Raw genomic sequence first — 72089 nt, 5'->3', positions numbered from 1 at the left:
AATCTGCTAGCCCGTAGTAACACGAGAATGACATTATACAACGGAGAGCTTGCTATTTTTAATGCTAATGCTGTTTTACCTAGTCACTAAACGTGATGGTGAATTTTGCAATACAAATAGGAAGATACGTATAAAGTAATAACCCATCTCCTGTTAATAACAATGTGTAATTATAAAACATCACCGGATTGTAATACATACGGTTGACAGTAGCAGAGTCGTAATTGTATAGTTGAAAATCGTGAAAAACAATAAATTAATTATAACCGGATAAGTTTAAAAAAGACTGATTATGACGATGCCATTATGCTTTGTGTGTACTGTCTGATGCGTTACGGCGACTGTAGGATCATTTCACGAGTTTTTTAGGAGATTTCGGACACATTTTAATAAACTCAAACCTATATATGATGTTTACATTGTTGGAGATTTGGTGCTACTTCTCCTCATAAGCTCACTTTTCACCTTGTCCTTGCCGCTAGGACTGGCGTGACACCTGTCGTGTTTGTCTATCCTGCTCCCAAGGTATCACAATGTACACCTATGAGACTTTCTTCTTATTTATGTGCATATCTTAAACTGCGCCGCATCCGTCTTCATAAGGTCGGCTCTTCTGCTATTTATAATCCACTTCTTGCTCCTGGGGAGAGGAAACTGTTACTTAATGAAAAAACGACAACGCAAGCATATTGGACCACAAAACATTTTACACAACTAAAATATTACGTTATCTCAGTGTTTCTACTCACATAATGTAGGCTAATGAAATCCAGAACGTTTTCTTGCCTTCATGGACTTCTTATGACATGCTAATTCTAGTGAAATGAAATGATCGTATGGCATTTATTGGCCAGGATATCGCCTTGGGGGTTCGGCCGCCGCAAGTCTTTTTAGTTGACGCCACTTCTGCGACTTGCGTGTCAGTGATGATGAAAATGGTGATGAAGGACACACAACACCCAGTCCCCTGCCGGGAATCGATCCCGGGCCCGGTTGCGTGGTAGGCGGTAACGCTGCCGCTGGGCTACGTAGGCGGACAACTTCTTGGTTCTTTATACACGACCGTAGTAATTACTTGCAGCTTCGCGTTACCTTACTCAGTCAAGTACATGACCGCAAAAATATATTAGTATGTATATTTTTGTGAAATTGAAGTAGGAAACTAAGTAGGTCCTATTGAAAAAGCTGTCGATTGCTTAACTTTAAACGGGAACATTCAAACGTTTTTATGTTATAACAACATCTCTAAATGGTGGTTAAGATTTTGCGATTCTCATTATGAGGAGAAAGTTCTAGAGGCACTACGAATGATTAGAAATGTTAAACATTTTCTTGAAATTCCCAGAAGTATACCTGGCCATCTCTAAAACTCTCAGCATCCTTTGGAAATTGGACAGGAGATATTTGCGGACTGTATTTTTGATTGGTGCTACAATGTATAGCTCCACAATAGGCATCGAAATACGACAGCATTTTAATGTGCTTCTCCCTTCCATATACACACACACAATCGTTTCGTAGTATGTTAATGTTCATACAGGACAGCCGCTTGGCAGCGCTGCAGTAGCGAAGCTGCAGAATATATCTGCTATTTTCATGACTGTTACGTTAGGCTGTGACATGACCGCCTTCCTCCAATCCACCAACAATACATGCTATGACCAAAGCAAATAAGAACTTAAGATTAAAAATAAACAATACAAGGAAAAAAATAGCTGAAAAAGGGCTCTGCCCCACCGTAGGACGCAATATTCTTAAACAACTATCAAACACAGCGTGGTATAGTCGCAGGAATCAAAGCTTTCCGATCATGCGGCTGAACAATCTCTTGAGGTGTCCCAGCCAAGAGTACCATAGGACTTTGCTTCACAGGCCTTTTAGTAGAGACAAAACATGCTAGCAGCACCCGGTTTGTGTTTGTCACACGAGCACATTTCACGCCTTTTTTTCATCTGGATTGAAACAAGCACGCAGCCCTAACCCGACCTACATTTGTGCATTCCACACAAAGCGGAATAAACATTTATTTTTAGTAAAGTTTGGACACAGGCTCTTTATTCACCTTGATTCCAGTTAAAGAAGTTACATTTACACAGCATATATATTGCCAAAAGATTTGTCTGCTCTTTTTAGACAATGCCAATCATTCCAAAGACAGTGTTAATTTTAGGAGCAATATGATGTCGCAATAGGACAGTTGGATACTGTGATTGGTAATTCTTACGTGGAAAAATTCCCAGAATCAGGTCTATAAAAAGCTAATAAGAAACCATCTAAACGGTATCTGTTTGTTGGCGTCACATATGTGGTCTCGTCTCATGGCTAAAAAGGAAAAAAAATAGCATAAGAAGTCAACCGTCATCCACAACAAAATAGGGATGCCATTTAAAGTGTCTAGGCGCTCAGTCCGGAACCGCGCGACTGCTACGGTCGCAGGTTCGAATCCTGCCTCGGGCATGGATGTGTGTGATGTCCTTAGGTTAGTTAGGTTTAATTAGTTCTAAGTTCTAGGGGACTGATGACCACAGTGCTGACCCATAGTGCTCAGAGCCATTTGAACCATTTTTCATTTAAAGTGTTGTCGACACAACCAAAAGAATTAGCACGCCGAACAAGTGGATGTCAAATGAAATATCTGAAGTAGGCTTTTGAGAAGAAAAGCTTTTCAGCAAAAGAAATAGACTTCAACGACCAAATATTAGTAGGTCTAACGACAAGAATAAGACACACTGATAGAAAAATATAGTTTCTCTCTTTCTTTATTTTATGAAGAAAGTACTGATAACATCGGGCAGATTTTGTAGGAACATAAAATGAAACCGGTTTTTACATGTCCAAGAAAATAAGTCAGGCCCTCAGATATGCAAAGAATAAACGCCCTCCTTTATCGACATGCGGTGTATATAATACTCTGGTTGATGTTGAAACGTTTACATTGGAGTTACCAAGAGAAGCGTGAATACACGGTCTTTGCCTGTTAGAGAAAGTAGAAAAATCGGGAGTAACACAGCACGCTCTTCAGTTAAGGACTCATGGCACATGGATGGAGGGGGGGAGGGGGGGAATCGGTGATTGGGGGAGAGGGTTGGGAGAGTGGGAATTCTCCAAAACGAAAATTTTATTTTCTTCACTGTCGAACTGTTATCCACAGCTATATAGGAAAAGCTAGAAAGAAAAGGACGGAAATAGGTAGATGTCGCGTACATGCACAGAGAAACAAATGACTAAAATATTGGAAAAATTGGATGACTGAATGAGGAAAAAGAACTTCACAAATTAGCGAGTCAATAACGTGTTGGATCACCTCTGGCCTTTATGCAAGCAGTTATTCGATTTGGTTATTCATTGACAGAGTTGCTCGGTGTACTCCTGATGGGTATCGTGCTAAATTCTGTCGAACTGACGAGTCAGATCTTAAAAATTCCAAGTTGTTTCTAGGGCCATGGCCATATTGCTCATACGTGAAAACGAACACACCGTATGCGGGCGGACATTATCTTGCTGAAATGTAAGACCAAGACGGCTTGTCATGAAGGACAACAAAACAGAGCGTAGAATATTGTCGACACATTGACGTCAGATTTATCAATTTCCGTTCCATCCAGGTAATTGAATGGTTTATTTCAGAAACCAGTGAAGCGCCAAAGACGGAAAAAAGTGAGTTAATAGTGCCATATTTGTCTTTGAGGGCAAACGCACATTTCAGTGAAGAAAGCAGTCAAATATCTCCAACTGTTGTAGTCTAGCATGACGTTTGATTTCGCGTTTACATCAGAAACCACTCAAATGATTCCGTTTGTCTGGTTCCTGGAGTAAACTACGGGGACACTTAATGTTTCTTTCTTGTCAGTCGGTACTCGCGTTCTGAATCAACAACAGTCAAATATTGAAACGTTTTCATTGTCGTCACTGATCAGTTAGCTTGAGCCTTACGAATAAGTTTAGTCTGTTTTCCAGTGTTCATAGATTTGTGGTAACAATAAGCCTATATCAAAGTGAGACGTCTGCTAGTTCAGGAGACGAACCTCAACACAAAAGAAAAATAGGAGTAGTAAACGATGACTATTACAAACGTAATCGTATTCGGAATGCAAGAGTGAAAGGAGAAGGTTAGGTTTCTTCCTCTGGCAAGGAAGTCCCTAAGAAAAAGAAGCCCACGGTACCATTTGTAAGTGAAATGCAAATTTTTATTTAAACATGAACCAGGACGTCATTAATTAATGTGTAGACATTTACAATCTCTTGAAAATAAAAACTGTCAAGATATCTATATTCAGACTTCGATTGAGGTTAATGAAGTTAAGCATAGTCGGGGAAAACAAGGTCCAGTCAAAAGGTCAGGCAAAGAAAGTAGTAGGCATACTGAAGGCAGTTTTGGAAGAAATCATTCTTACAGATACATTGTAACGATTGGTGGTGTACTAAAACCTGTTTGCAAGACTGTGTTTACGGAAATCCAAGGTATATCACGTAACTGTTTAGGGCGAATTTACCAATTATTGCTTCAAAATACTAAAGACATGAGGGCCCAGAGCAGGAATGGCAATGCTCTTCGTAGCAACATCTGTTTACGCAAACACGATCATAATGAAAAATGTGAAGACTCATTTGGCGAGAAACACAAGAGGTATTTGAATGCTCTTTTAAATGTCACAAAATTTCATGAGATGTTCATTAATGACAACCCTAACTTAAAAGATACTGTCAAGTACCACTTTTACTGTTCTTACTTTCATGAAAACTATGGGTACTCGTTCGATTGACCACAGGTTGATGTATGCAGTCAATGTGAAAGCCTAAACGCAAAACTGAACGATGAATCCTTGAATGATAATGCTAAACGTGCGGCAACTGCAGAGATCATTGTACACAAGAGTAGGGCCAAAAAGTTTGGTATTATTATGAAAGAAGCGTCTCGAAAAGAAGAAGAAGTAACTGCCGCTTTGTGTTTCGGTTATATGCAAAACTTGTCACTCCCGAATAATCCTGTTCAGGAAATTTTTTACATGAGGCTGTTATGAGTTAACGTTTTTAGTATCAATGACTTGAATAGCAACAAGTTCAAAATCTACCGTTATTATGAGGGTGAAGGTGACAAGTCTCCAGATGAGGTATGCAGTTTTTATTGAATTACATAGAGACTGAAAAATCCAGTAGAGCACAGAGACTGACCCGTTTTAGTGATGTCCCATCAGGACAGAACAAAAGCCACACAGTTTTAGGATTTTGATGAACCTCTGTGACAAACGGCGATTTGACAGTATCACCCACAACTTCCCCGTTCATGGTCACTCGCATTCACCATGTGACAGACACTTTGCGGCTATAAAGCAAATCGTGAAAAAAAGCGGCTCGAATTTATACACCAGAGCAATATATTGAGCTTATAGTGAAAGCCAGTAAAACAAATCGTTTTACTGTACAGAAAGCGTCCTTGACAAATATCAGAAATTTCAAACCATGGTGGCCTCATGCATGCAAAAAGCTTGCAAATTCAGACGAAACTTCTGGTAGAGGTGTTCCTAAAGATCGAAAGGAGAATTTAAAGATACCCACACAAAAAGAAATTTGCTACAACAGTAACACACCTGGATAAGTGACCATATATTGATGCAATCATTCAGTCAACTTTCACACTGCTGAAAACAGAGCCTGCACCTGAATTACTCATTAATTTGACCTACCCTTCAGGAAAAGAAAGTTTATAAATAATATAATATATTAGGCAACTTACACAAAAATTACTGTTATGTGTAACTATTTTCGATCATTCAAACTTTTACCTAAAATACTGTAGTTCACTCCGAAATAACATGTTTTTGACCATTCTCCATTCGTGGTTAGGTCTGAGCCCTAATTACTTCGTTATTCTTTTACATTCCTATCAATATCCAGAAGTTGCGAGACCTAAATGCGCCAAGACCTTACCTGGTTGGGTATGAATCATTTTATGACAAAAGTTTACAATGACCTACTACAGAGGCAGAGTGTGCTGTGGAATTTGTTTATGAGGATTGAAGTAGTTGACTGTTTCATCTGTGTAGTAGTGATGTAGTCTCAATATCATTGAAAATTCTGTTCTTAGGAAATTTATTTGTAAATCCAAAAAATATGGGGAATTATACTCATTTACTACAGAAATCAGTTAAGTAAATTTTCTTACGTTCCATTGACATCAACGTTAAATAATCCAAAATATTTTTTCTTTGATACAGTGATTTGCAGTATATACTACTTTCAGAAAAAAAATACCAAAGGCACTACCAAAACATTTAATATGTCGGTAGACAGTTTTTTTTCCCAAAATGGACAAACATCGTGCCTGACTGGTTTCTGAAATAAACGATTCAATTCCTTGACGGTGCGTCATATCTTTTGCCGTAGAATGTATATAGACATCACCATAAACGAATAATTCCAGTGACCACGATCATGCCGACCGGTGTTGCCGTGCGGTTCTGGGCGCTTCAGTTTGGAACCGCGTGACCGCTACGGTCGCAGGTTCGAATCCTGCCTAGGGTATGGATGTGTGTGATGTCCTTAGGTTAGTTAGGTTTAAGTAGTTCCAAGCTCTAGGGAACTGATGACCTCAGATGTTGAGTCCCATAGTGCTCAGAGCCATTTGAACCACGAGCATATAACTCGGAAGATTCACCAGCAGCTAAGACATCTTGTCGTGAAATTCTTCACTGTATGCATAAAAAAAATTAATTTCCCGATCAGTCCTTGAAGACCACTGGAACCAGATCGGCCACAGTGTCATTCTCTGACATAAGGCTTCAGTAGGTTGCCGTAGGTGAAAGCATGAGGCAGGCAGTCCGCTTTTTAGTCATTGTCAGGTTCCAGACCTGGGACCAGATGCTCCTAACTCAAGTATCTTTTCAAATGCCTCACGTGGCTGAGAGCACCCCGTTTAAGTAATCCCACCAATGAAATACCCGTGCTAGTACCTTGAAATGAACCCACGTCCTCCACATGGAGGTCAGACTCGCTGAGTACACAGCTACGAAGGCGGGCTGTTTCATTACAGGAAGAAGAGAAATTAGGAGGAAAGTATGACTGGGACTTTTAGTGTCATCGCCAAGGAGCAGAAACTACAGTGGGAGGCGGACGAAGAAAGAAGTCAAACATGTTCTGTTCGAACAACCTGCGTGCTGGATTTCATTGAATTAGGGAAACCGCGTGTAACCTACATCAGGACGGCCATTAAGCGATCTGATCTCAATTTCACCCAAGTGAAAGTTTAATGTCTTAAACATTGTGCCAAACCGGAAATCGAAAGTGGAATACTAAAATGAGATGATTGTACAGTAGTCATCATGCATGGGACAATGGAGTAATAAGCTCGAGCTTTTTGTGGATAGCAGCTCATACAGGATTAATCTTTAATGTACAGCTGGATATTTCGCAAAAGACATTTCAATTATAGGAGTTTTCTGAAATACATCGTTTCCACATTTTGATATTGTACTATGCGTGTAAAGCAAAGCTCAAGAACGCTGGAAATAAAATTGGAAGTACTGCATTACTTTCAAAGGCAAGTGGTGTGACAGCCTACTCAGGAATTCCTCTAGAACCTTGGTTCACCGAGCATATCACGAGTTAGACTCAGTCGAGGCATTTTCCCACTACGTTCGTTCGAAATCTTTGTAGTGACCATCCCTCAACGAGGTGTCGGTGAATCAATCAGAGCCATAAACCACATGTTCCTGGCGTCTTTAATATGTGAAAATCATGGAAAAGAACGACCTCGTCAACAGAACAACTCAAGAGTCAAATTTCCTTATGGTAATGCTCAGTTTATTTTTGCAAGACATTATACAAAACTATGATAGAATGGGAGTTTTCTTGTGGCAGTTTGATTTCCCAAGATGCTGCACAATTTACTACCAATGTAATTAGAAACTGCAAATGTTTGAACTTACAAAATGTTCCGTAGATGTGATTTTGTGGCAACTACATGTGTATTGTGTATAATCTGTGTACGGTTTCCTATATGATATAGATTTTGTTTAGTGTTGTGTTACATAATAAATATGACTATACAGAATAGGGGAGAGTGCTGTACTAAAAGTACAACTTAAATCTAGGGCTTCATTTCAGATTCAAATAAAGGAACGCACCGTAGAGGCCATCATAAGAAGTTTCCTTCATTTTCTACAGTTTATGTTGTTCTGAGATATGAGCTTGTATTGTGTGGAAAATGTGAAAATATTTCGCGTTCTGCGCTTTCAAGTTCTGCACAACAGTGAGGGTGATCAAGCTGCTCCTACCTATGGTATTTATGCAATGTGCAATGCCTTCAAAAACCAAGTGCAAGATTTTCGTATTCTCTTGCTCGCTGTATGCTAACTATTAGTTTTACAGACAAAATGAACGGGAGATTTTTGTAGGAAATTTAATGCAGTTAAATTTTGTACTGGGATACATTTTCGCCGGAGGCCAAGGTTTTCGAGTTATTAAAGTAAACTGCGTTTGAAGGGCACTTTTGTGCGTCTTTCTTCAATGACTCGAATACTACGGTCTCAAATGAAAACTTATTCCAAGTACAAAATCCAATTACATTAACTTTTCTACATAGAGGTCCTATCTATTTTGTCTGTGAGACTAGTAGTTTGCACGTAGTGAGCGAGAGAATACATACATCTCAAGCATGGCATTTTAAGACATTACAGGTCTACCTACAGGTAGGGGCAGCTGGATCACCTTGTGTTAAAGCTACGATAATGTGTAGGGTGTTCAGAAACAGTCTGAAAAGCTTATACGGTCGTTGCTGATTTAGGTTATGCTGAGAAATAATTGTTGAGAAAAAAATTTTGGTACGTTTCCTGTTTCCGAGTTAATTACCGTTGAAGTTTTCCAAATAGGTTGTGCAAGCAACTTCAAATGTCCCTCCAGATACAATTAGTGTCAGTTGATGTCATAGCGTAGATGATAGCGAGTGGGCCTGCTCAGCCTTTGGCTCGGGTTCTATCCTAAGTACCGTCCCATGTACAATTTTTGTTTCAGTCTCTTGTTCGGTTTTAGGAAAGCAAGTGAAGGACACGTCCAGCGACGCCGTCTCTGGCAGTCATCCTGAAACTGCAATCTCAGAGGCCCGACTGGCTAACTTGAATCTCAGTTAACTTGGAAGTGGCACAAAGTATCGAATTTTTTCTTAACAAATATTTCTGAGCAAACTTACCCTGCAACTCTCTTACTAGTTTTCACGTTGTTTCTGACCATCATGCATTGTTAATGTTTCAGGTCCAGAAATTTATGATCAGTCAAACGCTATATATTTTTAGAACTAATTATATAACACGTGGACAGTGAAACTGTACTTTGTCTGTGATTAACCATCTTGTACCTGGATACAGAAGGAGGTCATTTACTGTGGAACATGTGATATTTGGAAACGAACTGTGTTTATTTAATGCCTTAACAATTTTACCTCCTTTGAAAATGGAAATTTGTTTTGGGTGTCAACAGCTTCCGTTACGTTCAATTAGTAATTGGTTTAAAATACTTTTGGGCAGTTTGATTTTACTTAAAGATTATTTGTGTGTAGTAGAGTAACAATGTAGCAGATAGACTGGTAAATAGAGTATTGACAAGACTTTATCGATTACAGTGCTTTTAAATTTAAATGGAATATTTGTTCCTAGGTACATGTCCATATTGAACCCTGGAGTATGTTCTCACATTTGTGAAAACTCTAATTTTGTGGAGTAATTACTATAACTTCAGGAAAAGATTGCAGCAAATAAAAAGTGGATGTCACTATTTAAAAATGGAATAACAAAATATTTTAAAGTTTTGCTGCAGGGGTGGTTAGAGCTGTAAGTATGTAAAGAGTACGAAGGTCCAACACGATCTCTACTAAATAGAAAAGGTCAAATATAAAATAATTAAAAATAATGCACCACTCCTCCAGGTATTTTGTGAATTATATGTTTCGAAATTTTGTTTACAAAAAATGCTATTAACAATGTTTTTAACTTGAGATTGACTGACAGGGGATGTGTATGTGCGAATGTGTCTGGGATTTGGAGCATTTTAACGAACATTTTATAAAGAAATAGCTACATTGACCGATCAATACAAATTTTCATCCTCAATATTCGAAATGGAACGTTACCTTGCATAAACCAGTCAAGTTACAACACATTCGCAGTTCTAAAGCTCTATCAGGTGTTGGACAATCTGCGATTAAAGCCGACAATAAAACGAAAACACTTAAAATATCAGTCATCACCTAATTTAATTTAGATTCATAAAGCAACTAGCCACAGACTCTTGACCTTACGTCTTGACATATGTTTAACACATCTTTTTAATAAATTCTGCGGCTGTTATTTTCATAAAAATGTAATAATTTCTCTAAAATTATATATTGTAAATTTCGTTGTTATAATTCTGTGTATGAATAATGTTCTATCCAGAAAAACACGTACTTTGGGTTTCACGAAAGAAAATCGGACTAGTCCAGACATCTTATGATGTGAATATAGGAAAAGGATGTTTAGAACGTTATTTACGGTATTAAAATTGTGTATTGTTGAAGGAAAGACAGCTTTGTTAGAAAACTGGTTCTTACAAAATTATATAAATTACGAATGTTGGGAAGAAGTATTTTTAGTTATGATGTTTCTGTATCTATCGGATATACTTTCCAATGTGAAATTATTAATTATGGTATTCTGATCTATATAAGTAACATTTTAACTTATCCGAAAATGTACATCGATGATGAGAGAGCTAAATAAATGACAGCAATTGTTAATTAAATGTCACTATTTTACATGCACAGAAGCTGATTTGCTATTATTTGAAAGTGCATGTTATATTTTAAAAAATTATTTTCTAACTAGCTGAACTGGAGGAATCAGTAACAAAAAATATTGTGCAGACCAACATTACCCAAGGTGTGAGCTAGCGTGTGTGTGTCACTAAGAGGCAGTAAGTAGTCTAATATGTATGTAGTCGCACTAATTTTATTCATGAAAATTAGTAATAAATATTGCAAAATATATCCAGCTAATTTTATTTACCTGTGGCAAAATAGAATCTTGAAAAGAAGATACTGCAGTATGAACTGTAACAGTAAAAATGTTCCTCCGCAGTTCAAACGTACTTGGGCTTCGAATGCTCACTCTCACTCTCAAAATCATGAGTTGTGCATACAAAATACGTTTCTATTTGAATCAAGGCACTGAGTAAATTTATAATTTTCAGCCCAAACTAGCCAGTAGCAATACATACGCTACGTGTTCTACATGAAGACGGCTTAGGTAATAACTCACAGCTGGTGCTCATATATCTTCACTTTGACGTTAAAGGGAGACATTCAGGAAGATGGACTTATTCTATTTATACTCCGTTTTGTTTTCCGTGCCTGTGAGCAATTTATTCGCGAGCTGAAAGAACAAACAGTGGCAGAGCGCCGCATGTAAGGGGGCTCCCCCGTATTTCTATTGACATGTGAATAATTTATGCGCTATTTCTGTCGCCCATCCCTCTTCATCGTGCCACCTGCATCGGACAGCCAGGGGTCTTATAAAAGCATCACAGCGAGGTATCTTCACTAGGACCAACACTCCAGAGGCTCTAGAAGCACTGCAATTGTTTGGGGACGCAGCAAGAGAGCTATTAACAAGGAAAACGCTTACAGAAATGGTTTCTTCGCATTTACATCTTCATTGTCATCGGTACTGTGGAGGGCATAGACTATTTTGTAGCGGAAATTAGTTGATACAGCTGATATTACATCGTATTCCTCCTCTCTTCACGAACGGAATGAGAGAAATAGGCTTTGTTATCCTAACAACTTGTCATGTTGTTTCTCGTGCGTATGACCGTTAACAGAAGTCATGGTGGAAACATTACAATTGTTAGGTCTGTCTTCTAAATTCTCTCTCAAAGAAGAAAGAGGAAATGACTTGCACTAACGCGTAAGCAGCCTTAATGTAGCACATAAAACAGTGAGGTTTTCAGCAAAACAAGAAAAAGAAAAACCAAAATAAAAAAATGATGTAAATCATTACGTAGACATTAAAATTAATTACAAACACAAACTGAAATCATACCCATTTGGCAGCTCCTATACAATAGAATAAAATACGAGCGCACGAGTCGTTTGTGTGTGTCAGAGAGAGAGAGAGAGAGAGAGAGAGAGAGAGAGAGAGAGAGAGAGAGGGAGGGAGGGAGGGAGAGGGAGGGAGAGAGAGAGAGAGAGAGAGAGAGAGAGAGAGAGAGAGAGAGAGTGACAGACAGAGATGTAAATGGTCAGCATGTTGCCATATTTTTCACTATGACCTAAAAAAGGCAAATTATCGTGGACGCACAGTCGTTATGAGACTGATCTCGTATTTGAAGGATGCCCTGTTCAAAGTCCCGTCTGTTCATTTTAATTCAAACCTTCCTCAGCTGTCCTTAATCTCTTGAAATGAATGTTAGGATGAATCCTTCAATAACACCATATAGCCGATTTTCTCCTCTGTTCTTACCCAGCTGAGCCATTGATCCGTCCCCAACAAACCCGTTGTCAACTGTTCATTTAAGCCGAATAACCTCCTTTAAGAAACAGTTACTACACTTTTTATAGAGACAATTCCGAATCGCTTGAGACAGGTGGGCTCTTACGTGATGCTTTCAAAGTTGATGAAGGAATCGCTTCCAGGTCTTCCAGTCTTTGTTTTCCTTTTCTTCCCTGGACGAAAGTAAATGAGGCACTGGACTGCTAAAGAGGGAAACGTGATTCATATTATAACCCGACTGTTCTGATTTAGATTTTACCTTCCAAAACTATTACTTCAGTAAAACTACGTCCGGTTTATTCACAACTTTCCATCTGAGTTGTTTCTCACCTTGAGGAGGACTAAGTGTCCTTTGAGGTACATTTACAGATTTATGAAGTAGGTGACTTGTAAGGAAGAGTTAGGTAACTGTGTGCAGCGAATACTAGTAAGCATTTAGTATTTGAAGGCCGCAGGTTCACGCCTTCCCCTTACTACTGCCCACTTCTGACGCCCTTAAGCAACATAAGAAAAACAAGAAAACAGGTGTCGTTTCAGCTGCGGAGTGCGTGAGTTTGAGGCACATAAAACGAGTCGTTTTTTTAATTATTTTCACTAAACAGAAAGTTAGAAGGCAGGCTTTGCACTAATTAATTTTATCTGAATATGATATTAAACGTGGTAATTCATTAAAACATTGCATCATTTTGCTTTCTAAACACTTAACTTTAATATGCAGAATCTGATATGTTACTCGTTCACGGCTAGTGACACGCTGAAAGAGAACAGGTGCACACACACATGAAAAACAAGTCGGAAGAACTTAAAATGAAGAGGAAGATAAGGAATGAAAAGAAACAACAGTGTGAGCTGAAGAACAATAATGGGAAAGTTTTACTTAAGTACTTCACTCCAAAGGCAACAAAAAAAGAAAAAGACATCAGAGTCATAGGAGGTATCGGATATTTCCATTATGTTAGGTATTTGTGACAATATTTACCATAGCCAGTAGGCTTAAATCAGTATCTATACGTAGTGACGTAGTGAAGAACCTAATGAGCTGATGTTGCATCTGCGGAGAAATAGATCAAGTCAAGAAATTGCAATACGAGTATGCAGAGTGCTCTGCTTCGAATTATGCTGCAGGTACTGGAGAGTAAACTACAAGCTCATGTTTACGGTGGCTGTTTATCCAGAAAATGGACGTTCTACAAACTGCTGGAATGTGAAAATAAAAGTGATTACACATTCCATTCGAAAGTTTAAATACTGTTGAATATTCTAAAATCCTAACAGGAACTGACAGATAATTTAATTGGCGATTATTTTGACTCACGTATATTTAAAATAAGCTTTCCTTCTCGAGCGCACAGTTACCCTACCACTGCGGATAGTACCCTATAAGTTAGAGGACCATGCGAAATCGTATGTTTGTAATATTTGCAGTTAAACTTCATTTAATGTTCTTTACATTTAAATGTATTTAGTGTATTATATTTTAGAATACCACTCTTTCCCTAACTCAAAAACTTGCTAGGATGGAAGTTTGTAAATAATACATAAATAGACGCAATATGGGAGTAAAATTGACGTAATAGTTGATTATCCGTCGTTGGCTTGTTATCTGTTCTTCCCAGTACTACATAATAGAGGAAAAAGAATGAGGTGCCTTTTTTATTAACACGTTTTAAAAGTATTTTTTTTTGTAGACAGTAAGCTTCTGCTTGGGTACTAATTCTCCAGACGTTCAACAACCGTCTCTAGGAACATGAGACCAAAGTTGCACAGCTGTTGCAAGATTGATTTCGCATCCGATGTAAGACATCCCCTATACACATCCCCATTCCAAAGATTTCGAGGCTGTCCTTGTCTTACAGTATTCTTCTTTCAGCCTCTAAAACATAAAATTACAAGAGCAAACAGTTTTCAGAGCATGTTTGTTCAACTTTGATTATGCGACTCAAACTAAAAAACAAAGACTTCAAAATCATGTAATACTCGTATACCCATTAATATGGTCAGATGCGATTTAAAAGCAAACGAAGTATTAGAATGACTGCGACAGAGGTACTTTTAATTTTTGCTTTTGGGGTGATGGGAGGGGGTAAGGCGAATTTCTCACGCAAAACAAGTTTAAAGGCATACCACTACCGCACTGCCGCGAGACTTGGTGTCAAACTACTATGTAACACGAGAAAGACGATTCAAAATTTGTCATCTGAGAAAATGTTTTTCATGGTAGTCGTATTGACAGCATGATGTCTCAAATTCCACACAAAGATGTAAAATACAAATGACTGGCTGCAAACTCTTTGCTTGTACATTAAATGTGACGGCAGAAGTTTGTAATGACGATTATTAGATCATGCCAAGACGGTGTATTATCTCGCTGATTGTTTGTCATTGTGGATGCACGTCCCTAACGGGACAGTTTTGTGGTGGAGACGGTAGCTACAATGTAGTTATCCCACTTTTCAGTCGACGGCAGGAAAGATGTGCCTATGATGTCTGATACAGTGAGCTGGTTTTGTGGTTTTGGGTAAGCATACTGTTGATGTTACATAAATTGTGCAAATAATTGCTCTCTGTAGCTTTCTTATCGGAATTATGTAGTCATTATTGCGAAAACCGAAGTTGAGTGGCACGAAATAAGCTTGTTGCGGTCATACTGTTTCACAAGAGACACTATTCTGGGAAATACAAAGCTGTTGACTTTTGTGATCTATTATACAGTAGGTCTTGTCGTCGGTTATGTTCAAATGTTATGGTAAGTGAAATATGCAAAGAATATGTTAGTGCATTACCCTGTAAAATCTCGTCTGCGAGTTTATGACCAAACAAAGTACACTTCCTCTGACACAGTCGGATACAGTTTTTCAGTTGCTTCTGCTTGATGCCGTGCTTCGAATTGTTTAATCGTACATCTTATGCTTGTTTAAGTGATTTACTTACCTTGTAATAAGAGAGAGTACATTCTGTTTCATTTATTTTTTTCGAAAATGAATTATATTATCCCCATTTATTTTTCAGCGAAATACCTACACGGGTAGTTCCAGAAAGATCCCGTTCACATTATGATTCTCATAGATCTCTGGGGGTGATACAAATGCGAAATATTCACGAATTCTTCCAGGACCTGTGAAACACCAGTGCGTCTCCGATTTAGTTTATAGAGAGCAGGGTGGTGGCTTAACACAGGCATTTCATTCACATGTCATTAATAGTGACAAATGTGAACATTTTGCCGTTGACCATGAACTTTTGAATAGTTCGGGTACTCGCTGAGACAGTCGCTCTGGGTCTGACAGTTTAGCTGCTGTAGAGGGACGATGTTATTTCACAAATTTATCGGAGAACTGAGACAGTTCGGTATTTGTGTTTAAAGTAAATCACTTGCTGCTTCCCAAAACTTGTGAAGACGGATACTTCTTTTATTTACTAAGATACAAATTAATTATTCGTCATTAATTTTTCAAACGTTTTAAATTATAACATAAAAGAGATGCTGTCACATGTCACAATGGGAGCGACAACCATATTTAAGTACAACAGTCAAATTTACAAAGAAAAACACTAACTACAAACTAGAAATACAACTAGGCATGTATTACAAGTTCTTTCCAGTGCGTAAGCTTAACTAAATTCATGTTGTCTCACTCACATATAAGTTTATGCTGCCACCGGGTAGTCATCAAAGGTGCTTGCTTCGATTGACGTTGGAGTCGAACATCGCTGCGGGATGGAACTCTGCCCTGCTCGTCGATTGATGGACTCACTTTTGGGCTTGTTTGCTTACAGACAGTACGAGCCTGAGGCCCCTTTTCGTAACAGCGAAGGTGACATCAGTGGTTTTCCAAAACGTATGACCGCATACACAACAGGCAAAAGAAACTGGCGCTGTATTTCCCCATCTAACTAACGAGCGTTGTTGCTAATTTCGGACGTAAATGATTTTTTTTTTCTGGCATCCTTCAATGAACCGGTCCATGAAGAAGATTTGTCCTCAAAACTTGGAATTCTTTAACATATCAGTTACAACTGACGTAGATGTGTACATATACATACCCTGATCAATAACTAGCTGAAAAATTGATCCCATATGTCTTTGGTAAAATATTCCTTAAACTGAATGTGACCAGTGAAACAATTATTGGTTTGCTTTCTGTAACTTTCAAGAGAAAAAAATTATATCTCATTAAAGGTTAATATGAATAGTTAATTGTCAGCGATTAATTACAAGTCTAAATGGCTATTGCTTTTATATATCGTCAACAAAAACCATGATGGTGCAAGATTAAAAAAGAGATTCATTATGTGAATTTTATCCATAGTGGATGTTATTGAACTCCGTTACTGTTCCTTTATAGGGTGTAGAAAAATTTCCACTACCAGTTACAATAAAAACTTATTTATTTGTCATACGACCGGTTTCAGGCTTGTGCCCATCCTCAGGTGTTTGTATTCATTTACAAGTTTATATTGCTGGAGATCACCGTATAAATACAAAGAAATATATTACAACAAATAAACCCGCGGTCACAAATATTAAGTCAAAAATTTGACTTAATATTTATGACCGAGGGCTTATTTGTTCTAATATAATTCTGACATGGTCACTGAACCTTAGCAGCTATGTTAAAAGTTTTACAAAAAAAAAAAAAAAAGTTATTTGCTGGTGACTAAACAGATACAAGTGGAACAATTGTAAGTGGCAAGGGAGTATCTGTCGAAAATAGATCTGTATTTACATAAAGATGAAGCATCATTATTATCATTACGCAGTGGTGACAGTTTTTCCACTTAGTTGCACGCTAGTTATCATTTTCATGTCCATATTTCAGTTTTATAAACTTTAGCTGAATATTTCACTATTACGACGTGCATTCGTGAAATACACTGTGTTTACATACAAACATGTAGGCTATGGTCAAAGAACTTAGACTTAGGAGGCGTAAAGATGTGCACATACAGAAACACTAGGTTATGGTCAAAGAACTTATCCATAGGAAGTGCAAGGATGTTGTACATATAGAAACTTAAAAGGCTATTATTCATTATGTATCCACAAGCTCACAAACGAAATGGTTCTGGAAAGAGTAGGTGAGAAGAGAAGCTTCTGGAGTTTCATTGTTAAAAGAAGAATGCAATTTACAGGCTATCTCTTAGGACATAAAGGACTCCTGAACAAAAGCATAGAGGGATATGTCGAGGGAAAAAGACCTAGAGGAAGACCACGGCTTAGGTAGATGGATCAAATCGTGAAAGATATGGGATAAAGAAATGAAGAGAAAAGTTGAAAGACGCACAGAATGGAGACAAGCTGTCATGGTCGCTGTTGCAAATCAATCCTTGGATTGACCACTACAGAAGAAGAAGAAGAAGAAGATTATACCATTACTGAAGTACCCCCATCAAAGTTTAAGTTGCTCAGAAGACTAAGTGGAATACTACGTAGCACAAAGAGATGCAATGCGGATCTAGAGGTATTCGAAGGCGCGTACAGTTTTGATCTAATTTCTTTTCTTCTTTGGAGATACCTTGCGTGTTGCTTCGAGTGTCAGTGTAAAACACAAGCATTATTACCTTAAAAGATGCTCAGTGGTATGTGTTAGCCTCCATGTTGTGGTGACTAGTGTTTTTGAACTTCTTCATATCTAAAACCGCAGTCCTGTCCCACCGTTGTTTCGATATGGCTTATGTGTGATGAGATGGAAGAGAATATCGCGATTTTGTTTGTCTTCTAAGGTCTGTATGATACTAGCACTTAGCGGACCACTGCTCCTTGCTGACACAGACTTTGCATAAGTTGCCATTTCCTTCCCGTTGTCTAGAAACGTATTGGATTTACCTAGCGCGTAGTCACCAGTTCAATCTGTACACTAAACATCACGCACCGTAAATCCACAGCTTTACATAGTAAACCTCAGACAGACCAACAGCAATTTTCTCATTAGGAGCTAGGTTGCTAGCTAAACGAGAAGAAATATTTCTTTCTCATAGAGACATGAGCGGGGAGGGGGCCTCTGATGGAATAGATGCAAACAGAAGATTGGTCATTTATTGAAAGCCAGTAAACCCCTTCCGCGGTTCCTTAAAGACTCTATCTGTCATGTGCAAAATAGAATCTACCGGTTGATCACTTTACAAATGAGTTATAACATTAAGAATCTAAGAGAAGTTTAGAAAATGTTTGAAGTTGGTTGGAAGATGCTAAAACCTCTCATTATCAAATACTAGGTGAGTTAAGTCCCGGTAATTTTTGTTCCTTTTTAAGCAAAAGTGGTTTTTCACGCATCTCATTGTTCATGATGTCATATCTCCTGAACTGTGCCGTACCATGACATACTTTTGCAGGTACATTCAGGGGTATATGTGAATACTGTTTTAAAAATATATTGGAAACAGAATTAGTAGTAAAGGCGTAATAAATTAAAACGTAATGTCTGATGCTGAGGTATGAATTTAGTATGCGTTAAAATTTTTCCTTTCATCATTTTGTGGATGGTGTCAGTGAGAAATCTTTCGTCATAGTTTGAAACTGTGAGTAAGCTTTGTTGGATGTCGCTAAGTGCTCACATTCTCAAATACTGGACGGATAAAGTCTGGGTATTTGCTCGCTGTCAGTTACGCTGCCTCAAGACAAACACACAAATTCTAATTATAATACATTCCATATTGTACTAAACATTTAACATATGATTGTACCTCTTAATGAGTAGATTATGAGAGCAATTTAAATTTTCGAATTTGTTCAATAATCATGTCAAATACTTGTTCCCCCTAGAAGACATCCTGAAACTGTGCCGGTTTCCCCTGTTAGTCGCATAGTTATATACAAGTAGATTATAGTGCATGATACTTATTCGATTGAATATTTTGCGACGTTTCAGTGACCATAGCTGCCTCTCAACTGACATCTCCATTTTCTTCGATTCTTGTGATGGATCGTTATTCTCCTAGTTACTAACATTACTTCGTTTACTCCTCCCCACACCAAAAACGTCTTTTCATGCGTAATTGCTCCGAATTTTGATTGTAGAGTAAATTTTCCTTAAGGATAGAGCAGTTGGCATTACCAGATTATACGTTCAGGTAAGGAACTGAAATCAGAACCTTTTGGTACTATATTATGGAGGTAATTATTAACACGGCAGGAATAACACAGCCTGAGACAGCGCTGAAAGAAAAACTGAACTGTCATAAAAAGAGCAGATAGTTCAGCGATCAGTATTTACACTCTCAGATACATCCGTATGGCGTGTAAGTGTACTTTTGAAACGTGAGGGGAATTTACAGCAAGCTCTAGTTCCAAGCGAAGAGTCGGTATAATAACTAGTTCGGGGTGCTTCACAGAAAATCTGCTATAGTCCCACAGATCAGTGTAATGTGACTCTACCAGACATGCTACACCTGTATATTCATTATGCGGAGCAACTTACTCCGCACCCAGTAGCACATTATCGTACGTCGATGGAAAAACCAAGCGTTCCAAGAGATTGGGGTTCATGGTTCAGGTCATTCACGTTGTGAAGAAGGTTGGCCGGTCATGTGCATATTCTGCGTCTGGCAGCAAACTCTTATAGAATTACGTAACACGTTCAGTGCCCGCGTATCATGATCGTTTTGGAGAACAGAAATCACCTGTGCAGAAATTTACAAGGATCCCTCAAGGAGCGACCTTGTGAAATTCAGCTGTCTCTGGCACCACATCTACACGGCTGTTCTGCAGGTCACACTTCAGTGACTGGCAGACCGTTCATCGAACCACTTCCAAAATGTTTCTCTGCCGTTCCTCTCTCTAAGAGCGTAGAGGCAAAAAAGAACACTTAAATCGTACCATGCGAGCCTTGATTTCTCTTATTTTATTACCATGACCACTTCTCCCTATGTGGATTGGTGTCAACGAAATATTTTCGTACTTGGAGGACAACGTTGGAGATCGAAATTTAGTGAAAAGATCTCGCCTGTGCTTCAACTATTGCCACCCCAACTCGCATAGCATATCCGTAGCACTCTCTCGCCTATTATGCGATAATACCAAACAAGTTGCCGTTCTTTGAACTTTTTCGATATCCTTCGTCAGTCATACCTGATAAGGACTCATACAACGCAGCAGTACTCCATCAGAGGGCAGACAAGCGTAGTGTAGGCAGTTTTGTTAGTAGATCTTTTGCATCTTCTAAGCATTTGGTCAATAAAACGCAGGCTTGGTTTGTCTTTCCCACAACGGTATCGATGTGATCGTTTGTATTTAGATTGTTTGTAATTATAATTCCTCCGGACAGGAAAGGTGTTAACTACCGGGACAGCGGCGTGTTGACCATTCCTCATCCATATCCGCATACAGTGACGCCTTCGGCTGAGGATGAAACGGCTATCGGTCGGTACCATGGGGCCTTTCGCGGCCTGCTCGGAAGTGGTAATTATCATTCCTAGGTATTTAGTTAAGCTGAGAGCCTTTACATTTATCTGATTTATCTTGTGAACGGAATTTAACGGGATAGTCATGTGGATGAGTTCACTCTTTTAATTATCCAGTCCGTTGCCATTTTCCGTACAACACAGATATTATATCTAAATCATTTTGCAGCCGTTTCTGATTTTTTTGATGATATTAGTAGACGGTACTGTCGTCAACGGGATTCAGAGGGCAGTCTACAATGGTACCCGGCTTCATGCTGTATTCCATGACATTCAGAAGTCTCTCGTGAGAGTTCAACACTGTGGTCTGCGGAATAAAATACGAGGTAACACAATAATCTTGCCAGGTTAAATAAACAGATAAGTACAAAATAAATAGATACATAAGTACCGTCGGAAGTACCCCATGTGAGTATTTTAGGACCGTTAGAGTTGATGATTTAAGCAAATGTTTTACAGAAGAATGGAAAAACCCATACAAGCTGACTTCGCGGAAGATTAATTTCGGTTTTGGAGGAATGTAGGAACACGCGAGGCAATACTCACGCTACGGCGTGCCTTAGGAGACAGGTTAAAGAAATTCAAGCCTACGTTAATAGCATTTGCTGATTTAGAGAAATCTTTTGGCAGTGCTACTGGAATACACTTTCTGAAATTCCTAAGGTGGCAGGGATTATATGCAGAAACCAGACTGCAGTCACGAGAGTCGAACGGCATGATAGGAAAACAGTGCTTGAGATGGGATTTATAAAGGGTTTGCAACTTGTTCCCCGTCTTGTTCAGTCTACATTGGGAGAAAATTGTAAAGGAAACAAAAGAAAATTTGCAGTAGGAATTAAAGTTCAGGGAGAAGAAATAAGAGCTCTGGCGTTACCCGATGAGCAGCGACAAAAGATTTGGGAGAGAATATAAAAGAAATGGATAGTTTTTTGAAAACTGGTTATAAGATGAACATCAACAAAAGTAAAACGAAGGTAAAGGAATTTACTCGGATTAAATCACCGATTGAGAGGAATTACATTCGGAAATGACACAATAGTGGAAGTAGATGACGTTTGCTTTATAGGCAACAAAGTAACTGATGATGCTGGAAGTAGAGAGGATATAAAATGCAAACTGCCTGTAGCAGGAAAATCATTTCGCTAAAAGAGGATTTTCTTAATATATAATATACAGGGTGACAACACAGCGTACACACACTTTATTCAACATAAAAACGTAACTCCACATATTTTGATTATTCGGATTTAGGTTATGAAATTTTCGATATGCCTACCGTCATTGGCGATGATGTGGCGGAGATGAATAGCGAAATTCTGCATGACCCCCTGAAGTGTTGGAACATCGATGCTCTCGATGACCTGAATGGCTGTTTTCAGCTCAGCAATGGTTGTGGCGTTATTGCTGTGCAACTTGTCTTTAACATAGCTCCACAAAAAGGAGTCGCATTTGTTCAGATCCGGAGAATGTAACGGCCAATCGAGGCCGATGCCAGTGGCCTCTGGGTACTTCACATCCAGAATGCGGACGCCAAAGTGCTGCTCCAGGACATCCAACACGCTCCTGCTTCGATGGGACCGAGCTACGTCTTGCATGAATCACATAGTGTTGAAATTTGGGTCACTTCGGATAATGAGGATGAAATCATTTTTCAAATCCTTCAAGTCACGGTTCCATCAATGCATATCGCACCGATTATTCCGTGACTGGTCGTTGCACATCACATAGTCACCTCTTGAGGGTGAAGAGACTTTTCGATAGCGAAATGCGGGCCCTCAATCCTCCATATGCGCCAGTTGTGTTTATTGACGAACTCATCCAAATGAAAGTGGACTTCGTCGCTAAACCATACAGCGCATACTAATTCCCATCATGCCCCACGGCCAACCGTGCAGGTTGAACGTCGTAACGCAAATCGTTCAGAAGCTTTCACGATTTTATTTCATATAGTTCAGTAACCGACATCCTGCAAATTTATGTGTTACGAAGTATTTTCTGAAGGTTCTTACTTGTCAGGAGTGTAGGCTTGTACGGAAGCGAAATTTGAACGACAAGCAGCTGAAAAAAGAAGAGGTTAGAAGCATATCAAGTGTTGTGCCGCAGAAGATTAGATGGGTAATCGAGTAACTAATGAGGATCTACTGAATCGGACTGGGGGAACGATACTGAATGACTAAAGGGACAGGTTGATGGAATACATACTGAGGCATCAAGGTATCATCTATTTAGCAATGGGGAAGTGTGGGGGATAAAAATCGTAGAGAGAGACCAAGGGAAGGACACAGCGAGCATGTTCAACTGGAAGTAAGTTACAGTAGTTACTGCGAGGAGAGGAGGCTTGTGCAAGAGAGGCAAGCATGGAGAGCTGCAGCAAACCAGTAAACGGGCTGGAGAAGACAACAGCAACCGGATCGTAACGTAGGGAGCCCCGTGAGGCTGTCTGCCAGTAATGTTGTTGTGTTTGGAAAACGTCAAAAAATTACTCCGCATGTCTTTCTGCAATTTCAGTATCACCACTTTGTGCAGGAACTAGTGGTAGACGCTCGACATAAACTGATCTAACGTGTTGCTTATAAATGGGTAGAAAGATCCGTTAGCAGTTGATTAATTACTGGCGATCAGTCGCTTGGTACGGTAACAACTTCCAGATATTTAAGTGCATACTTTCAGTGTGACCTAAAGTGAAGCAAGAAAAGTGAAGCGAGAATGTGAAATCAGTAACAGGGAAAGCAGCTCCTCGGCTGAGTTTCGTTGCAACATGTATAGGGAAAAGTAATTTACCCGTGAAGGAAGTAGATATACAACCATAATTGATAGATTCTTGAGTATTGTTCGTTAGTGTGAGTCCCTTACTTGCTGACGTTGGTAAAGGTCATACAGAAGAGCCACGAAAAGCGGGGCGTTCCGTCATGATTCGCTTCTTTTTTTTGTGGTTTTAGGGCGCACAACTACAGCGGGCATTAGCGCCCAGACTAAGTTATGAATGCACTGCGAGGCACAACGTTAAAACAGCAACTAAAAAGGGCAACACTATAAAAGGCACATTAACAGGCAAGGGATTAAAAGAAAACAGCATAATCAAATGTCCTTAGACAGGTTTGTCAAGTGGATAAAACGAAGAACGCGAGCAGCTGCTCCTGGGTCATCCGCTAAAATGGCATCCAGAGTACATGGCAGGCCAAGATCAATGGGCAGTGTATTAAAATTCGGACAGGACCATAAAATATGGCGTACCGTTAGCAATTGACCACGTGAGCAGAACCTCGCCAGCGCCGGCGCAGCCGTCAGCAGATGGCGATGGCGGAACCGGCAGTGTCCAATTCGTAACCGGGCGAAATCGACCTCCTCCGCCGAGAAGGGCGTGAAGAGGTCGTAAAGCCGTGGGGAGAGGTTGCAAGGCACGAAGCTTGTTTTCAGTAAATGTAGCCCAATCGGCATGCCACAGCGATAAAATGCGCTGGAAAATGACCCTGCTAAAATCAGATGAAGGCACACAACAAGAAGCTGTCCAAGGTTGGAGGACCGCAGCCTTGGCTGCGGCATCTGCAATTTCGTTCCCAGGGATACCGACATGGCCAGGAACCCACATAAAGCTAACCGGAGAACCGTCGTCCGCCAGCTGCTGAAGAGAGCGTTGGATCTGGTGAACGAAAGGATGAACCGGATACGGATCATTGAGGGTCTGGATGGCGGTCAGCGAATCGGAGCAGATGACATAAGCAGAATGTCGGTGGTGGCGGATGTAAAGGACAGCCTGATAGAGGGCAAATAGCTCAGCCGTGAAGACCGAGCAATGACTATGGAGCCGGTATTTGAAACTGTGTGCCCTCACAATAAAAGAACACCCGACACCGTCATTGGTCTGCATAAATGAAGATCGTATTAATGAACTACGAACAAAGTTCGACAAACCGCGAGCGGTATACCGAAGCTGGGGTAACCTCCTTTGGGAGCGAGCTGAGATCAGGGTGAACGCGAACCTGAGCGTGGAGCCAAGGTGGCGTGTGGCTCTCGCCCACTCTAAAGGTTGCAGGGAGTGAAAAATCAAGGTGCTGAAGGAGGCGACGAAAGCGAACTACAGGGGGTAGCAGGGCAGAGACATACAACCCGTATTGACGGTCGAGAGAGTCGTCAAAAAAGGAACGATAAGACGGGTGGTCGGGCATTGACAGTAGCCGACAGGCGTAACGACAAAGCAGTGTTACGGTGAGAGCGTTAAGGAAATACTTATTAGATTTCAGTGACAGACGCTGAAAGGATGGCGTTATACATCACGGACATGCCTATCCTGAGCACTGACCTCGCAAGTTACTGCTGTTATGTGGCTGTGCGTAACCTTGAGCAATTAAATTCATTGCAACTGAAGTATGTTGTGTACTAATATGCGACTACATTGAGATCATTTTGGTTAAATGGTGTCTCTAATATTGATATCGACGAACTTTAGCTCTATTCTTTTGACATTTACGAAGGTCAAGTACAGAAATACCAAATACTGAATGGATGCATTCACAGGTACTCTGGGAAATATAAGCCAGAATATCTTTAAATCGGAATGCATAACATCTATAATAGTGCTATATTTTATGAAAGTTCTTCACCCCATTAAAGCAGCAGAATAGTAGAAGAAAAAATACACTAGAAATGAGATTTTTAAGAGTTAGCAGGAGAACCGTTCATGCTTTTGCGATAAAACGTTGTCTACTTATTGCTTCTAACTGCGTGAAAGTCATAGTAATAATGCAATTAACATACGGGGGGCTATGCACTACATACCTAAAAAAGAGGCGAAAAACAAGTTGATCCCACCACGCGCTAATTCCACGGTAAGAGAACAAGATAATTTAGTGACCTGAAACAGCCTTTACACATAATTTCAAATCTTTACGTAACTTTTCATCGTTCACAACCCCTACAAAAATATAAAAGTAAAAATGTGTTCACTAACTGCATTTTCGCTGGTCATGCGATAAAACTGAGATTCGTTGAAAACAGCCAGATTATCCATGGCGTTTTGATATATTACGTCTCTACGACCAACTATATCACCAAAAATATTTGAAGACAATATCAAAATGTACCGCTGAAGCTCCTGCAAAATTATTCCATTCTGAGACCTATTGTTCTGGAGGTATTGTTACATAAACATTGAGCTCCGTGAAAACGAAACTGCAGGCGATATTCGCTACAGATAAAGGTGAAATATATGTTAAAACAAGCGTGACGTATGTTAAATATACTGGAAATATATGTGACATGTGCGTATTATGGTAAAGTAACTGGAAGAAACCTCCTACTAAACCGCTGGAACAACTTCAACCAAACTTTGTACACATAGTACATACTATTTGGAAAGAATTATTTTTTTTGGTGGGAGGGGGGGGGAGTTAGGTGAGGTAATAGCCACCTGCTTGCTATTGTGGTGGGGGTGATAAACCGATGGTGATGAGATAGGGTGGGGAGGAGGAGATGGAGAGAGAGAGGGGGAAGGACGAGATAGACACAGATGGGAGGAAGAGGAGTAGATGGACAAAGTAAGGAGCACGAGTAGATGAAAAGAGAGGGAGAGGAGGGGATAAAAAGAGAGGGGTGGGAGGAGATTGATTTTGGGACGGTGAGGAAATGGACTTAGAGGGGGTAAGAGGAGACAGGAAGGAGGTGATGGTCAGAAATAAAGGAGCAAATGATCAGAGACGTGCAGAAGGTGATGGACAGAGCAGGGAGGGGGAGAGCAGATTGGTTTGGTTTTGGTTTTGTTTTGCTTTAGGAGCAGATGGACAATGAGAAGGACAGAAGGAGGATACGGACAGGGAGAAGGAAATGAACTTACAAAAGATTGGCATAAATACATACCTGGGCAACACCAGGTTCTGAGTTAAATTAATAAATAACAATGTAGTACGTGATTACTAAAAGTAGTGGCTCTTATATTTATAAATGGATGACCCTCAAGTGTTTTCTTTGGCGACTGTACTTTTAGAAACCATATAGAAAACGAGAATTCGGCTGACTGCAAACAATATGGAATCAGCAGTTCAAGATTTTACTCAATTTAATTTGGAAGAATAAGAGAATTCTTTTAGTAAACTGCGTATTTCTTACACGTAGCAGATTGGTTTTAGGTCCACCGAAACAAATCAGTTCTGTAACAAACTCATTTGCTTTTCATTATTTAATTTTAAATTAGATTTAAGATTTGATGTGTTGCACCCCTTCTTCTTCTTTAATAATCTTACTGTTTATAATTAGTAAATAATTATATTTAACAATTAAACCACTTTCGTATCCAGATTTCTCTGTCGAACAACTGTAAATGGGAGAAACTTGCACTCAATAAATGACAGATACACAGTAGTAAACGTGACATGAAAAAGCTTTCCTTATAAGGAAAAATGGGATGACTGACACAATTAAAGTGAAAATTTTTTTTAATGTTTTGAAAATCCCTTGCAAAACGTATACTTGTTTGTGGATGCACTATTGTAGACATCCATTTGTAGATTTCATTTCCCAAAGGCACAACGTCGATGACAGCGCCAGTGAACAGCAGCCATATGGTACATTGGATACAACGAGCAACTCATCGAATTTACTCTCGAAAAGTAAAAAAAAAAAGTACACACACACACGTACAACAGGGCTTCATCTCTTTCTCTGGTATATACAGTGTGTCCCAAAATAATGTATATAATCTTTGAAACAGAATATCTCTTATCGAAGGAGACAGAAATACAATTGTTAGGGATAATAATTTAGAAAGCGGTGAGAAACATAACAATACTTTCTTTTGTTTCATGGTTGTCAGCAAACATGGCGTTATCGTTCGAACAACGGAAATGGGTGCTAAAGTTTTACTGGAAAACGGAGTATGTGAGTGAGGTACGCCGACTTTGGAGAGTTGAATTTCGAATACCACCACCGACAAGACTAACAATTACAAAACCCAGAGATAAGTTTGAAGTCGACAGCAGAGGAAAGAGAAGTTCGACAGCCAATGAGAGTGTTGATGCAGTATAATAACGTCGTGTGATGAGGGCCTCCCATCGGGCAGACCGTTCGCCTGGCGGATGTCTTTCGATTTGACGCCACTTCGGCTTCTTTCGCGTTGATGGGGAGGAAAGGATGTTGATTAGGACAACACAAGACCCAGTCCCTGAGTGGAGAAAATTTCGGACCCAGCCGGGAATTGGAACCGGGCCCTTTGTTTGAAAGGTTTTTTTTTTTTTTTTTTTTTACATGGCAGACGCTCTATCCACCTTTCACTATTTTTTTTTTGGATACAACATTAGGCAGTTCACAAACACTAAATAAAATGCATCCCCTGCAAAAAAATTAAAACAATCACAAATTTACAGGAACAGGGATTTTGTTTTTTTCATTAATTAATTTATTTTTAATAAAGATCACTCTGTTAAAAGTAACATGTAGATCATTTCATCGTATAATATGTGCATTACATATTGAGTGGTGAGAGAAGCGTGAGGTTCATTATCAGCTGTCAAATGTGCACACCGACTGCACCTGGCACATCTCAACTGCGTGGGGGGTCGAGGAAGACTGCCTGAAGATAGTTGGCAAAGGTTTTCCGACAGTGTGACCATCTACGAACATCATTGTGGGCTTGCTGCAAGAAATACCAAAAGTCAACTCGTGACTCGGCAGCATCCTCATAGAGGTATGCGATCGTCCAACCTTTGACCCAGATGATCGACTGTGATTTAGTCGCCGGAAAGTAGTCACTCTCCGGATGTAAGAAGGAAGCAGGTGTAATATGTTGCCGGGTCACACGGAGGTAGCAAGCCACCATCTGTCTTCCTAGGAGCCAGACGTCCTCCACCGCGATACAAGTTAAGCGGTGATGGTCGTCATCGACTTGGCGACATTTCGGGCACAGTGGAGGGTCCACTAGTCCAATGGCATGGAGCCGTTGGTTGGTGTTGAATTTGTCACAGGCGACAGAGAACCACAGTGCCCGAACGAAGGTAGGAAGGAATTTTTGGTGCACACGTCACCAAATCTTCGGCCAATGCAGCCTGGGGTGTTTGAGTTCAATGACATTAGGACTTATCGGTCGTAGCAGTCAAACATAAAAATCCTTCGCGCATGCGGTCTCGTGCACGGAAGCTCGTCTCTGATATAACTAAGTTCCACGATAAATGTGGAACATGCGCAAATGTGGCGTAATGTTGCCCACTGCCACAGGAGGTGTGAGGGACGCTGGAACCAGGAGATCCAGTAGGCGGGATGTAAGGGAATCACGCCCGCTACGCCATTGCTTCTACATCGTGGCTAGAAGGAGCGCCTCGCTCGACAGTAAACATTCGTAAGCCCGAGTCCTCCCTTGTCCGTAGGGAGCGTCAGCGTTTCGTATCGCACCTTGAGGGGTGATCCAATCATCACAAAATAGCCTAGTTCTGATTGGAGTCGACTTCCGAGCGTGAGTGGTAGGGGCAGGATCTGCGAAATATGCGCCATTCGAGAAACCACATAAGTGTTCAGATACTCGACTCGCTGCAAAGGATCAAGGCGCCGTAGGAGATGTTGTCGGACCATGGTACGTGTTGTCTGTAAAATACGTCGGTAGTTAACTGCCGCAGTATGTTTTACAGATGAGGTAAAGTCTATGCCGAGATGCGGAATCGTTGCACATAAGGAAACGGACTGATTTCTTCCGGCGTAAGGCCCCTTCCAACCGGCATTGCCACCGATTAGTTCATGTTCACTGCACTACTCACCGTCACACTTTGGTTCAACAACAGTTCAAGGACCGTCTTCACCTCTTCCTCAGAACGAACGAGCAGCAGGAGGTCGTCCGCATAAGCACGACATTTGAAGGTGTATCCCCGTAGTTCCATCCCAGATAGAGAATTGGTTAGCCTTCCAATTAATGGTTCCAACGCTATCACGAACAGCAGCATCGAAAGGGGACAGCCCTGGCGAATGGATCGTCGAATTTGAATGGGCCCTGCTATACGCCCATTAACCTGTACCAAGGATTGTGCGCCCCCAAATATCCTTCTAATGAGACCAGTAGAACGCTCTGGAAATCCCATTTGTTGCAGTACAGCGTACAGATAGTTATGGCGCACCTTATCAAAAGCACTGTCAAAATCAACCGCCACCATCGCCGCTTTAAGCCGGCACTCCTCCGCCAGCGCTATCACATCACGGCATTCGCCAGTAGCTGTTTGCACATTAACCGATCCACCCGGTGACGTCTGTTCTGGAGAGAGAACGCTAAGAATTAACATACGACATCGGGACTCAAGCAACCGTGCAAAGATCTTATAGTCGGCATTAAGCAGGGTGATGGGGCGATAATGTGTGACCGTAATTCCTGACTTTGGTTTATGTACTGGCACCAAGAGGCCTTCCATAAAAGCCGATAGAATAGGCGCATCGGAACTTAACATCTCGTTGTACATTTCCGTCCATCGCAGTGCCATTTCGTTACGAAATTCTCGATAAAATTCAGTAGGAAGCCCATCAATGCCTGGGGACCGATTCAACACACCTGTGCGATCGCATCATGTACTTCCTCACAGCTAATGTCTTCCAGTAAGGTTCCCGCGACTTCCACCGTCAGAGTACGTGAGACGTGCGTGGTTATACGGTTGAGGTCATCGACAGGGGCTGCTTCCTCCCGATAGATGTGTTGGTAATGGTCGACGAATGCAGAGACAATGTCCGCTTGACCCGTCATTCTTCGGTCTTAGCGGGTAATTAATTCCTGTACCAAAACGCGTCGTCGGTGCTTTCGTTCATTCACGACGTGGTGCATGGAAGGAATCTCGTGCCTTATCGTATCGTGACATCTGGCGCTCACCATGGTTCCCTGAAGATGTTTCCGAGCTAAAGCCACTAGTTTAGCTTTTATCCTTTTGCGTTCGTCCAGATGTCCTATCCCGGCGGACCATCATCCAGGTCGCGCAGTGCTGCAAAATAAAAGTCGGTCGTACGGCGACGCCATTCTGCCATCTCCCTGCTATATGAGATGAACGTACGGCGAAGCTCCGGTTTAGCACAATTCAGCCACCAATCAAGCATCGTCGTATACCCTCCAACCCTTTCTCTCGCACATCGTCCATGTCTCAAGGATCCCTGGACGGCATTCAGGATGATGTAGATGTTGAATGTTTAGTTTACACGGCGCCTTACTGTTCCACACCTCTCTACGGGGAAGAAGCACCGTACAGATGTAAGCGCTGTGATCGGAAAATGCCAATGGCCAGCGTTCCGCGTCCTGGACATCATTTGAATGAGCCCGTGAGATATAAATGCGATCTAATCTGCTCGCCGAATGACTTGTCACATAGGTGTATCCCGGTGCATCTCCATGTCGTAATTCCCACGTGTCACTAAGTACAAGGTCGTTGACAACGATTCGCAACTCCTGGCTGATGCCTGCTTGCGGCCATTGGTCTTTCTGGCTGAGAACACAGTTGATATATCCACCAATTATTACACATTCATAACGTCCATGGAATAGTGGGGCAATGTCTTCTGCATAAAATCGCGCCCTTTCCCGCCGCCGATTATTTCCCGACGGTACATATAGATTGATAATGCGTGTCCCAAACGTCGTGAAAGCCATTCCCCTGGCCGACGGAAGATAACACTCGTTTTCCACTGGGAAGCCATCTCGCACGTAAATTGCCACCCCACTCCCATTGTGATCTCCATGTGACGAATAGGACTGGTAGCCTGCGATGTATGGGAGTGCAGCTGTGTGGACTTCCTGCTGCAAAGCAATATCCACATCAGATGCCCAAATCGTTTCCTTCAGTAGGTGTGTTTTGGCCGGTGAACGCACGTCATTTATATTTAATGTCGCAAGACGGTTCGCATGGCGTTGAATCCCACTCTGTCGAGGCGCAACAACATCTCCCTGCATCGGCGCTAAGGGCTGAGTTAGAAGACACTCTCTCGCCCCTCTCCCTTCACTTTCAGCAATTATTAGGCCGTCTTCGTGAGTGCCGGCTGCCTCTGTATAACGTCCGGCGCCTCCTCAATATCGTCATACCACATCTTTTCAGGCTGTGATATATTCGTGTCCATAGCCACAGCATCTGCGTCTGGAGAGCCAACTGGCTGTGATTCCTCTTCAGCATCACCACGTCCCGGTGCCGCCAACGTGACAGACCGCTGTGGGTCTGATCGACCAGTTCCCATTGCCTCATCCTGATTCGTAGAGGCTGTTGTGTCGTCTTGGTCCACAAGCACATCGTCGTCGGGGCTAGGGGAGTCATCCCGAGGAGACGTCGTGCGACGCCGCCGTTTCCTCCTTTTCGGGGAAGGTTGTTTGCGTGATCTTCCTTCCGTGTCCTCAGATTGTAGGGAATCACGGCTGCCCGACAGAAAAGCATTCGTAGGAACTGGAAGTGTTTCGAGTCCCATCGTTGTACTTGGCGGGAGTTCAGTCGAAACTGATGTTGTCGTCTCAGAGTGCGTTCCAGACGGAACAGCATCCGTAGTGGCTGGAACTGCTTCGTGTACTATCGCTGTGCTTGGTGGGAGTTCGGTCTCATCTGATGATGTCGCCGTAGATTGTATGCTCGATGGAGCAGCATCCTCTGTCATCCCGACGTCTGCGCAAGGTTTCATAGAGTGCCATCTTGAGCTTCCACCGGGGCTGTGTCCTTTCGGTCATCAGCGGACGCAGTGAGGGCTTTGGCATAGGTGATCGGTAGTACTGTCATCTCTGGCGACGGTTCCCGCACATCTGAAGTCACTTGCGTAATCCGCCGTTGCAAACAGTTCGACCTGAGGTGCCCCTCCTGGCCACAGCCAGAACATATACGTGGTTGACCATCGTAAATCACCACCGTCCGACAACCACCAATTGTCAGATAGGACGGTATATGCTTCTGAAGATCAACAGTGATCTGTCGCACTCCGCTAAGAACGGGCTACGTGGCGAATTGTGTCCAGCGTTCTGCCGTGTGACCATGTACCGTGCCGTATGGCTTAAAAGCCTCGATAAATTCTTCAGCCGGGAGCTCAAATGGCCGCTCAAAAACACGTATTGTCCGTACACCCAGACCAGCATGTTCTACAGTTACCGAGCCGACATTCCCGTCACTATGGCAAAATCGGAGACCTGCTTTTGTCGCCTGTAGAATTCTCTCACACGCCGCGTCATTTACCATCTTAACATACACCGTGGGACTAATGATGGACAGGTGAATTCCGACAATATCGTTTGCCGGTATATTTACTTCCTCTCGAATGAATCGCTCCACTGTTAAAGCCTTTGGTCGTTCGTAGACTTTGCAGAAATTGAATCGTAATGTAGTTTTCCTGTACTTGTTCGCCATGATCGTTGTTACTAGCCCGCGCGCAGACTAAGTCCACAAGTAAACAAACACTCGCGCACGCCGCACAGCCGGAAGTATCGCACCTCCGCTTCTCACGGCCGCTAGCGCCGAACTGTCCACTCAGCTACCGGGGGCGGACGTTGATGCAGTACTCCAGGCATACATAAGATCCCCGAAGAAATCTGTGAGGCAGTGCTGTCGTGGGACTGGGATCTGCAGAAGCAGTGTTCATAGAATTTTGCGGTCTCAGAACTTTAAGCCTTACATTCCAAGACTTCTTCGCGCTCTTAACGAGGATGATTCTGATAGACGAAGGGATTCTGTGAGTGGTTCATTAACAGATGCGAAGAAGAACATCGTTTCCAAGATCGAATTCTTTGATCAGGTGAAGCGACGTTTAAACTTGCTGGAACAATTAACCGCCATAAATGCGTGTACTGGGCCACGGGGAATCCATACGTAACCGAGTAAAGGCATGTTAATCTACCAGGAGTAACAGTGCGGTGTGGTCTGTCTTGTAGATGGTTAATCTGGCCGTACTTCTTTGACAACACTGTCACGGGTGACTCGTACTTGGAAATCTTGGAAATGAAAACCCCTGGTCTTAGCGTTGTGTTTGGAAATGAAGATTATTACTTTCAACAGACTGGGGCGCTACCTCACTTTAACCTGGATCTGCAAACTGAGCAAGCTTGTGATGCTATTCCATTGTGAACAATAGAGAATACAGTTGGCATGTCGCTCAGTCGTAGGTCGTTGTCGACGGTGTATTGCGATGGACGAACACTAGTTTGAACATTTATGACGTTCAGTCGGACCATGAGGCACCTAACATCACTAGAATTGTATTTCTGACCCCTTTGATTAAAGAAATGTTCAGTTTCAAAGTGTGTATACATTATTTGGGACACGCTGTATTTTTCCAGAATTAAATAAAAAGTGGTTCCCATGGCATGCTTCTGACCATGAATTTCTTGAGGTTCGTCTTGGTTGTAACAGATGTCAGAACTGGGAGTTCTCTCCGACATACTTCCAATTGGATCCATAGTATATATTAAATTTTCGACGTAAGTTATGTAATGTTTGCTTGACTACTTCATATCTGTTATAATGAATAAAGTCCTTGTCCATAAAGATATTACGTTGCTGATGTGAATATGTCTCCCAGCGCTTATTTTATCACTAGATGTCGTTAATGAACACTCTCTTGCCTGCTTTCGTAATTGCACAAACTTTTCTATATTATTGGTGGTGGTGGTTAGTGTTTAACGTCCCGTCGACAACGAGGACATTAGAGACGGAGCACAAGCTCGGGTTAGGGAAGGATTGGGAAGGAAATCGGCCGTGCCCTTCTTAAAGGAACCATCCCAGCATTTGCCTGAAACGATTTAGGGAAATCACGGAAAACCTAAATCAGGATAGCCGGAGACGGGATTGAACCGTCGTCCTCCCGAATGCGAGTCCAGTGTGCTAACCACTGCGCCACCTCGCTCGGTCTATATTATTGGTTGGAATGTTGACCCAGAACTTACTTTTTGAAGTCACTGCACGGCGGTAAGTACTTATTAATAAATAAAGTAAATTAACAAGTCTTCACTTATTTATAACTTACTAGCTGTTCCTGGCCACGCGTTGCTGTGCTTCGGGAAAATGACAGAAGGCATACCTTTCTAACATGTGTGGGAATTGGATATACGCCCCAATCTCCTTCCACCCCCCCACCGCTCTCCTCTCGATGTATGTCCCCCTCCTCCACACTCTCTCCTTGTCCATTTCCTCCTCCTCCCCCATCACTCTCTCCGTCACCACCGCCCCCTTTTCTACATCCATCTTCTCCTCCACATCTGTCTCCATCTCCTCCTAAGATCTCACGTTGTCCATCTTCTCTTTTCCACTTTCTATCACCGTTCCTTCCCACCCTTCTGTCCGTCTCCTCTTCTCCCCTCTCTCTAAGCTTGAGACCTATTTATTGTTACTGTTTATTTACGTATTCGAATGCAACGTTGTGACACAGTTCCAAAGCGATCGGTGAAGAACGTTCCGAGATTTAAGATTGGAACAAACGAACATTTATATTTTTACAGAGATTTCTCAGAAATTTAAGATTGGAACCAACGAACCTTTACATTTTTATGTGAATTTCTCCCACAACTGTTATGTATGTGTTTATATATTATATGTGGCGCTCTTGTAGGGGTATAAAAACGCACGAGTATTCCAATTCAACGTTGTGTCAAGTCGGTGAAGGACTTTCGGAGAGTTACGGTTTTCTAGAAACGAACATTTACATTTACATTCATTTTCAATGTAATTATTACACACATTTTTATAAATCATATGTGGCCCTCTAGAAGGTATATAAAACACGAGTGTATTCGTTTGCAACACTGTGAAAAAATTTCGAAGCAATCTGTGGAGACTGAATTGGAAAATTACGATTTTCTACAAACAAACATTTACGTTTTTATTTATATAGTTTTCTTGGATCCTATTTTCCAAATTCACTTTATGTTTAACTATTTAGTAACACATATTTTTTCTCGGCGCCCACTAACATGTTCGACCTATGTTGTATAGCGGAGTCAGGACGGCCCTGCAGCTTATTCTTCGGAAGAACAACTTGCCATACCGAGCGAGGTAGCGTAGTGGTTAGCACACTGGACTCGCATTCTGGAGAACGACGTTTCAATCCCTCGTCCGGCCATCCTGATTTAGGTTTTCCGTGATTTCCCTAAATCGCTCACAGGAAAATGCCGGGATGGTTCCTTTGAAAAGGCACGGCAGACTTCCTTCCCCGTCCTTCCCTAATTCGATGAGACTCATGACCTCCCTGTTTCGTCTCTTCCCCCAAACAATCCAACAACTTGCTGCTCGTCCAACAGTGTGTGTGTATTTATAAAAAGAGTATTCTTATAAATTAAGAACAAATAACGGGACGTCACAGGACTCCTGTTTCCTCGCTGCAAGCTCGCATGGTAGTTCGCTGGAAAGATCCGCGACTCTAAGATGAGTCAGAATCGATCAACCCACTCTGCACCGCGCGAGGTAGCCGTGCGATCTAGCGGCGCCTTGCCACTGTTCGCGAGGCTTCCCCCGCCGGAGGTTCAAGTCCTGCCTTGGGCATCGGTGTGTGTGTGTTGTCCTCAGTGTAAGTTAGTTTAAGTTAGATTAAGTTGTGTGTAAGCCTTGGGACCGATGACCTCAGTGGTTTGGTCAAATAGAACTTACATCAAGTTAAATTACCACTGTGCCTTTAGAGGCGCAGAGTGAAAAGTACTTAAGAAACATACCCAACACACGGAAAAAAACTAAAGGCGCAGTCACTGAAATAATTCTATTATTAGATTGCACTAATTTCGGGTGAAGTAGAGCGAACTTGACTGACGATGCTTCAGCAGTCGTTAAGTACGGTAAAAAGCGCTATTTCCTATGAGGGGAACCCAGTCTGCAAATGCACTGATGCTGAAATATCAACATTTTTTGTCGTCTAGACGATTACACACACAAGAACATGCTCATATGCTCTCTCTCTCTCTCACCCCGCCACGCTCCCTCAGTACACACACACCATCACACATACAAACAGACAGAGAAAGTGAGACAGAGAGGCAATTTAGTGCTGCTTCGGTCGATGTGCATAACGTTCTAAATTCATGAGCTTATGACATGTGGCTTGCATGCGTACTTTACATGCTGAACGCCGACAGCAGGTAATTAAAGAAGATGACATTATAGCCTTTTCACTGACAGCCACAAAGAGGCTCCCGAAGTACAAAATCATCGAACGGGGAGACCGGTCCCATCTATTTAAGGGAAGAAGCGGTGCCTCGGCATTCTATTCCCCAAGGATCGATACGCTAACAGGCCGGGCTGATCGACCGACATCCATTTCCAGTGGCAGCTATTTTCGAGTTCTCAATAGCGGCCAATCCGCGAACGCGCCTTTCTCCAGCTGACGAATGTGCGGAGAGCGCCTGACCAAAGCGAATGCGTTCTGGCGGCGGAAATGAGTCCTTTTGGCTGTAGTTGCTAGAGAATATTCCTGAACATAGTTGGGTATAACAAATTTGGAATCATAAAATTCTACCGTCCTATGTAGCAGTAGGCAATATTACACTGTAATTAGTATTGGTCATCAGAAAAATTATTCGGAATAAAGTACTACTGAAGTTAACGAATAATGAATTCAAAAGTATTACCGAAACATACATTTTGAAGCGACTGTTTGCTTTTCATGGCCACTGAAATATGCACAATAAAGGTGGAGAAGTAAATTGCACCAGTAATTTATCACTTCAGCACCCATACCGTGTTTATGATTCGTAATTAATATTCATTATTTGGTGCCATAGTCCCTTCCCATAGTCTCTCTGTTCATTCAGAACCTGTAAGATTAAAATAGGGGGAGGGGGGGGATAATGTTGAGTGACATCCGTTCTGGAATGGCTGGGGTGCTTCGAGGAAGAATGTATTTGCCAAGGAAGCAAAGAAGAAAAGAAGAGTAGGGTGTAACGACATTAGAGACGGAGCACAAGCTCAGTTTGTTCCAAGGATAAGGAAAGGAATCTTCCTTGCTCTTAGAAAGAAGTCATCATGGTATTTGCATGAAGCGAGTTAGGGAAATCACGAAAAACATGAACCATGATGGTCAGACGCGGATTTGAATTGTCGTCCTCCCGAATGAGAGAACAGTGTGCTAACCACTGCTACGAAACAGTCGTGACTCGCAGATCTAAGGTTCACAGAAAAGCTATATATAAATGACTGAGAAATAGTGTAAATTCATTAATATCTTTCACTCAACGTTGAAAGCTAAGATTGCTAGCGACTGGAAACAACTGAATGTAAGTTCAAATGCATACATAGTTTATGTACAACAATCCAAAAAGCCATGCTCGTGAACCATTGCTCTGAAGGTTTTATCACAGTGGACGATACATACTTGTTGGGCCATATGAGGAGGTACACAAGTACACTATGGCGAAAGAGATCGTGTGAAAATAAAACCTACTGGTAAAAATTAATTTTAACTGCAGTGAAAACAATGACGACTCTAGTAGCAGGCCTATTGCCACAGTTTCATTTCGTTGTCGAAGTTGGCAGCTAGAAGAATCAACACATCAGTAACTCAAATTGCAGTGACCTCTCCTGATTCATTCCTAGAGGAGGAGAGCCATGACAATGTTGGTGCACTATATTGAGATTATGGATACGATCTGCACTGCCACAAAGACAATATCGCTAACACGCTTTATTTATTTATATGACCGCAGAAACAAAGATTACAAATAGCGTTTTATTCCGTTTATAAGAAACTTATAATTTCAAAGTCAAATTAGTTTTTTCTGCTAAAATATAGCTTAATGTTTGCAATTCGTCTCAAGTCACTATGGTGACTTACCCGACTTGTCAAACAATGTTTGTACTAGCGCATACAGAGATCGTGTGGTACGGAAACTTCGTAGAAGAATGTATAATTTGCAGTATCCCCATACTCCTCTGATATCGAGAACCATAAAATTCATACTCTTCTAACACAAACTGCCTAGCACGAACCATGATAAACAGTTTGAAAAACTGGTACGTAAAATCGAATTACACCGAATATAAAGGCATCATCGAAGATCTTCATAGAAATCGAGTATACAGGTCCTTGAAAATTTACATTATGTGTTCGCAGAAAGGCGCCGTTGACATGACGCTTATGGATTAGATTCACGGATTAGCGAAACCCAGAAGTTTGTTGATGGCTCACCTTCTGACTCCTGTTGTTGCTCGGCATTCTTACAGCATTTCATTCTTTTCTGAAAGAGTTTCCTGACTGGGAACGGATACATCCACGTTGCTCACCAGTCATTTCATTTTAAACTGTTGCTAAGCAATGACACGGGCTGCTGCACAGATTCCCGACGCGATATGCTGTCTACTCTAAGACGATATGTGGAAAACAATCACAGAACAGTTATGGAAACCATGCAGTGATAACCATAGGGGCCTGACCAGCCTAGGACGACAGGGACAATGCATCCAAGATAATATGCTCTGAAATTGCGAAAAAAGTGGTGAAAGATTTAATTAGGAAGAAAAACTAGAAAATTTAGAAAAATCTTTCAGTCAAGAGAAAACTTTTTCTATGTGAGAGTAAGCGAAGATTTTTTTCAGAATCATTCTGACAGAGATATGCTGGTCGTTATCTCCTTTACCTCAGGTAAAGATCAGTCGGCATTAGGATTCAAAGATCATTAACTTGAATATACAGAACAAGAGACACCAGATTTGAGCAACCATATCCGTGAAGGGTCCTAAGTACATCCAATATGGGAGACGTTTTCAAAGGTATGCGAAAAAGTCACACTTTCAATTTAAATTTAGTCCTTAAAGGCACGATAGAAGATGAGACTCTTATCAAGAAATCGCCCTGTATCTAGAAACGTTCCACAACAGCCACAGATTTTTTTATAATAATTTATTACTTATTGATATATTGGATGTATAAAAATTATTCTCATTACTAGTTTCGACAAGTAGTTGCCATCTTCAGGTGTACTTAATCCACTAAAAAGCTTCGTACCAACCGTTTCGATGAAAGGTATCCTGGTGCATCCATTATGGGAGACGTATTATATATATATATATATATATATATATATATATATATATATATATATATATCCCTCAAAACAAAACAGAAACACTACATCGCAACACTCAACGTGAACACACTACTCAAGACAGGCAAGATGAAACAGCTCACAGATACTGTTGACAGGTTCAAGATCAAAATTTGCTCACTACAAGAAACAAGAGTCCCAGATGAAACCCATTTCAACACAGGGAACTACAGAATATACAAGGGAAAACCATCGGTAGACAGGAAGAACCTCAGGCTCTGTGGCACAGTATTCGCAGTACACAGGACGATCACAGACGCAGTAATGGACTTCACATCGCCTACCGAAGGAATTTGCACACTGACAATTAAGTCGGAAAACAGGGCATAGGCCCACACGATCATAAACGCACACGCACCAACAAATGACCACAACAGGAAGGGTCCAGACTCCATTGGCGACTTTTGGACAGTAATGATGGAGACAATCAAGAAAGTACCTATACACCGAACTAAAATTATTCTAGGAGACTTCATTGCAAAAGTAGAAAAGATCAAAAATAGAGACACATTACAGGAAGATACACACCACACCGTGACACAAACCTAAGCGGGAGACACCTGATAGAATTCTACGAGACCCACGACCTCAAAGTCATGTCAACGAACTTCAAGTTTATAGTTAACACTCTCTCCAGAAACGTGTGTGACATTGCAGTTCATACTGCATGAAATAACTGGAGAAATTCAACCTCTGGATGTTTGTTTATCTCTGCCTATAAAACATATCATCGGACTATCTGCAGCTACGCGTTAAAGGATAGCCAGTATCACCATAAGCCGCCCAACAGACTTTCGCATTCGGTTGCATGTCGTCACATTCCGTCAGTTCTCATCATTCCTTTACTCTAATATGATTCTGTAGCCGTTTCTTGAGTCGATACCTAGCCGAACGCCGTGCACCGTTTGTAACTCACAAGGAGCTGAATGTCGAAAATGTCAGTTTTGCGAAGTGTGATACATACATCCCATAGAAAGTTGATCTCTCTCACCCTCTTGATGCACATTGTATTAGCAGTTAATATTTCTTCTGTCATTACTGTTATCACAAAACTTACAAATGAGGCATACTATAGATGGATCTTGCGATATCGTACTGAAGGGGTACGTTGTTAGAGTGTATTCCTATTGTTTAAACCACTGTGGCAGAATGTAAGTGTCTGACCAACAGATTCCAAAATTGGAAAATAAGCCGATAAGTAACATTACTGAGGAAGTAAACCAATGTCTGAGAGAAAAGCTCTTTGTGAATTAAATGGACATTCTAGGCCGCTAGCAAGAAGGGAGCTGTCTCGCCACAGTGAAACAAAATGCGAGTGAAACTGACGAGTGCGCACAGATGCAATTTACTCAGCCCTGCCCAGCTGCAAATCAGCTGGAGACGTGTAACAAATCAGGCAAACAATGAATATCCCGTGAATCAACTGGACATCACGAACACTTTTAAAAGCACACGCGCCCCGCGCCGACTAATTGTCTAACGGGTGCCGTGAAGATTCACCTGTCATTATGGCACACGAGAATACCAGGCGCTGCTACAGATCCAACTGTCGACGTTTAGTGCCACGAACAGACACTCCTGTAATACAAATGAGGGCGCATGAATTAAAAACTTTGCTCAGAATACCGATAACACCAATCTGTTTATTTTTAAATACCACTAGTCTGTAGAGTCAGAGAATACACAAGTACAACCAGCAGTCTAAATAACGGTTAAAAATACAAGTCTTCATGATTACAGATAAACAGTTTATTCGTGGCTCATTCCATTGGCTACTGCGCGAGTCTCAACTGCCTGTGTAACACACATACTCTCTTTTCACCTGTTCCATGATAACCTTCGCGTGGTCATGGTGGCAGTTGGCAACACCAGCTGCGACAGGACGCATACGTGACCGCCAGCTGTCTATGCCACCTGCAGTAACTAGACAGTTCTTGTCGTGGGGCTTGGCTGAGGACAACTACTTGCTGGGGTGCAGTACATCGCCTCCCCACACAGATCACCGGCGCCATGAAGACATCGAGTCTGCACAGCATTGTACTAAGTCAAAAAATTTACATTCCATTCAATGATCATCCACAACATGAGGATATCGAGCCTACATATCCATCAACGACAACAGAGCCTTGAATGCACATAAAAAATAAATAAATAGATAAATAAATAAATTAAACCTTACATAGAAAAATCAATTTGTGCAACTGATAACGAACTTCATCGGTCATAATTAATCAATTTGCAGTGAAAATTAAATCTTTACCAACTTGTCATGATGAGTTGTCCACATCATTGGCAAGAAACGATCGACTAGATCAACATGTCAGGCTGTATGTTATATATGAATTGACTGGAATTTCTTTAAACACTTTAAAGTCGGAATAATTATAGTGTACGATACTTCCCTGCATAAAACCCTATATAAGATGTGTTGTTTTTTGTAACTGTATCTTGGGCACTCATGTAAATGTAAATATTGAACCTGATTCTCACAGCTGACGTTGGGTTTAAGAGCAGAAAAACAGCGCTCTAATAAACTTCTAAATAACCGAATATTACCTAAGTGTGATCGAAGCCTGGAAGTATATTCAACTTGTAGAATATCTCCTAGGCTGCTAAGGGGCAAAGAGACGTTCTTTTAGAAAATACACATTTCTTTCTTGTTGATATTAAAGGTAGACCCTAGCTCTAGTGCGAATGGGTGCCTTCCTCCTTTATTTACGTAAACAAAAACATCATTTGAGTCGATACTGTAATCTACCGTGAATGACACCAAGGATCAGTATTTCAAATCAGAACTTTCCAGATATTTAGAGATGTACGGAATTCATTTGCCAAAACCAGAAAATATAAAAGTTTTTCGATTAATTCTTTGTGCGCTGGCTCACTTTTATCCTGTATTTCATCTTTTACGTTACAGGGTGGACTTATTCTGTAACAGTCTTCTCGTGTATGCGTCTTTCACCGGTGTTAATTAAAATTAAACTTCCGTATCCAGTTTATACTATTGTAATCATTCATAGAATAATTTCAATTCCCCTTGTCTTGACATGTACATATAATTATTCAGTATGTTTCAGAACATGCAACACATACCGTGTTAGGACATTAATTTGGATTTGAACAAAATACAAAGTTGCCCTGAGCTAAATAATTAAAATAACTTGCAGTAATTTTCGTGCAAACTATGCTGAGAATGATTTGAGCTTTGATATCCAGTCAGCGTAGTTGTTGATCTACAGTACTAGTCAGACACAGGACTCACTGTAATATTTTAATCGATGATGGTAGAGAAAAAGATCTATATTGTGATTCAGCACTCTGTACGGATGTATAGATACTTTCTCTCCGAGGCATCAATCCCGTGCGAGTACAGTATCACATACCTCCATCAAATGAAGAGTTGTCATGTTGTGGCAGTTGTTGCCTGCATCAGGTACATACAGCTCACTTAATATAATTAATTCGATTTTATTGCCTCACTGAAAACTTATACTCCTTCTAGGAAAGTGAAGGAAAAAACACTTTACGCGATGTAGTGTCTAAAACTGATCTTCAGAAACTATGCGTTACTAATTTCTCAATTAAAATGGATAAGTAAACATTGATTTTTAACTATCTCGCTTCATATTTCATAAGGAAACCAACCTGCTAACGTCTTATTTATTTTTTCACATGTGTTTAGGAATTGGGGTAATAATTTTAAAATTTAATTTTAGATAAGAATTTGATGGATATAAGTGTTCATATGTGCAAGAAAACACTGTGGTACTTGATATAAGGACAGCGTTTGATATAATTCTGCAGATATTGTAGACGTTAAATCGACATTGTGACACTTGTCAAGCATCATAGATGTGGAATATAAAGTCTTACGGATGAGTTTGTGGGATGGAAATAACATTGTTCACTCTCGTCAACAAGCGCAAGTGAAATTAGCAAGTTAGTCTATCGGTAGTTCCCACGCGTGTTTTTCAATGTGGCATGCATGTCATATTAATCTGATTAGATGTCACCAAGACTGAACTTGTCGGAACAAACAAAGTTCTTGATCATGTAGCCCAGTGTTGCTGATCGCTAATAGGGATATGGGTGTCATACTGAACTGATTGGATGTCACATCAGGACAAGACTTCTATGAACAAGCAAAACACACATAATTTTAGCGAGTTCAGGCCTCGCTGTTCCTGCCTGCACACCTTGTGACGCTTGAAAAGCGTAGCAGAACCATTTGGATGCGGAAATTACTGTTCAGAATTTGAGAGTGCTCTTTTATGTAATTTTTTGGATAGATACTTCCGAACATGACGGAAAACAGAAACTGAGAGTGTTTGAATACTTTTGGAGAACCTGTAAATTAATTCGAAATACTCCAAGTTCCACGTTTTACGCAATTGTTTGGTTGATTATGACGCAAAGGGAACAGCATGTTCGTATACCTTCTTCGACCATAGCCAAAAATACGAAATGCATGTTAAGTCTTTAACTTAATTTTTTGGATAAGCATTTTTGATTATTGTGCATAGGATTCAGAGTTTGTATATATTTAAACACCGTCAAGTTGGCTACATTGTGGTTCACTTCCTCATTTTAGTGGCTGCTAAAATACTAAACAGTGACTGGCTGCCTTGTGTTAATAGTATGGTGCGATTGGCTAGAATAGGGTATGAGGAAAGTGAGGGGAAGGAACCGGAAGAGGAGAGGAGTGGGATGGATGGGGAAAAGGGGCAGGTCTTCTCACATGATTTCATTGTTAAAGACTAGGTGGCTTCATAACAAAATACACAAAAGTGCACCGGAATGGGCAATATAAACAAACTACATTGGGTAGCAGGTAGGCGATAGTCTTCGACGGTAGTGCAGAACTAAACATAACACAAAGACCATTCACATTTGAGGGTGGCTCATCCACAAATGGAGACATGCATGTTGCAAATTACTGGGAAACACAGGAATGGAAATAAACAAAACAGAACAGGCTCTGCTAACGGTATACTACATCTTCCACATCGCTGGCAACGGGTTCTACACAACGTTGGTGACTACTTTCAAGGGCAATAACAGGTGCGAACATGTAACTCTTTTGTATCGGTTGTGAATAAATAGTTGCCACTATTTAAGTTTCAAACCTCGTACATAGGGCGTTTCGAAAAGGACTTTACAACTTTGAAACTCATATAAATTAATTCATACTACTTACATAGGTGATTGTAGTGTCAATTTACTGGGAAATACATCAAGTTTTGTCTCGCATAGTTCGTTAGTGCCGAATCGCACCGTATGGAGCGCCAGCAGCAGTTCTTTCACTGGAACCGACCGTGCTATCTGTGTGTTTTGGTTTGAAGAATAGAAGTCGGCGACAACAGTTCAGCATAATTTCCGTACCAAATACGCTAAAGATCCTCCTAGTACGCGTACAATTTATGAGCTGCACAAATATTTTGTAGAAACAGGATGCTCGGTAAGACTTGCGAAACAATCAGGTCGTCCAGGCACATCTGTCGTTGTCCTTGAGCGAGTGAGACAACGTTTTGTCAACAGCCCTACGAAATCGATCCGGCTTGCACCTCGAGAACTGCAAGTCCCACATACTTCGGTTTGGCGTGTGCTGAGAAACCGTTTGCATTCGAAACCGTACTTATTGACGATCGTACAATCAATAAAAGACTCATTAAAGTGCCCGCAAGAATTCCTGTGCACATTTAATAAATCGATTACATGAGTATGAACATTTCTTCAGCAAAATCATCTTTTCTGACAAGTCGACACATAACTGTAGGATTTGGAGCAGCGAAAATCCACATCAAACATTGCAACATGTTCGTGATAGCCCTAAAATGAACATTTTTTGCGCATTGGGCAAGGACAAAATGTACGGCCCGTTTTTTCCGTGACAGAACCATCAAGGGATAGTGTATCTGGATATGTTTCAACAAGTTCGCAGCTCGTGGTCGTGCGGAAACGTTCTCGCTTCCCACGCCCGGCTTCCCGGGTTCGATTCCCAGCTGGGTCAGGGGTTTTCTCTGCTTCGTGATGACTGGGTGTTGTGTGCTGTCCTTAGGTTAGTTAGGTTTAAGTAGTTCTAAGTTCTAGGGGACTGACGACCATAGATGTTAAGTCCCATCATGCTCAGTGCCATTTGAACCATGTTCAACATGCTGAGCAAGTTACACCTGCAGTGCTACAACGAGTTTGAGAGGAAATTGACTTCCGATGGGATGTGTCCATGAAAACCAACGGAAGCTGTATAAAACACCTTTAGTTTAAGGTAAAAAAAAGGTTATGTATTTCCCTACATAATAACACTAAACCCAGCTCTATATCTCCGAAAGTGGGCAGCCACCCTCTTTTGGCTGAAGTAACACCAGCAAATAGGCGTCTTCCTTGAAGACTTTCCTGTGGCAACGGTTTCATCCAGATTGTAGATGCGATGAGCAGGATGAAACAGCTTTTCTTCCATTGTTTTAAGGCTATCAAGAAACCTGACTATGTTCTCCTGTATTTTAAACATTAGTTACCTTATCTTGCTTTTTTGGGGCACACCCAATGTCACTATCGTTTCTCCAAAACATTCAGCTTCCGATATAACCTATCGCGTTCTACCAGTCAAATATTCATTGAAGCAACCACATACTTGCAAAGAAACTTCATATGATCGTCTCGTGTACAATCAAACGCCTTTCGGAAATCTAGGAGAACGGAATTTGCATGTTGTAACGCATATACTGTTTGCACGAAGAACGAATAGATGTAAACTGTGTTCCACAAGAATATTTTTTCTTGAATTCGCATCAGTTCTTTGACAGAAGCTTGGCTGCCTTTAGGAGCGCCAAATACTTGAGATTACAACGTGTTCTACAATTTTTGGTAGCTCACTTAGTCAATGCCAATCAAAATCTTTTAATATCAGTTCCACCTGTAGACGAGCAAACCTGAACTTAAGTGGTGCAGATGCAAACAGAACTGTTTAAAATACTCTCGAGTTGTATCCTTCTTATCGTGAGGAGAAAATCCTTGTTAACGGTTACGAAGTTTAGCGACGGTTATGTCGATGGAAAATTTTACCGGTTTTGCCGGAAAAAGCTTATCCATCCGGAACAAAGTTTGGGCGGGAATGGGTTCAGTGCAGGGAAAGCAGCTTGCTGCAACGCGTGTAGCGCTGCGATGATCGGTGGGGGTTCGGTATCGGTTTTTAACGCGGCGGCGTGATTTTTTAGGTTTCGCAGAGTCGATCGCGGTAGACCGTAATGGCGCCGGCGATGGATTCTGGCGCAAGCGGCGGCCATCAACAGGTCGTTAACGGCGGCTCAGCCGGTCGTTAGGGTCTGCCGTCGGTGTCGACCGAAGGGCGGCGCGAGGGCTGAGGGCGGCCGAGAGCGGGGTCGCTATGGCGCGACACGGTACTGAACCGAGCACGCCTCAGTCTGCATACGCGAGTAACTGAGTTATAAAAATATTTCCACGAACTGTCAACAGCTAGGCTGCCAAAGTATTATATTTTGTTGTGTCACCCAGAAAATATGAATGGAGATTTAGCAGTTTAGATTATCAGTTTTATTCATTTATTTATTTCTAGTTTGTGTTATTAGATCTACAACATTGCTTCCACTGCTTCTTCTCGAAATTGGAGACATTATGTGAAAAAATTAAAACAAATTTACGTTCAAAGTATTGGTGATCGCTGGCAACGACTTCCTCTCGTCTTTCTGGCAGCACACGACTCCTGCGGCGCAAAACTTGGCGTCTTTTCAGGAGATTCATTAGTTGATCCAATTTTGCAGTTCTTCATTTGACGCCGTGTGCCGCTGATCGGAATAGGAGGCAGTCAGAGTGAGCAGTGTCTGCAGAATATGGTGAGTAGGGTAGCACTTCCCATTTCGACGTATGTTTTGACGAGTTTTACGACGTGAGTTCGAACATTGTCACGCTACAAAATCACCCTTTCATTTCTATCGCTTTAAGAGGGGCGTTTGAAAAGTTCGTGCAGAAATAAAAACTACTTACGTGTTTGGGGTAAACATCTTTTATTTTTCGACATAGTCTCCTTTTAGACTTATATACATCGTCCAACGCTGTTCTAATTTTTTGATCCCTTTCGAATAATAGGAATTGTCCAAGTCTGCAAAATGGCTATTAGTTGCTGCAATCACCTCCTCGATTGAATGAAATCTTTGTCCTGCCAGCTATTTCTTCAAATTGGGGAACAAATAGTAGTCCGAGGGAGCCATGTCTGGAGAATAGGTGGGATTTCAAACGAGTTGGATTCTTATTTCCATTAATTTTGTGACCACAACTGCTGAGGTGTGTGATGGTGCATTGTCGCAATGGAAAAGGACTTTCTTGCAGTCCAATCGCCAGCGTTTTTCTTGCAGCTCGGTTTTCAATCGGTCCAATAACGATGAATAATATGCACCTGTAATAGTTTTACCCTTTTCCAGATAGCCGACGAGGATTATCCCTTGCGAATCCCAGAAGACAGTCGACATAACCTTTCCGGCTGAAGGAACGGTCTCCGCCTTTTTTGGTGCAGAATCTTTCTTGGTAACACATTGTTTAGATTGTTGTTTGGTCTCAGGAGTACAGTAATGTATCCAATTTTCATCCACAGTGGCGAAACGACTCTTAAAGTCCTGCGGATTCTTCCTGAACAACTGCAAACTATACTTGCAACACTTCACACGATTACATTTTTGGTCAAGCGTGAAGAATCGCGAAACCCATCTTGCGGATAGCTTTCTCATGTCCAAATGTTTATGCAAAATATTGTGTACCCATTCATTCGAGATGCCCACAGCACTAGCAATCTCACGCACCTTAACTCTTCTGTCATCCATCACCATATCATGGATTTTATCAATGATTTTTGGAGTCGTAACCTCCACAGGGCTTCCAGAACGTTCAGCGCCACTTGTGCCCATATGGCCACTCCGGAAATTTTGAAACCACTTATAAACTTTTCTAATTGAAGGTGCAGGGTCACCGTAATGTTTATCAAGCTTCTCTTCAGTCTCATGAGCCGTTTTGTCTTCCATAAAGTAATGTTTAATCACCACATGATGTTCTTTTTCGTCCATTGTTTGACAGTCACTCGATTTCCTTGATTCACACGAATGCCAAAGAGATAGACCAATATTCCTGAAACTTGTGTGCCTTCTTTCCAAGACACTACTAACTAAACATGACCTCGATACCCGCCGGTGGTGCCATCTCTCGGACTTTGCACGGACTTTTCAAACGCCCCTCGTATTGCGGCAGTCTGTCTTTCAGTGCTCGGCTCAAACGAATCAACTGCTTTCGACAACGATCTCTTAGGATTGTTTCCACCGATTTCAGTTTGCTTCAATAATCTTCAGTGTTAGTCCATTGTGAACTTTATATCTTTACAAAATGAAACTGCATTTTGTAATTAACAAAAACTAGTTAATTGCGTAACTTCCGCTCCTTTATGTAACCAAATCAATTACTTTTGATGCAACTACGGTTCACTGCAAGAACATAAAAACTGTATACAATTATTATAGCTATTTTGTATTCAATAGAACATTCTCCATCATGATCAAAAGCAATAGTTTCCAGTTATTATTGATAAATGCGAAAGTTGCTTACGAATAATGAAAATATCTTTTACATAAGCTGTAGGAAGTGCTGAAGTGAGGTTTGGTACATATGCGTTTTGCGATATTTTTTTAATTTAACCTTTTGGTTGAGGAAATTACGTTTTCTAGAACTACATGGTAAATCGGTATTGTTTTCTTTATTTTTTCTACAGCATCCCGCTGTTGGACGTTACACAATAAAAATTTTGAGTAAATCTTGAATTAAACATTGACAATTTCAATTTTGCTACAAATACCGTTTTTTCTTATGTCACAGTCAGGGAGATAACTATAGTACAAAAGTGTTCCGTACATTACAAGACCATCTCTGTATCCTCACTCAGTTTCTAGGTGGTTCACCGCTTCCGGGGAATCTAGTAAGGCACTGATCGCATAGAGAAAGCGATCGTTATGAGGTAACACGAGTACGACTTTAACCAGCGAAAGCTGCTAGGAGAACTAGCATAGTCACGCTTACTTATGGTAGTCTACGATAGCGTACAAAAGATTTACAGCTCTATTTGACACCATTCTCTGCATGTTCTTGCACTAATAGTTGCCTCACCATAGGTGTGACCCAGCATTCTGTGAGTCCCAGTACAGCTTTCTTTATGTTAAATCAGAAAAATAAACTCCCACCAATGAAGAAAATTTGGCAAGTAAGTTGACATACTCAGTCGATAATAACATTATGATGCAATCACAAATCCATTAATATTTTGAAGAATTATGTTAAAAAATGCATAAGCTTATAGTATGACACTTACGGCCTACCAGTTGCGCCATAACTTTCCGCTACTCCTAATTACTGAAAAATAACGGAGGTAAAGTTATGGATCTAACACTATTTTAAGTCACGCCTCGTTTCGCAATCATGTCCGTTATCCAGCGGCAGACACTTGTTGTTGTGGTCTTCAGTCCAAAGTCAGCTTTGATGCAGCTCTGCGTGCTAAACCATCCTGTGCAAACATCTCAGTTTCCGCATAACTGCTAGAACCTACGTCCATTTGAGCCAGCTAACTGCAGTCCCTCTACAGTTTTTCATCTCCACACCCTTGCTTCTCTCCGTCACCAAACTGACCGCTCCTGCTAAGAATGTGTCCTGCCAACTGAGTCCTCCTTTTAGTCAAGCAGTGCCATAAATTTTTTATCTCCCGAATTCGATCAAACACCTCTACAACAGGTATCCCATCTGCAGCTGTAAAATACACCATTCTTCTGTAGCACAAATATCAAAACTTTTTATTCGTCTTTGTTTTGTACAGTCCTTCATCCTCGTTTCATTTCTGTGCAAGGCTACAGCCCAGACAAACATTTAAAAAAAAAAGACATAATTCAGAAACGCTGTTCGTGCTATTGCCATTCTGCATTTTATATTTAATTTACTCCGTTCTTGTTAAACAAAACCGCAGCAGTTGTTCAGTAATTGGTACTCATGCGACGACGTGCGCTGCCAGTATGTTCCTGAACGCCGCTCTTAAAACGGGATTTTACCGGGGCTCATAACTCGAGTGTTGTTGATAATATAAAGGAAGGGACAAGTCTTTTGGTGGTTCTTGGGTTGGGGATCATTTATATACCCAACAGAAGGGTCGTCTTATTACACAGAAGAAACTGTTATAGCCAGCCGGGGTAGCCGTGCGGATCTAGGTGCTACAGTCTAGAACCGCGAGACCGCTACGGTCGCAGGTTCGAATCCTGCCTCGGGCATGGATGTGTGTGATGTCTTTAGGTTAGATAGGTTTAAGTAGTTCTAAGTTCTAGGGGACTGATGACCTTAGAAGTTGAGTCCAATCGTGCTCAGAACTATTTTTTGAAACTGTTGCCCGCATCTAGTGGTCGTGCGGTAGTGTTCTCGCTTCCCACGCCCGGGTTCCCGGGTTCGATTCCCGGCGGGGTCAGGGATTTTCTCTGCCTCGTGATGGCTGGGTGTTGTGTGATGTCCTTAGGTTAGTTAGGTTTAAGTAGTTCTAAGTTCTAGGGGACTGATGACGACAGATGTTAAGTCCCATAGTGCTCAGAGCCACTTTGAAACTGTTATAGGCATGCGTACTCAAATACAGAGATATGAAAACAGGCAGAAAACGGTGCCTCGGTTGTCAACGCCTATATAGGACAACAAATGTGTGGCGATGTTGCTAGATCAGTTACTGCTGCTACAATGACCGGTTATCAACATTTAAGTTTGAAAGTGTTGTTATAGTAGGCGCACGAGCAATGAGACACTGCATCTCCGACGTAGCGGTGATGTGAGGATTTTCCATTACGACCATTCCCGGGTATACCTTGAATATCAGGAATCCGGTAAAGTATCAAAACTCCAACATCGCTGCGGCCGGAAAAAGATTCATCAAGAACGGGACCAACGTCGACTGAAGACAATCGTTCAAGGTGACAGAATTGCAACCCTTCCGGGAATTGCTGCAGATTTGAAAGCTGGGCCATCAACAAATGTTAGTGTGGGAAACATTCAACGTAACGTCATCGATATGGGCTTTAGGAACTGTGTACCCTTGATGACGGCCCGACACAAAGCCCTACGCCTCTCCTGTGCCCATCAACACCGATATTGGACTGTTGATGACTGGAAACATGTTGCTTGGTTTGGCGAGTCTCCTTTCAAATTGTATCGAGCGGATGGGCGTAAACTGACATGGAGACAACCCTATGAAACCATGGACCCTGCATGTCAGAAGGTGACTGTTCAAGCTGGTGGGGGATCTGTAATGGTGTGGGGCCCATGCAGTTGGAGCGACATGGGACCCCTGATACATATAGATACTACTCTGACAGGTTACACGCACTTAATCATCCTGTCTGATCACCTGCATCCATTCATGTGCATTGTGCATTCCGACGGACTTGGGCTATTCCAGCAAGACAATGCGACACTGTACTCGTCCAGAATTGCTGCAGGGTGGCTCCAGAAACATTCGTCTGAGTTTAAACACTTCCGCTGGCCACCAAGGCCCCAGATGTGAACATTTTTGAGTATATCTCTGATGCCTTGCAACGTGTTGTTCAGAAGAGATCTTAGCCCCTTCATACTATTACATACTTATAGACAGCCCTGCAGAATTCATGGCGGCAGTTCCCTCCTGCACCACTTCCGACGTTAGTCGAATCCATGCCACGTCGCATTGCCGCACTTCTACGTGCTCGCGGGGGCCTACACGATATTAGGCTAGTCTACTAGTGTCTTTGGCGTATCAGGTTATAACTATTCTACATAACCGGCACAAAGTTTCAATGTCGCGCACTTCCTCCAGCTTAGGCAAATGGAGCAAGTCGGTTGGTTCTTTTTGGATTATATGTGGTCTGTGTAGCACCTTAATAGACATTTGAAGGCACCATTTAGTTCATGGCTGGTTCCTGGGAAAAGACGAAAAAAGCGTTTTGCGTCATTTTTATTGCAGTCAGCAGTGGATATTTAAATAACTGAACGCAGAAAACGGGAACATTATATTCTGGTTTGCACTACCCTGTCACTTGACACTTATCCGTGCTCTCGGTATTCAGGTGGTATCAACCAGTACTGGCTATCACCGTGATACATCAGGTGTACGCGTTAAGACCAAGTATTTTTCCTCCTATTTATCCTGTTTACCTCGCCATTTTCTTTATCATCCGCCCGATACTGTAGGTTCGTGATTTCGCTGTAGTTTCTACGAGTTTACGACTTTTGAATCACTGTCCGTTTCATGGACCTACATGAATAATATGGTTATTTTCCTTCGGGTGAGCATGATACAACAGACTTTTACGAGTTTTTTCCATTCCTTGGTCCTGTTGGTATACTTTCACTCTATTGTCCTACATGTTTCTTTCTAGAACTTGAGGCATTTACAACAGCCTCATCCTTCATTCCGCCACCCGTATTTTGACCACTATTGCTTTTAGGGACGTGTTAATATAACTTAACTGTGAGTGATAGAGGCTTTCAATAATCATTACGTTTGCTGTGAATGATTTCAGAGTGAGCCTTCTGGTTATTGCACAACCGATTCTACTAAGGGTCATTGGCTACTTCATATTGTTAGTATTTAAACATCACTGAAGTCAAACATCTAATTTTTCGTCGACTCTCTGGTCCTATTCATATTTGCATAGTGATGCAACTATAAGTTGGGAAAACGTTGTACTAATAAAGGATTACTCAACAACTCTTACGACTTTGTTTGACAAGAATGTTTTGTGTTAGCAAGAAGAGCCAACACCGTGTTACGAGTAGAGGCCGAAATGCACGCGTTTTAGCTCACGCAGGCTGGTGTGAGGAGGGAAGAACTACACTCCTGGAAATTGAAATAGGAACACCGTGAATTCATTGTCCCAGGAAGGGGAAACTTTATTGACACATTCCTGGGGTCAGATACATCACATGATCACACTGACAGAACCACAGGCACATAGACACAGGCAACAGAGCATGCACAATGTCGGCACTAGTACAGTGTATATCCAACTTTCGCAGCAATGCAGGCTGCTATTCTCCCATGGAGACGATCGTAGAGATGCTGGATGTAGTTCTGTGGAACGGCTTGCCATGCCATTTCCACCTGGCGCCTCAGTTGGACCAGCGTTCGTGCTGGACGTGCAGACCGCGTGAGACGACGCTTCATCCAGTCCCAAACATGCTCAATGGGGGACAGATCCGGAGATCTTGCTGGCCAGGGTAGTTGACTTACACCTTCTAGAGCACGTTGGGTGGCACGGGATACATGCGGACGTGCACTGTCCTGTTGGAACAGCAAGTTCCCTTGCCGGTCTAGGAATGGTAGAACGATGGGTTCGATGACGGTTTGGATGTACCGTGCACTATAGTGTCCCCTCGACGATCACCAGAGGTGTACGGCCAGTGTAGGAGATCGCTCCCCACACCACGATGCCGGGTGTTGGCCCTGTGTGCCTCGGTCGTATGCAGTCCTGATTGTGGCGCTCACCTGCACGGCGCCAAACACGCATACGACCATCATTGGCACCAAGGCAGAAGCGACTCTCATCGCTGAAGACGACACGTCTCCATTCGTCCCTCCATTCACGCCTGTCGCGACACCACTGGACGCGGGCTGCACGATGTTGGGGCGTGAGCGGAAGACGGCCTAATGGTGTGCGGGACCGTAGCCCAGCTTCATGGAGACGGTTGCGAATGGTCCTCGCCGATACCCCAGGAGCAACAGTGTCCCTAATTTGCTGGGAAGTGGCCGTGCGGTCCCCTACGGCACTGCGTAGGATCCTACGGTCTTGGCGTGCATCCGCGTCGCTGCGGTGCGGTCCCAGGTCGACGGGCACGTGCACCTTCCGCCGACCACTGGCGACAACACCGATGTACTGTGGAGACCTCACGCCCCACGTGTTGAGCAATTCGGCGGTACGTCCACGCGGCCTTCCGCATGTCCACTATACGCCCTCGCTCAAATTGCGTCAACTGCACATACGGTTCACGTCCACGCTGTCGCGGCATGCTACCAGTGTTAAAGACTGCAATGGAGCTCTGTATGCCACGGCAAACTGGCTGACACTGACGGCGGCGGTGCACAAATGCTGCGCAGCTAGCGCCATTCGACGGCCAACACCGCGGTTCCTGGTGTGTCCGCTGTGCCGTGCGTGTGATCATTGCTTGTACAGCCCTCTCGCAGTGTCCGGAGCAAGTATGGTGGGTCTGACACACCGGTGTCAGTGAGTTCTTTTTTCCATTTCCAGGAGTGTATAATGACGTGAGGAGTGGAACATGACAAGGAATGAGAATTCAGAAATCGGACGTAATTAGTTTGATACTTAACTTTAATCCATAAATGATGAACGTCGCTCTAGACGGTAAATGATTCACAGTATTATCTGCTCAGAATACATTCTTGAAGTAATTATAGTAACTGAATATGGCGCCTTGCTAGGTCGTAGCAAATGACGTTGAAGGCTATGCTAAACTGGCGTCTCTGTAAATGAGAGCGTATGAAGACAGTGAACCATCGCTAGCAAAGTCGGCTGTACAACTGGGGCGAGAGCTAGGGAATCTCTCTTCACTAGACCTGCCGTGTGGCGGTTCTCGGTCTGCAATCACTGATAGTGGCGACACGCGAGTCCGACGTATACTAACGGGCCGTGGCCGATTTAAAGGCTACCGCCTAGCAAGTGTGGTGTCTGGCAGTGACACCACAGAATGCATGCTTACAGCTGCAGTTGCTCACAGTATAAAGCTTGTTGCTCTTTACTTCGGACATCGTCACTTAATTTGTTACCGAAAGAGTGAAACCATCTATTACTTCTAGTGTCTCATTTCCTAACCTAATGAATTAAGCAGTATGCGATTTTATTTTACTGGATTTAATTCCTTTACTTTTCTTTTCGTGATCTACATCTTATAAACTATTTTTAACATATTATGCATCACGTTCAACTGCCGTTCCAAGTTTTCAGCCGTCTCTGACGAGACTTCAGTGTCGTCGTCAAACATCACTGTTTTTATTTGTATTTACTGTCGTTATACTTTCATTTTTTACCTAAATTTTTCCTATGTTTGCTTCATTGTATAATTCTAATTACATGGGTGAGTGACTACAATCATGTCTCACTCTCATCTCAACAACTGCCTCCTTTTTAAGCCCTTAGGTTTTTATAACTATAATATGTTTTCTGTACAAGACGTACGCAACCTTCTGCTCCATGAATTTATCGATGCTACCATTAGAGTTTAAAAAAGTGTATTCCACTTAACACTGTCCAAAAGCTTCCATAAATCTACACATATTGCAAACGTAGTTCTGCTTTTCTCTCATCTACTCTCTAACGCAAGCCTATGGGTTAATATTGTATCACGTGTTCCTACGTATCTCCAGAATCCAGACAGATCTTCCCGGAGACTGACTTCTATCAATCGTCCCTATTTCTGAAATAGTTAACAACGTTTCATTTAATTCGCTGCATATATTGGCGACATGCCGATTGCTATATAGACCATAGATATATGGGGTGATCACAAACAGTCTGAAAAGCGTGTGAAGCTTTTGTAGGATAGGTTGTGCTGATAAATAATTGCTACCACAAAATTTGATACATCACACCATTTTAGAGTTAATTAAGACTGAAGTTAGTCAATCAGGCCGTTTCACACACAAATTCAAGTGGCCTACCAGAGACTGTGTCACGAGACGTACTCTTCTTCTTGTTTTCTGAAACCGGACAAAAGAATGATACAAAAATTGGACAAGGGACGGTGGTAAGTACCGAACCTGAGCTAAATAATTCTGTGCAGCGACGTGCGCTATCATCTATACTACGAGAATAGCTGGCACTAATTGAATCTGTCCAGCCACTTGAATATATATATATATATATATATATATATATATATATATATATATATATATATATATATATATATATATATATATATACTGAAGCGCCAAATAAACTGGTACAGACATGCATATTCATGTACAGAGATATGCAAACAGGCAGAATACCACACTGCCGCCGCAAAGCCAATACAGGACAAGTGTCTGGGGAAGTTGATAGATCGGTTATTGCTGATCCGAGGCAACGATAAAGGGGGGATTTTCCCGTTCCACCATTTCAAGAGTGTCCCGTGAATTTAGAAATCTGGTAAAATATCAAATCAGCGTAATCGCCGCGGCCGGAAAAAGATCCTACAAGAACAGGACCAACGAAGATTGAAGAGAATCATTCACACTGACAGAAGGGCAACCCTTCCGCTAATTACTGCAGATTTCAATGCTGTGCCATCAACAAGTGTCAGCATGCGAACCATTCAACGAAACGTCAACGATACGGACTTTCTGAGTCTAAGGACCACTCGTGTACCCTTAATGACTGCACAATACAAAGCCTTACGCCACAACATTCGGTTGTTGATGACTGGAAACATGTTGCCTGGTCTAGCAAGTCTAGTTTCAAATTGTATCGAGCGGGTGGATGAGTAGAGGTATGGAGACAACCTCATGAATCCCTGGATCCTTCATGTGGGCAAGCTAGTGGAGTCTTTGTAACGCTGTGGGGCGTGTGCAGTTGGAGTGATATGAAACCCTTGATATGTCAAGATACTACCCTGATAGGTGACACGTACATAAACGTCCTGTCTGACCACCTGCATCCATTCATGTCCATTGTGCATTCAGACGGACTTAGGCAATTTCAGCGGAACAGTGTAACATCCCACACGTCCAGAATTGCTACAGAGTGGCTCCAGAAACACTCCTCTGAGCTTAAACACTTCCGCTGGTTACCAAACTCCCCAGCCATGAGCATTACTGAGGACATTTGGGATACCTTACAACGTGCTGTTCAGAAGAGATCTCCACCCCCTCGTAATCTTACGGATTTATGGACAGCTCTGCAGGATCCATGGTGTCAATTTCTTACAGCATTACTTCAGACATTAATCGACTCCACGACAAGTCGTGTTGCTGTAGTTCTGCATGCTCGCGGGGGCCGTGCACGATGTTAGGCGGTTGTTCCAGTTTCTTTGGCTCTTCAGTGCAGAACACTTATTGAAAATTGGTAAGATATGGCAGAGAACAAAACTCAAAAACAAGTGGTGCTACACGCAACTACACCCTACATTACTAACTAAGTTGCTCGTCTAGTAACCTCTGCATGAGGTGGAGTTAAATACTTAACAAATTTTCATGATATTTTCTAAAAAGGTTAAATTGCTTGCTATAAAGATGACAACAGCGTTAGACATCTTCAGAAGAACTGTTAGGGATTACACACGATAGTTGGTAAGGCTGTCACATTCTTAACAGTCAATGCTTTAAACTTAACATTTAAAAAAAAAGTGTGAAGATTTCCTGCACGACACTAACATCAAACGCACTGTGATATCAAGATTTCATCTCAATCAACACGACTGAACGTATCTCCAGAGAATATAATCGGTTTTACGAACATGGGTGGAATCCACTGAACCATTTGAGAACATAGTACACAATTTACCACTTTACGCAATTCTGTATGCACCCTCAGATCTTTTAATCAACAGTAAAGAAATTAACGATTGGATGAACCCACTGCTACACCTATTGAAAGGAGAATTAACGCTAGCCGGCATCGGTGGTCTCGCGCTTCTAGGCGCTCAGTCCGGAACCGCGCGACTGCTACGGTCACAGGTTCGAATCCTGCCTCGGGCATGGATGTGTATGTTGTCCTTAGCTTAGTTAGGTTTAAGTAGTTCTAAGTTCTAGGCGACTGATAACCACAGATGTTAAGTCGCATAGTGCTCAGAACCATTTGAAGCAATTAACGCTAAAAGAAAAGGTAAGGAATACGCTGATTATGATTACTGAATTCGGAAGAATGCCCATAATAAAAGTTAGGGCGTGTACAAGAAGATTTGGAGAAACCATTTTGTTAAAATCACATCTAAAGTGGCCTGCCGTACTAAAACGAAATAGTAAATGGGAACTACTGTGTACTGTACAATACGAGATCATTTGGATACCGCATCTATGGAGGAACTTCTTTTCTTTTCAGAAAACAATTAAAATTAAATGGCTATAATTACCGTGATTTGAAAACGTAACTAAATAGTTAGTAGTGATTGTACACCTTTGAGATGAGAAAATGTAGAGGGAATAAATCTTTAATTAGCAACTTACGTAAAAAGCTGTTGTAAGCAATTACGTATTTGAATAGTTATATTAATTTAATGATGTACTAAGTCGCGTACAACGAATGCTACATAAAGCTCTCAACTGTCAAGCTTGAAATGTACACATAAATGTTTTTCTATGTAATTCGGTAAACCAGAAAGAACGAAAATTAAATATTTAGATTATAAAGGAGAGTACTTTGTGTGTTGTTGTTGTTGTGGTCTTCAGTCCTAAGACTGGTTTGATGCAGCTCTCTATGCTACTCTATCCTGTGCAAACTTCATCTCCAAGTACTTACTGCAACCTACATTCTTCTGAATCTGCTTAGTGTGTTCATCTCTTGGTCTCCCTCTACGAGTTTTACCTCCACGCTGCCCTCCAATGCTAAATTTGTGATCCCTTGACGCCTCAAAACATATCCTACCAACCGGTCCCTTCTTTTTGTTAAGTTGTGCCACAAACTAACCTTCTCACCAATTCTATTCAGTATCTCCTCATTAGTTATGTGATCTACCCATCTAATCTTCAGCATTCTTCTGTAGCTTCACATTTCGAAAGCTTCTATTCTCTTCTTGTCCTAACTATTTATCGTCCAGGTTTCACTTCCATACATGGCTACACTCCATACAAATACTTTCAGAAACGACTTCCTGACACTTAAATCTATACTCGATGTTAACAAATTTTTCTTCTTCAGAAACGCTTTCCTTGCCATTGCCAGTCTACATTTTATATCCTCTCTACTTCGACCATCATCAGTTATGTTCCTCCTTAAATAGCAAAACTCCTTTACTACTTTAAGTGTCTCATTCCCTAACCTATTTTCCTCAGCATCATCTGACTTAATTCGACTACATTCCATTATCCTGGATTTGCTTTTGTTGATGTTCATCTTATATCCTCTTTTCAAGACACTGTCCATTCCGTGCAACTGCTATTAAAAGTCCTTTGCTGTCTCTGACAGAATTACAATGTCACTGGCGAACCTCAAAATTTTTATTTCTTCTCCATTGATTTTAATACCTGCTCCGAATTTTTCTTTTGTTTCCTTTACTGCTTGCTCGATATACGGATTGAATAACATCGGGGAGAGGTTACAACCCTGTCTCACTCCCGTCCCATCCACTGCTTCCCTTTCATGTCCCTCGACTCTTATAACTGCCATCTGGTTTCTGTACAAATTGTAAATAGCATTCGCTCCCTGTAGTTTAACCCTGCCAACTTAAGAATTTGAATTATAATATATGCCAGTCAACATTGTAGAAAGCTTTGTCTATGTCTACAAATGCTAGAAACGTAGGTTTGACTTTCCTTAATCTTTCTTCTAACGTAAGTCGTAAGGTCATGATTGCCTCACGTGTTCCAACATTTCTACGGAATCCAAACTGATCTTCCTCGAGGTCAGCTTCTACCAGTTTTTCCATTCGTCTGTAAGGAGTTCGCGATAGTATTTTGCAGCTGTGACTTATTAAACTGATAGTTCGGTAATTTTCACATCTGTCAACACGTGCTTTCTTTGCAATTGCAATTATTATATTCTTCTTGAAGTATGAGGGTGTTTCGCCTGTCTCATACATCTTGCTGACCAGATGGTAGAGTTTTGTCAGGACTAGCTCTCCCAAGGCCTTCAGTAATTGAATGTTGTCTACTCCCGGGGCCTTGTTTCGACTCAGGTCCTTCAGTGCTGTGTAAACTCTTCAGGCAGTATCATATCTCCCATTTCATCTTAATCTACATCCTTTTCCATTTCCATAATATTGTCCTCAAGTACCTCGCCCTTGTATAGACCTTCTATATACTCCTTCCACCTTTCTGCTTTCCCTTCTTTGCTTAGAACCGTGTTTCCATCAGACCTCTTGATATTCATACAAGTGGTTCTCTTTTCTCCAAAGGTCTCTTTAATTTACCCGTAGGCAGTATCTATCTTGCCCCTAGTGAGATAAGCCTCTACATCCTTACATTTGTCCTCTAGCCATGCCCGCTTAGCCATTTTGCACTTCCTGTCGATCTCATTTTTGAGACGTTTGTATTCCTTTTTGCCTGCTTCATTTACTACATTTTTATATTTTCTCTTTTCATCAGTTAAATTCCATTTTTTTCTGTTACCCAAGGATTTCTACTAGCCCTCGTCTTTTTACCTACTTGATCCTCTACTGCCTTAACCACTTCATCCCTCGGAACTACCCATCCTGCTTCTACTGTGTTTCTTTCCCCCATGCCTGTCAATTGTTCCCTTATGCTCTCCCTGAAACTCTGTACAACCTCTGGTTTAGTCAGTTTATCAAGGCCCCATCTCCTTAAATTCCCACCTTTTTGCAGTTTCTTCAGTTTTAAACTACAGTTCATAACCAATAGATTGTGGTCAGAGTCCACATCTGCCGCTGGAAATGTCTTACAATTTAAAACCTGGTTCCTAAATCTCTTTCTTACCATTAAATAATCTATCTGACACCTTCTAATATCTCCAGGATTCTTTCATGTATACAACCTTCCTTTATGATTCTTGAACCAAGTGTTAGCTGTGATTGAGTTATGCTCTGTGCAAAATTCTACCAGACGGCTTTCTCTTTAATTTCTTACCCCCAATCCATATTCACCTACTATGTTTCCTTCTCTCCCTTTTTCTACTCTCGAATTCCAGTCACCCATGACTATTAAATTTTCGTATCCCTTCACTATCTGAATAATTTCTCTCTTTTCATATATTTCATCAATTTCTTCATCATCTGCAGAGCCAGTTGGTACATAAACTTGTACTACTGTAGTACGCATGGGCGTCGTGTCTATCTTGGCCACAATAATGTGTTCACTATGCTGTTTGTAGTAGCTTACCCGCACTCCTATTTTTTTATTCATTATTAAACGTACTCCGGGATTACCCCTATTTGATTTTGTATTTATAACCCAGTATTCACCTGACCAAAAGTCTTGTTCCTCCTGCCACCGAACTTCACTAATTCCCAATGTATCTAACTTTAACCTATCCATTTCCCTTTTCAAATATTCTAACCTACCTTTCTGATTAAGGGGTACGACATTCCATGCTCCGATCCGTAGAATGCCAATTTTCTTTCTCCTGATAACGATGTCCTCTTGAGTAGTCCCCACACGAAGATCCGAATGGGGGACTATTTTACCAGTGGAATATTTTACCCAAGGGGACGCCATCATCATTTAACCATACAATAAAGCTGCACGCCCTTGGGAAAAAGTACTGGTGTAGTTTTCCCTTGCTTTCAGCCGATCAGAGTACCAGCACAGCAAGGCCGTTTTGGTTAGTGTTACAAGGCCAGATCAGTCAATCATCCAGACTGTTGCCCCTGCAACTACTGAAAAGGCTGCTGCCCCTCTTCAGGAACCTCTCCGTTGTCGTTGCACCTACGGTACGGCCATCTGTACCGCTGAGGCTCCCAAGCCTCCCCACCAATGGCAAGGTTAATGGTTCATGGGGATTGGAGGGGGGGGGGGGTACTTTGTGTACAGTACGTTAATGCGTGACACTGTCACAGTAATGCAAAACTAGAATAAATCTGACACTAGACTTATTTTCGTTACTATAACCCAATGAAGCAATTTTTTTAATATGGTCGCTAGTTTTCTAATGGTAAAAGTTCTTACTTGGTCGTTAGGATGTTTTGTGAGTAACCAATGATTGCCTCACCAGGACAGTACAGCAACCGAAATTAATATGACCATAATCAGAGAGCAAAACTTAAATATTTATAATATAATGAATGGACTGGTATAGCAGTACTATTCTATAACGGTTTGTGTTTGTAAAAGGAAAATTTACGAGACTGAATGAGGAAAACTTCCAGTTCATTAACCATAAATAGATAAATAGGGTCTAAATCTAGCTGTGTGATGGTCGAACATTTTAGTGTGGACACAGTGCAGACAATAAAATATCATGCTCCAAAATGGTTCAAATGGCTCTGAGCACTATGGGACTCAACTGCTGTGGTAATTAGTCCCCTAGAACTTAGAACTACTTAAACCTAACTAACCTAAGGACATCACACACATCCATGCCCGAGGCAGGATTTGAACCTGCGACCGTAGCAGTTGCATGGTTCCCGACTGCGCGCCTAGAACCGCGAGAACACCGCGGCCAGCTATCATGCTTCTTTCACTGATTGTAAGTTTGGGATTGTGATAGCATTTCCGCGTATTTTTGCACACGCGCGGTCATTATTCTGCTTTGGGCAGATGAGCCATGTTAAAGAATAAGGAACGATCTGTTGTCCAAGTCGCAATGGGTGTGTTTAGTGGTAAACCGTTGTAAAGGAATCAGCTCAATCTAATCAGTAGCTCATTGGAAAAGATGTATAATTTTTAAAATACTTTTCTAAATATTGACAAGAGGATGTAGTGTGGCCGTGGAAGTACTTTCATTCAGGTGAATACAATGAAAAGACTTTTAGTCCCAATAAGACCAACATGTTCCATGGGGAGCCATCTGAAGTAATAGTGTGCTCTTGTAACATATATGATAAATTGTTAAAGTGAAAAACAGTGTTGTAGCTTGTAAAATCGATTTGAATGCGTAAAACAGCAATTAAACGCTTGTGACTGAAGTAAAGGCGTCAACGTACCTGGTAACGTGCGAGTGAAATCCAGTGTCTTGCACGTGTTATGTTGCGCAACTGGACATACTCGCTGACGTCGTTGCGTTGTGTGACGAGGAATCCTGCACAAGAACGCACACGAACACAGTAGCCACCATGCTGTGTCGCCAACTGCCAGTGAACTGTAGCTGCGACAGTGCCTAGTGACAATCCACATTTCGCAAGAGGAATTTGATTGTCGGCGCTGTGTCGCACAGGTGTCGCAGTTACAGCATGTTCGAATGAGTCGACCAGAGTTAATTTGAAAGTAACTCTAATGAGGAAGCATATTGTGCCTACGAAACCTTAGCGAAATGTGAAACTGAAAGCACGTTCTGAGGCATGATAAATTAGAAACCAATAAATTCCGTTACGAGATTAAACGAAAAGATTGCTATAAAAATAAAAATTATGTCCCTGTGGCAACAACGAAACCATGCGGACCTCTAAATTCCTTCTTATGCTTTCCTTCTGTAATGTATATATGACCTGTAAGGAAAAATAAGCAACTTGTGATGAGTAGTGATATGTTTTCCTTCTGCACAACCGTTATAAGTTGGGTAACGACATTCCTGATTCCACTGTACGACTGTTCCATTGAATCTGGGTCATGCTGTACAACTTATGCCTGTACAAGCGACAACCCGGTTTGTTCGTGATGTCACATTCCAAACCACCCATCAGCTCGTCGCCTGGGCCCACTGCTTTCAATTGGCATCATAGAATAGTGCTGACGTCACCTGTCACCAGTACGCTGACAACTCTCAACTGTCATCTGCCCCTATTTTCATTTCGACGAGTGCTGAAAATATATCAGCTTATCTGTCTTATATTCTCTGTAACTGCTCAGTGACAATAGTTCTCAGCCTTCTTCCAACGACACTCGAATAGCTGTTTAGGTTTATATACTGCACAAACACAGTGTTTGAAAAAATGTAATTTATGGACGAAGAAAGGAGGAAACCATTTAGCTATGTCAATAAGCGTGTATGTATAACATTTGATGTATGTTAAGTGACACTATTAATGAGAACAGATTAACTGTGATGGTAATATACCATGAATTCCTCTACGTAAGTGTATGTGTTGAGTCGTGATAGGTTAAGAGCTGCGTCAGATCAGCTGGAAGAACCTGTGCCAACGCCATTCAATCGACTATAAAATAGGGCATCAAAAATTGAGAATATTAAATCCACAGTTCCAAAATTATCAGATACTATGGATAGGTTGGTTGGTTGTTTTGGGGAAGGAGACCAGACAGCGAGGTCATCTGTCTCATCGGATTAGGGAAGGAAGTCGGCCGTGCCCTTTGAAAGGAACCATCCCGGCATTTGCCTGGAGCGATTTATGGAAATCACGGAAAACCTAAATCAGGACGGCCGGACGCGGGATTGAACCGTCGTCCTCCCGAATGTACTATGGATATTAAGACACTATATTCTCCGTAGTTATTTCGTTATGTTTTGTCCGAAGTCATTTGATACTGCCGACTTACTTCTTTTTGTATCACTTGTCTCTTGGCGCCTTATCTGTTTGCACGGAGAGCAGAGAGAGACACTGTTGTATAACTTAGACCAATTACATTCGATTTAAAGACAGTTTATGATGTTAGTGTTCAGTGATGCTATTGACCGGCAGGCATTGCTGACGCCTTAAGTGCATATTACATGGCCAATAAAGGCGCCTACGTTTTCATAGAATTTGGTTCGATCTGTTTAAACGAGTATCGCTCTTGAAATACTTACATTACATTGCAATGTCTTGTTTCGCTTTATTAATAGTGGATCAACATTAAGAGATTGTACTGACACAAAAGACATTATTTCCCGTCATTAACACAATTCCGTTGTGTCTCCTTCTTTGCTAATCATATGGAAAAAATCACGTGTAATCATTTGCCTAAGAGGGACGAGGAATTATAAGAGCCTTACTGGTAGGTCTCTGGCGCCACAGACTGACATGGACTAACAAGTGTCATGGAGAAGGCTGATTCGCTTTGTTCATTTTGTTGTTTCCGGTTCGTCATATGGCAACCCTATCATTACTCAGTAGAAACATAGAGACACAACATGCATTTCCAGAAAGAGTATCCATTAAACGGTAAATTGTTGCCTAATTTAAAATGTGCTGGCACATTAAAACTGTGTGTCTGATGAAGAATCTAACCTGTGGGCATTGCCGTTCCCCAGTAAGTACTCGACTGACTGACATATCCCAGCATCACATAATGCTGTGAGAATGGCTTGTGAGACGTTACATATCTGCGCACACTCTACCGGAAGATTGAATCTTGAAAGAATCCCCAAGGCTGTGGCAAAGCCATCTCACTGCAATATTCTTTCTTGCAGGAGTGCTATTCCCTCAACGTATGCAGGAGGACATCAAGTTTCGAAGGTACGAGAAGAGGTACTGCACGCAGAGAAGACGTGATGGAAGGTCACGATCCGCGTTTCATAGCTCAGCTGCTGGAGGTGTTGTTGGCGAAAGGCGAAGGTCCAGTTTCGAGCCCCGGTCGGGCACATTACTTTAACTTCCAGGAAATTTCGTTACGTGTGCGTTGAGAATGGTAAGAAGTACATGGTTTGAAAGAGGTAGGTATCCGTTTTCGGTTCAAGCACTCTGCTACTCAAGTCGTAAGGTTTAGTTTCAGCCTATACAGGTGCTTCACGCCCCTTTCACACAGTGTCTGCTGTTCAGCCTGATACAGAAGATGGCCTCGAAACCGGATTTTAGTGCTGAGCTTTAGTCGGCTACGGTTTCTGAAACATTTACAATTTGTACTGGTGCAACGTGATGTTTCCTCTTAATCGTGCCGGCACTGGTGGCGCCAGTTTCATGTCTTCTTCCTTCTGTAAGGGTGGAGTTCGTGGTATGTTCCGCCAGATGTCGCGTGGCGTGGGTGTACGCCAGAGGGCACGGCCGCGGGTGTAGCTGGGGTGACAGCCGGGACGGAGTTGGACGGTCACGAGGTGACAGCGAACTTGGGCGGACTCTGTATTGTTCGGTGTCCCCGTACTTCTCGTCTCTGGAATCACACGTCCAAGCTGTCTACATCGACCGCTCTTTAGACTTGTGAGGGACGCGAGTCATAGTGGAAAAGTGAGCCATGTCGGTAGTTGAGTAACTTTCGTTAAACACGACTGTTGAAGACTGTTGTAATTGTGAGACGAACTTGGTGTACTGTCAACACGCAGAGAATAGAGAACGATATGTTTTGTCTTTTAAAACATAGGATACTGTTTTTTGTTACGCTTGTTCTACAAAGTCTAATTCATGAAGTACTCAAGGCGACGATGTATTTGATGGAATAGTTTTAATCCACCTATGTTATTTGCCCGTCAAGGATTCCTGAAGGCGGTGCGTTTCAATGTGGTGGTCGCAATCTACGATTTTTCACTAAGACTGGTTCTCTGAGCGTTTGACATGATGGTTCTCCAAACAGAGTCTTTCTAATGCATTGATGTTAATTACTTGCCCTGCACTTTGAGAATTTATACATTTGAAATGTTTCTCATGGTTATGAGATTAATCGTGGTACGAGGAGTGCACAATTTTGTAGCCTGTTGGGTAGCGTCTTGTTAATGCCAGTAAATGTTAATTTTCTGCTACATATGTGTTTTTCTTCAATTATTTGTGTGTCAGTGAGAAGGCTTAAAATTGACAAATTGACGGATCGTTTGGATCCTCTGTATGAGTGGTTATTAGTTTGTGTTCTATAACGGCTCGGGTATTCATTCTGATGCATCAGTCTGTTCGAGTCTAGTCTGCGTTTACAAAATGTGGTATTTTATTGCTGTTTTCTTAAGATTAACTCAAATTCATATATTTTATTTAATTCGTTTCAAAGTTGTGTCCCAATTCACTCTCAATCTTCCATCTCTCACCTCCATGTAATTTTTCCTGAATTTTTTATGTTTCCTGTTGTACACACATGAGCCTCTTGCCAGATTTGATTAAGGATAATAGCAAATTTGCTTGGCGTATTTGTTAGACTGATTTGCATCTGCTTAATACGTTTCTCGAGTTATTCAAACATGTACTATGCAACTTGTTCACAAACCTCATGAACTGCAACAAAGACGGCACAAGCGACTGCACTGTTCGGACAATAAACAAGAAAAATTAACAATAGTACCAACAAGCTACGACAAATAATTGTAACTACACGTTGCGAAAATAAATGAAAGAAGCTAAGCACTTGAATTCTGCATGTTGAAATTTTTGCGCTGTTCGTAACGGGTGCTGCCTCTTCCAGACCAGAGACACCCCAGAACATCAGAACTGACCGCCTAGCAGGGCAGAACTCTATTCCAAGTGGGCTCCTTTAGGTAGCGAGGTCAGCTAATGGTCCTCCCAGGTGGTAACTAACAATCTGTGTATACAAGATACTGTTTATACCAATAATTAAATCTAACGTTTAGAAATGACTATTAGTAGCTTAAAACAGAGACACGTTTAACGGAGATGAAAACCAGAATTTAACATGAAGAAATATTAAAAAGTAGAAAGGGTGGGAGTGGGAGAGAGGGTGGAGGGGGGTTGAAGAATGCTGCTCTGTGAGCTGCTGGCACCTCTTGTGATGCGCTACCAGAACTTACCATCCGATCAGGAATCTCTCTCATTTCCCAGGAAGAAGCACGGTAAAACTCATTTCTAGCGGAGACATGATGTTAATAATTTCTCATGTAGGCTTGATAGACTGAATAAGGTGGAATGGTATGCTGCATTGGTAAATATTAACTGTGTTGGAACACTCTTCTGCCCACGTAAAAAGTAAAACATATTAATGTTCTGTTATAATTGTGAGAATTTTAAAGATACAATTACTAACACACATTTATTTGACCTAACAACGTATTAAAGGCGCAGACTGTAATATTATGCTAATGCTTTTGAAAAAGCGTTAGTGACGTCGATATAAAGAACTTCAAAAAGTGTTATCATATGTTTTATTGGAACACCCACACTCCTGGCGACCCAGTCATTATGTAAATGTGATCGTCTTATTTTTAATCATCTTCCTCTCGTTGCGTGTCAACCGTTACATATAGGGGCCAAGAATAATATACGCAGATGTACTCAGGCACATGCTGTTCTCACCAGTAACACACATGATTACTATTTACTATGCATTACCTTCTAAATTTTGAAATATACTTCATGAATAAATCACCGAGCTATGAAACTAAGATTTTATAACATGTTAATGAAAGGAAGGAAGAGAGCTGGTTGCACTTGCATAGCTTATTGAGTACAAAGACCTGTTGAATGGAAAGCAATATTATGCAATTTCACGCTGTCCGGTAGGTAGTCCGTGCGGAAACCGCGTTAAAGCAATGCAGATGGGTCCGCTTAGGTATTAATTGCGAAACGCACGGCTGCCCCTTACGGCGGATATGATACCGGCCCGCATATCAACTCCGATCTGGCTTTGAGCGACTGCCGTAGTAGACGGGGGCGTAGGACGGAAGTTGGTAGTGTGGGCTGGCGCAAAGTCTCGTGCCTGGCATGTGAGATGGGACAGTTCATAAGAGCATCGATGTGCGGATGATGTGTTACGAAACGAGCAGGAGTAAGCCGAGAATCTGCATCGTGGAAGGACAGATACAAGTTCATGTGTCCAGGAAAATCTCCACCCGTAAGACGTCCTCATTTATACGCTACAAGTCACCTAACGGTATGTGGCGTCAAGTAGATGAAGTATCACTACCATCTACATCTTGCGCCTCCATCGCCTAACACTAGCTTATTCATGGACGAATCACGCACGGAAGGAACGAATTTCAGTTAATTTATTTATGTGCTCCAAATTATTTCACTTTAACATCCAGGTTATATCGTCATCTGTGTGTAGGAAAATATACGATTGTAGTGCTCTGCCACATTCCGGTAGGGAGAGGTGAAACACTTGGGTTTTCCCTATCAGACAAGTAACACTGTACAGGAAAAGTCCTTGGAACGCAACCTGGGATATCGGAAGAACTCTGAATTCCCCACAACTGAAGTTAAAATGTTTTGTGAACGGGCATGAGAGATGTGCGGTTGTTTTAGTGAAAGCCACCTATTATAAACGTCTTTCATATTATGTACATTTACACGAGTTGCCAGTCACTCACATGGCTCACAGATTATATAGTGCATGCTCTCGTCTGCTAGAGTAATAGTACCTTCGGTTGTATAGTGAGAAACATATCTGAAAGCAATACTATAAACGCAGAGCCATGTCAGTCAAACAGGTTTGCTTGGGGCCGAGATACAAGTACGAGTGGCCCTCGTGGTGTGTTGGAAAAAGCACCCTTAGGGCCGCTGGTATTGGTCAGTCGTAAGTATGGTCCAGTTGGTATTTCTCGTGTTCGCCGCCAAACACCGGACGCCTGGAGTGCTTGGTAAAGCGCAGACATCATTCCGCCATTTCCTATAGACCGATGCAGCTGTTGAGTTTGTGTCACAAGTAAATTTTATTTTTTTGTGTGTCGAAGCTGGCAAACGGTGTATTTTTCAAAATCTGTTTGTACCTTTAAATGTAAGAAGTAACATTGCTATACTAGCATTAATATTTAAGTAGTCTAATGCAGACTGCGTCATAATAACGCAATTCAGTTCACTGAAGCCGGTTCCTGTATCTTCCATGTTCGGATGTTCAGTGTCAGTCGGGCTGTATGGGTCATAAGAAACTAGGGTATTATGGGGCATGTAAATAATGCCTTCTTTGTTTTTAGGGCATGATGCTAAGATTGAGGAAGACGCGTGGTGGTGAGGGTCGAGGGGAGTGGCGCGAGAGTGTTTCGGGTCTTTTGGAAGGCGAAATGACCGAAAGAGCTGCTGCCAATAATTTTAACTTTACTAGAAGTACACGCAAAAGGAGATTAAAGTCATTACAGGGCACCAGCAGACGTCTAAGACACCTCAGCATTTGAAATAAAAAAGAAGAAATGCTTCTAGCACGCACACATTTTATAATCTCTGTTCCTTCTGACATGGTGACGATTTTAAGAAATTTATTCACAAAGTTTTTTTGACATCAGCTGTACTGGGTACGGAAATAGGGAAGCATAGACGGGCCTAACGACGATAATAACACCAATGTTGGACATGTTTATCCAGTTAACTCTGTTGCGGGAATCAAACTAAAGCCGTCGTCCCTCTACTTCCACTTCCTATTTCGCTCCGCTTGATACCGGTCGAGCACTGTGTACATTAGACCGCGCGCAGATGGTCTTTTAAGTTCATACATTTTCTCGTATTTAAGTTCGGACATTTTCTCTTGTGAATGATTTGAGATGATTATTCTAAACTGCGTCTTCCAGGATTGGTGGTAACATCGTTGTTTGATCGCGTTGCACTGGTATAAATATATTATATGATTTTTCAAGTTTGCAAATGTGTACTCGTGTGGCCAAGGTCTTTTTCTAGTCTCCTGCTTTGCCTGACGAAATGAACATTCTGTTGAGTCCTATGAATACATCAGTTTCTAAGTTTCTGCGAGCTATGTTACTTTGCACTGATACATCCTGCGAAAATTACTTTCGTTCTTAACGTTTCCACATTATAAGACAAATAGGGGCACCACATCATTCACATGCGGTCTCGATAATGAGTCCATTACTGTTGTTTCTCTTTATTAATGATATGCCACTTTATTTGAACCAGGAGGCAGAACGCATAATTTAAACAGCGTCAATGTCCAGACAAGCATGAAAACATCAACAGTGTAAACAAAAATGATGTTTCGTTTTGGTTGTTAGCTTGTTTCGAGCAAATTGATTTAAATTTAAATTTAAAAAAAATTAAATTAAAATAAAAAACTGCAGCTTCTCCGCTTTTCTGCTGTCAAAAATATCACGGGAAAAATGATAAACTGTGTAGAACGTTCTAAGTGCCTGGAGGTGCATATTAATAGAATCATAAAATGGCGAAAACCTATAGAGTACTTGCTAAAACGTTCAACTTCAGCTGCTTTTGTGAGAAGAATAGTTGACAAATTTGGGAATACATATATCACCAAGTCTATATTTTTATTCATTCATGTCCTACGGTGTAATGCTTTGGGAAATGAGTAGTATGGCAACAATCATGCTGTGATGTCCGAGTACACTAAGCGGCTCGAAGATGTTTATTCAGTAATTCGTTGACTAAACTGGTGTGGCAATAGAAGATAAGAAAAAGAGAGCTGAAGTTTTAAATTTCGCATTTAAGAAATCGCTCGGACATGCCTTTTCTTGCCATCGCACAGAATCCCGTATGCAGGACGTAGTAATAGGTGTCACCTGCGTAGAGAAGCAACTGAAATAGCTGCAAACAAATAGGTTACCAGATCCAGATTGAATCGAAATTCGGTTTTAAGAATTCGCACTTAGTTTGCATTTCTTTCTAAT

This window comes from Schistocerca gregaria, chromosome 6 (assembly GCF_023897955.1).
Source record: "Schistocerca gregaria isolate iqSchGreg1 chromosome 6, iqSchGreg1.2, whole genome shotgun sequence".
In the NCBI taxonomy this organism is placed as follows: Eukaryota; Metazoa; Arthropoda; class Insecta; order Orthoptera; family Acrididae; genus Schistocerca; species Schistocerca gregaria.
The sequence above is the reverse complement of the archived record's forward strand: the minus strand, read 5'-3'. Positions refer to the sequence as shown.